Source organism: Ornithorhynchus anatinus, chromosome 13 (genome assembly GCF_004115215.2).
Source record: "Ornithorhynchus anatinus isolate Pmale09 chromosome 13, mOrnAna1.pri.v4, whole genome shotgun sequence".
In the NCBI taxonomy this organism is placed as follows: Eukaryota; Metazoa; Chordata; class Mammalia; order Monotremata; family Ornithorhynchidae; genus Ornithorhynchus; species Ornithorhynchus anatinus.
The window spans coordinates 39,051,212-39,112,159 of NC_041740.1; the positions used below are offsets into that span (position 1 = coordinate 39,051,212).

Here is a 60,948-nt window from a genome sequence, read left to right on the forward strand (position 1 = left end):
GCAGGCCCGGGTCGGGCGGGAGCGAGGAGCGCCCGCCGCCGCCAGCGAGGAGATTACCACTCGAGTGCGAATTGACAGATGTGGAGGAATTTATTTTCGTTGGCGGCCTAATTAAAGCGTTAAAGTTCCTTAACTCCATTCAGCCCTCCGCCAAGATCGTTAGCTATTGATCCGGGCCCCTCCGGCACTTAACTCCGGCCCGGCGTATTGGCAATTCAATTAGCGCCGGTCGATGCGGGGGCCGTTCGGGCTCAGGCGGTGAGGCCGGCCTTCGCCCTCGTCCGCCCCGGTCCCCTCGCCGGCCCTCGGCCCCCCCCCCGCCCCCCCGGCCTCGCCCGCCCTCGGCGGCCGCGTGCCGTCGCCCGTCTTCCCGCGTGGGGCCATCCCTGAGATCCCCTGGAGGCTGCTGGGAAGTTCGGCTCCGGGGGTGGGGACCGGACGGACCCCTCCCCGGTCGCCCCCTCTCGTCCCCCTCCCGATCCGGCCTCCCGACGGAAACCACGGGCCCCCGCCCCCTCCCACGGCTCCTCGGTCTCCCTTACCGAGGGGCTTGGGCGGGCTCTGGCCGAAGCGGAGAAAGCCGTGCAGGGCGGGGAGCCCCTCCTCGACCCCCCGGCCGCTCTGCAGCAGCTGCAGCCGCCGCTGGGCGTGGGCGTCGCGGTGGGTGGGGGTCCGCAGGTGCTGCAGCAGGGCTAGGCGTGAGGGGGTCTCCCAGGTACACAGCAGGCAGCGGTAGAGGCCCAGATCGGCCCCGGCCTCGGCCTCTTCCATCTCCAGCAGAAACTGCGGGGGGGCGAGGGCGAGGCGGACCCGGCTCGGGACCCCAGGCTTCCTCTAGTCTCAGCCCTCCCACACCCTCGCCCCTCTCCTCCTCCCGCCCGCCCCCCAGACCAAATTCCCACCCTCTCAACCCCCATCTGCCAAAGTCAGAGCGCTCTCTGCATCCCCCCCGCCCCCGCCCCCGGCCTACTGCCTGACCTTTCGGCAAGTCACTTCAGCTCTCTGGGTCCCCCTTTCCTCACCTCTAAAATGGGGAGGAGATCACTAGACCGTAAGCTCACTGTGGGCAGGAAAAGTGTTTATTCTTGTATTGTCCTCTCCCAAGCGCTTAGTATAGCGTTCTGCACCTCGCTCAATAAATAGGACCGAATGGATCCCTCATCTCCCCCCTTCTAAAACCGTGCCCCCCCCCCCCCGGGCACAGGTATTGTGTCTGAGCCCAATTATCTTGTACCTACCCCGGGGCTAAGCGAGGTGCTCAGTACAGAACCGGCACTTAATAAATGCCTCTAGCCACCAACCCTCTATCCTAGGGCTCTGACCCCTTTCCGAGAAGCCCTGTGGTCTCACGGAAAGAGCACGGGCCCGGGGAGTCAGAAGACCTGGCTTCTAATCCCGGCTCCGCCACGTCCCTGCTGTGCGACCCGCTCCTGGGCAGGTCAGTTCACTTCTCTCTGCCTCGGTTCCCTCATCTACAGAATGGGGATCCAATACCTATTCTCCCTCCTACTTAGACCGAGGGACCTGCTGATGGGTACAGAGGTCGACGGGTAATAGTAAGCGCTTAGCAAACGCCGTTCTTCTCATCATTGTCTTTTCAGGATTATTCTTTTGATTTCCTCCCCGGAGCCTTCGTCCTCGCCCGGTATCCCTCCTCTTCCTCTTCCTCCCGGAGCTAGGCCCCGGACCCTATGGGGTCCAACCTCGCCGGACCGTCCGCTCCTCCTCCCCGATTCCTTTTCCCCAGGATCTCCCCCCCGCCCACCCGCCCCTCCATCGCCCCGCACCCTGAGCTGCCGCCTCCCTCCGTCCTCCGCCCCCTCCCCTTCCCCGTGGCCCCCGCGGCCCCTCCCGCACACCTGGTACAGCTGGCTGTTCTCCTCGTGGGCCCCGCCACGGGCGTGCAGCTGCATCTTCTCCTTGCTGTTGGCCTCGAAATCGCAGAGGTTGCAGCGTAGGTGCAGGGGAGAGACGGGCCCGAACGGGGGGCCCTCCCCGGGCGGGGCGGGCGACGGGGCCCCCCCGCCCCCTTCCCGCAGGTGGGCCACCAGCTGGTACTTCTGGGCGTGCTTGTCGGTCTTGAGGTGGAGCTGGAAGTTGGCCTTGAGCTGGGTGCCGTAGCAGCAGAGCTTACAGCGGTGGGTGTCCCCGGCCACCTCCTTCCACTCGGCCTCGGGCAGGCTGCGGCCCACGCTGCAGTGGTACAGCAGCAGCTCCAGGCTGTCGGTGCCGAAGGCCTGGCACACCAGGCAGCGGAAGGCCTTGAGCGAGCGGTCGGCGTCCGGCGGGGGCGAGGCGGGCGGCCCGTCCGGGCCGGGCCCCGGAGGCCGGCCGGCCGGCGGGCGGGGGTCCGGGGAGACGCCGTCCGGGGCTGCGCCGGGCGGGGACGGGAGGCGGGGGAGGAGAGAGACGGAGGAGAGGGAGAGACAGGCCGGTCAAGGGAGAGGGGAGGGACGCGGGCCGGGGCGGGCCCACGGGCAGTTGGGGGAGAGGGGAGGTCGGGGGCTCGGGGCGGCGAGACGGGCCGGGGGAAGGGGAGGGACGGGGCGCGTGCGTCCGGCCAGCGGGCTCCCCGCCGTGACCCGTAAACCCGTGTCCGTCGACCCTTCTAGCGCGCGCTCCCCCGAGGGCTCGGGGGAGCGCTCCGCGCAGGCCGGGCGCCCGACGGATACGAACGGCCGACCGACCGGAGGGCGGGGCGGGCCGGCGGGGGGCGGGCCGGGCGGGGCCGGGCTTTCGGGGACGGGGCGGGAAAGGAGAGCCCCCGGCGCCCCCTTACCCGGGGCGGGGATCCTGTGGGCCGACGGTCCCGGCGGGTGGAAGCCGTTGAGCAGCAGCTGGGCCTCCAGGGGCTTCTCGGGCCTCAGGCCCGAGCCGGGCGGGCCGGGCGGGGCCGGGCCCAGCCCCTGCGGGCCGTAGTACTGGAACAGGTCGGAGGGGGCCGGGGGCGCGGGGGGCGGCCCGGGCCCCAGCAGGCCGGGGGGCAGGCCCAGGGGCAGCCCCTGGTGCAGCAGCAGCACGTTCTGCACGTGCTTCTCCGAGGTCATGTGGATGCGCAGGTTCCGCGAGACGTTGGTCTCGTAGCTGCAGACCTTGCACTGCCAGGACGACTTGGCCTTGGGGTCCGGGTCGCCCGGGCCGGCCCCGGCCTCGGGGGGGCTGCCCCGGCCCCCCGGCCCCGCCTGGAAGCCCTGCAGGTTGGCCAGGTGCTTGTCGGACTGCATGTGGATGCTGAGGTTGCCCTTGGTGGTGGTGGAGTAGTTGCAGGCCTCGCAGCGGTAGGGCTTGTAGCCGCAGTTGTAGCTCTCGCCGCGGGCCAGGCGGGGGTGGGCGCCCCCGGCGCTGCAGTAGCCGCAGTGGCTGTTGCTCTCCGGGTGCTTCTCCCGCATGTGGACGTCCAGCGTCTGCTGGTACTTGTAGTGCCAGTTGCACTTGGGGCACTTGAGCGTCTTGCAGGAGTTGCGCGAGTGCAGCAGGGACACGTGGCCGGCCGGGCCGAGGCCCGGGAAGGCCGGGCCCGCGGGGCCGTCGGCGGCGGGGCGGAGGGGCCGGCCCGGGGCGTCGGGGGAGCCGGGCCGGGCCGGGGGGGTGGGGGAGCTTTGGTTGCGCGGGGGGCGCGGACCCCCGTCTTCCTCGGGCACCCCCGGGAGCCAGTCCGGCCCCGCCTCGCCAGCTGCCGCTGGACATTCTTTGGCTTGGGCGGCGCTGGGGTCCCAGGCGTCCGGGGCCGGGGCGGGGACCGCCGCCTCTTCCTCCTCCTCTTCCTCCTCCTCCTCCTCTCCTTCCTCCTCCTCCCCTTCCTCCTCCTCCTCCTCGGGGGCCGGCGGGAGGCCCCTCTGGGCCGGCCCGGAGGGACCGTCCCCCGCCCCGGTTACATTCGCCGCCTCCGCCCCGGGACCGAGGGGCCCCGGGGGCGGGGGTCCCGGGGGGGTTTTTGGTTCCAGAAAGCTGAGGAGCGTGGCGGGCTCCCCCTCGGGCCCCCGGTGCAGCACGGCCGGGTGGCGGGCCAGGCCGCGGCGCTGGGGCGGGGTCGGCGGGCTCCCGTGGGACCGGGCGTGAGCCGCGAAGGCCCCGGCCCGGCCGAACCCCAGGCGGCACGGCAGGCAGAGCCAGAAGGGCGCCCCCCGGCCCGCTCGGCCGCCCCCGCCGCCGGGGCCATCTTTGGGATCGCTGGGGGGGCGGGCGGCCGGCCGGTAGCTCCGGAGGGCCCCCCCCGCCCCGCCGCGGGCGGCCGGCGGTGGAGCTGAGGTATTGTGGGACTGAATTTGGTCAGAAGAGCTAAAGCCTTGGAGTGGGTCACAGCCGGGTTGGATGTGGAGGGCGGTGAGGGGGGCGGGGGGTGGGGCGGGGGGTGGGCCGGGCCCACCGCCCGCCCCTGAGGCCCCGGCCCCGGGGGAGCCCTTTGGTAAGGGGAGCTCGGGGCCCCCCGCGTGCGGCGCTTCGGCCAGGAGATAGACCGAGCCGTCCGCGGCCAAGAGCAGGTGGTCGCTCAGGTCCTGGGGAGAGAGCCCTGCTCCTCCCTCCTCCTGGTCCTCTTCTTCCTCCTCCTCCTCCTCCTCCTCCTCCTCCTCCTTCTCCTCTTCCCCCTGCTCCTCCTCCTCCAGACCGGGCTCCTTTGGTGGCTCCAGGCCGCGGCCCGGCCGGGACGGGGGCCCCCCGCCCGGCTCCTTTGGTGGGGCCGGGCCTCGGCCCGGCTCCGGCGGGTGACCCCCGGGCTCCGAGGGCCTCACGCCAACGGCGGCGGGGGCGGCGGCGGGATCTTTGGTGGCGGGTTCACGGGGCGCGCCGGGGGAGGGCTCCTGAGGCGAGGCCGGGGCATCGTGCCGGGGCGGGGGGGTGGAGGAGGAGGAGGAGGAGGCGCGGTCGGGGGCCGGGGGCGTGCTAAGGGTGGCCATGGCAGACGGAGGAGCGCCGGAGGTTCATCTCAGCGAGACGGCCGGCACCCTGCGGGGGGACGGGGAGAGAGAAGCGGCGGATGGGACGGGCGGGAGGCCTCCGGCATCCCTGGGGGGCCGGGACCCCCGGGACCCGTCGTCCTGCCCCGCCCCGGTCCCCGGTGACCCCGATGACGGGCGGACGGAGGCCGAGGTGCCGGCATCCCCAGACCCCACCTACCGCGGAGTCCCCCAAAATCTCCCCGGCGCCCGAAACTCTCGGGGCCTACAGATGCTCTCAAGCCGCCTCCCGGCCTGGCCCTTCAGACCCTTGGGGGCTCTTCCAGAGGACTCGGAACTAGCCTGGGGCTGAGGGGAAAGATGGTGGCGGTAAGAGCGGGAGTAGCGATATGATTTATTAAGCACTTACTGTGTGCAGAGCACTGGGTTAAGCACAAGGAAAAAATACACGGGAAGCAGCATGGCGTACGGGAAGCAGCATGGCGTAGCGGATAGAGCCCGGGCCCGGGAGTCAGAAGGTCACGGGTTCCGATGCCGGATCCGCCACTCGTCTGCCGGGTGGCCTTGGGCAAGTCGCTTAACTTCTCTGTGCCTCAGTTACCTCCTCTGTAAAATGGGGATCAATAATAATGATAATGATGATGATGAGGGTGTTCGTTAAGCGCTTACTATGTGCCAAACGCCGTTCCGGGCGCTGGGGTAGATCCGAGGGTAGATCCGAGGGTGATCAGGTCGTCCCACGTGGGGCTCACGGTCTTCGTCCCCATTTTCCGGAGGCCCGGAGACGTGAAGTGACTCGCCCGACGTCACGCGGCCGAGGAGCGGCGGCGGCGGCGGGATCGGAGCCCACGGCCTCCGACTCCCAGACGGGGGCTCTCTCCACCAAGCCACGCCGCTTCGCGACTTACGACCTAAGACCGTGAGCCCCAGGCGGGACGAGGGACTGCGTCCGGCCCGATCCGCTTGGATCCGCCTCGGCGCTCAGTACGGCGTCCGGCGCCCAGTCGGCGCTCAACCAATACCATCGTTACCCGTTAGTACATTACATAGGTGAGACACCCGGCCCCTGGCCTCGGAGCGTGTACGTGTGGGTGCTCGCGTGCACGCCGAGGGCACGGGCGGGGGCGGGGGGTGGGGATGGTGGGAGTGCAGTCTCTAGGCACCCCCCCCCAATCCTCTCATGCCACCCCCTTGGAGGGGGGCAGGTTCCCCCAACCTACTCTTCCCCCCCGCCCCCCGCTCCTGGGGGGCCAGTGAGGCGTGAAGCCAGAGCCATTAAGAGCCCTGAGTGGGGCTGGATTAGCATGCTAATGAATATGCAGATCAGCACCTGGGAGAGGCAGGGGATGGCTGATGGAAGAGAGGGGAAAGGAGGCCACGGCCGGAGGGTGGCCCGTTCCCTAGGTAACCGAGGGGGAATTGTGGGATCGGGAACCCTGGGGGATCCCTCCCCACCCGGAGCCCCCATCCAGTTCCTCTTGGAAAGGACCGGGGAGGGGACCCCAGACGGCATCGCCAGTCTGGGGGAAACGGAGGCAGGCAGCAGGCCCGTGGCCTGCTAGAACTCCAGTGCCCGGGCTCCTGATCCGGTTGGGGTCCCCATCACCGCCCTGGGGCCCAGCTGCTGGGTGGCTCCCCCCCCCCACGACGGACGAGGGCTCCCTCCCACCCTGGCCCCCCTGGCCTCCCGAGCCCTTCGCCTGGGGCGGGCAGAGAGTCCCCGGGCCCCGGGGTGCAGGGCACCCCGTTTCTCGGCTGGGTCGAGGGGGAGGCGGAGGCCACCGGGGCAGCGGTTGGTAGGGCAGCTGCTTAAAATTGCAAATCTCTCCCCACCTCCCCACCCCCAGCTCTCCTCCCTCCACCTCTCCGGGAGCGAATTTCAATTGCAAATTCATCTCTGCCTCAGTGCATCCCATGCCCCCCCCCCCCCCAACCACCACCATTCCCCACCCCCTCCAGCTCTCCCTCTCCCGTTCTCTGGTCTCCCTTCACCATTTTGGTCTCGACTCCCAAGCCTAAGGGATGCGACGATCTTTCCCTCCCCACGGCATCTCTCCCCAGCCCTCCCTCCCACCCCCGTCATTCCCGACTCTTCCCTCCCTCCTCCCCACCCCCAATCCATCTTGCTCTTTCTGCCCCTCTCCCCGTCCCAGACCTCCCTTCTCTCCCATCTGCTCCAGCTGGGGCTTGGGGGGAGCATCCCCCCCCCCCCCCACCATCCCCGGCTCCCCCTCCCCAGCAGGGAACCCTATGGAGTGTGGGGGAAGGGCAGGCTCTGGGACAGGAAAGGTTGGGGTTTTGTGGCGGGGGGGTGGTGGCAAGAGAAGGGACGTGGGCCTGTAGGCCTCTGGTGGGCTGGAGGCCGAGGGAGGGGGAGGGGAGGGAAGAAGAGGGGCAGGGGAGCGGCCCTCGGTGTGATTAGAGAGGAGATTGATGGGAAGGGGCGCCACAGCCGGCAGAGAGAGTCAATAAAACTAGAGGATCACATTAGAGGCGACAGAGAGAGCTTTAAATTACACGGCTGCTGCTGGGGGACGGGGAGGGGGCTGGGAGGAGCGGAGGGGAGCCTGGAGCGGAGGGAAGGATGGAGAGAGGCCAGGGAGAGGCAGGGCCCTGGGATTATCCAGTTCCATCAATCTCCGGCCCCTCGCTCCCCTTGCCCCTCCTCCCCGGCCCCCCGCCCCCCATCACCATCCCCAGGCCCCCCCCGCTCCTGGGGCTCTCTCCCCCCAGCCCCCGAGCCCGTCCTGCCCCGTGAGAGGGGCGGGGGAGGAGGAGGAGAGAGAGAGAGAGGAGAGATGAGAGAGATCCGGGCCAGGAATGAGGTGTTGGCCGCCACGGTGCCAGCTCCCGAGCGGTGGATCGCCCTCCGCCCCTCAGGGAAGCCGGCCTGGTCTCTGGGAACAGCTGGGAGAGAACTGCCACCCCCTTATTTTATCTCCCACCCCCTGACTCTATTCCAGAGTCAGCCGGGCGGAGACCCCAGGACAGAGACATCCCATACACCCCGGCCCCAACTCCCCAAGACCCAGAGTGAAACTCCAAGACAGCCCTAATGAGATTTTGATACCCAAGGACCTGGATCCCCCGGGGGTGGGGGTGGAGGCGGGCAGGGGACTATTTGTTTGGAGAGAGAAAAGAGATGGCACGAGGAGGCCTCCGGGGAGTTCCGGTGGAGGGGAGCTGGTAGGGGACCCCACCAAGACCAATGCCGTCAACCTTTGGAGGGGGCCAAAATGGGGAACCGGGGGCGGGGGGTGGGGATGGTCTGCCCCTCCTCGCCCTGCAAACCGCTCGCTCTCTCTGCCTTGTGTCCGGTGCCCCTCCTGCCACCTTCCATGAGACCACGTGTCTCATTTTCATCCGATTTGCATACAATGGTTCCCTCCTCTTCTCCGGCTCTCCCCCTTTGCCTCCCCCCCCCCCCCCCCCCGCCTCACCACCATGGCCCAAGGTCAGGGAAAAGAAGAGGAAGAGGAGGTTCAGCTTGCCCTCCACTCACTCAGCCATCTTTTTATTCTTCACGGTATTTGTTAAGCGCCTTCTAGGCGATAGGTAATGGTCTAAGTGCCGGGGTAGCTACAAGCCAGTCGAGTTGGATAAAACCCCTGCCCCACACAGGGCTCACAGTGTCGATCCCCGTTTTACAGATGAGGTGACTGAGATGATACAGAGAAGTGAGGCGACTCGTCCGGGTTCCCGCGGCAGACGAGCGGCGGGGCCGGGATTAGACACCCCCCCAGGTCCTTCTGACTCCCGGGCCCGTGCCCTGTCCTCTAGGGCACGCTGCTTCGCCCCGCCCAGCTCCGCTGTGCCCACCGGGAATTGCCCTCCTTTCTTTCCCGTGGAATTTAGTGTGGGGTCCCTGCACCCAGCCTGTTGGGAGAGGCCAACCTCCAGCGGAGAGCAGATGCAGGAGCTGCTAAGAGCAGATTGAACCAAACTCCTAACACTGGGCCCTGTCTTGTTCCCCAGCCCCTCTGGCTTGGAATCTCTGTTCCACCCTTTCCTCTGAACCCCCCTCCATCTCGGGGGTCACATACGTCGATCTCTTTATCCCCATCCCTCTCCCTCCTTCCGTCTTTACCCTCGCATCCCTCCGACTCTCCTGCCCCAGTGCCTTTCTCCGCCTCTCCATCTCCCTGAATCTCTCTCTAGTCCTGTCTCCCTCCCTCTCTCCAACATGGGCCCTCCAGCCGTCATCTTCCCCGCCAGCTTTCTTCACGCACGCACCTCCCCGCCACCTCCCCGCCGGTCGTCGCTCTTTCTTTCCCACGAGAAGGGACGAGGACCGGGAGAGGCAGTTAACCGTTCGGAGAGGTGGGCAGGGCAGGAAGGAATGCGAAGGAGCGAGCGGGAGGGAAGGGGGGAGGAAATGGAGGAAAGGCAGCAGGGGAGGAAGTAGAGATGGAGAAGCCAAGAAAAGTGAAAAAGCTAAGACAAAGGGGGGGGGGTGGGCTGGAGGGGGTGATGAACGGCAGAAGGAAGCTTCTCATCTGCATATGTAAATATTTAATCTCATCAAGACCTCCCAGCACAGGTACCAAATGGGGTAGGGAGCAGGAAGCCGAGGCCCCATGGGAGCGGAGCAGACCACAGCAGGGAAGACGTCTTTGTCTGACTTCTTCGCGATATGCGGTCTGGGGCCGGTGGAGGGGTGGGCAGGGGTCGCGGGGCCAGAAGAAGGGAGATGCTGTGAAGGTGGAAGTTTAAGGGGAGACCAGAGGAGGGGAAATGGAGTCCTGGGCCTTCAGATGCCAGTTCCCCCGGTCGCTGATGTTACACGTGGATTGTTTGTGTGTGTGTGTGTGTGTTTGTGCGTGTGTGTGTGTAAGGGAGCCCATCTGTTTCCAGACGGTCTTGTTCAGTTACCTGGAGCCAGCCTGCTATCTTGAGTTCCCAAGTTTTTTTGTGGGTAGGAGTCGGGGACATAGAGCGAGGATGTGTCCGTGGGCGCCGAAGACACGTTGCCGTGTTTCCGGAGCACACGTGGGTGCTTCTGTCCATATGTTGCTCTGGCCCGTGAGTCTAAGAACGCTTGTATCAGTTGGCGCCGGGACCGCTCCAGATAACAGCGGGTACGATGATCCCGTTTCCCTCATCCAGCTCTCCGGTCTTTGTTTCGCCTAAGTAATTTGCATCTGCCCGTCTCTCCTGCTAGACTGGAAGCTACTCGAGAGCAGGGTCCGCCTCTTTCGACCCTGTTGGGTTCTCCCAAGCGCCCACCTCAGTGCTCCGCACACAGAAGGCGCTCGGTAAATAGGATCGACGGGGTGGGTGGAAACGTGAGTCTGTATATCCTCTCCGCCCCCAAGAACTTTTGTGCCGGTGTTTGAGCCGGGGAAGACTGGGGCTGACCTGGTATCTCTGAGCCTTCGCTGCCATTTTGGGTTAGTTCATTCATTCGGTGGTATTTATTGAGCGCTTACTGCGTGCAGGGCACTGTACTGAGTGCTTGGAAGAGTAAACGGACAGGAGCGTGTGTGTACATAGGTACGTCCGGGGGTGGATATGTGGACCTACTTTTCATGCATTTGCATAACCTAAAACGGAAAGGACGTGGGGCTGGGAGGCAGAGGACTGAGGTTCTAGTCCCACCTCTCCGCGGCGGCCTGCTGGGCGCCCTTGGGCAAGTCACTCTTTGGGCCTCGGTTTCCTCATCTGTAAAAAGGAGATCCTCTCCCTCCTCCGCAGACTCTGAGACCCATGTGGGACGAGGACTCAGTCTCATCTATCTCGATACCTGCCCTAATGCTAAACGTAAATTCAAGGCGAAATAAATACCTTCATTATCATTATTCGAATCTGAGCGTACTTGTGTGGACTAAGAATTGGTGGTTTGCTCTGAATGGGTGTTGGGTGTGCGTGTGAGAGAGGGAGAGAGAGATCGTGGTCGGGTAGTTATGTCTTGGGTCCGATTGAGCCGGCCCGTGAAAGCTTCCACCGTGCGGACGTGTCGGTCCGCCCTCGTGATCCCGTTTGGGATCTGAGTTAACGCAGGTCTTCCCGTGAGCCTCTGGGCGTGTCTACTACAGCGGCTCCGGAACCCTGGGTCCGGACCAGATAGACCTCCTGATTGATCCGCGTCCCCGCCGTCCTCCCCCTCCCCGCCCCCTCGGAGGTTCTCCGGAAACACCGCGTCCTGGCGAAAGCCACGGCGGGGTGGTCACCGAGCTCAACTCCGCGTGCCCGCCCACGCCGCTTCTTCCGACGCGGCGGCGCGCTGGATCCGGACGGGCCGGCGTGGCGGGACGACGCTCCCTGGTCCCCGGCCAACACGGGGAGAGGAAAGGGGCCCCGCAGGTGGCAGAGCTGATTGTGCTCATGGACCGTGGGGTCGGGGGTCCCAGTACCAGCTGTGTGGAGTCCCACGATTCTTTGTCCTTGAGCGTTGCCCGTGCCCCCCTGCTGCCATGTGCCTGCAACCATGTGCATTTCAACATGTGCGCTGCCACGGGCTGCCTCGCGGCGCCTCTGCTGCTGGTTGGGGGCAATCGCTGGGACCTCTTGCCCCTCAGGCGGAGTGAATCTATGTCCCAGCAGCGCCGTCACCGCCAGCCTGTTCTCCCACTTCTTGCTCGTCGTCTCCCCTTCTGATTTTTCTTCCCCTTCACTTCCCTGGGCCCCCCAATCCTTTCCCTCCCCTCCTTGGCTCTCCCCTCCCTGCCCCACTCTCACCCCCAACCCCCGGTTCTCCCCTCTCTGCCCCACTCCCCACCTCGCGGGCCTTTTACCTCTTCCCCCTCCCCACTGCCCCTCTCCACCCTCTCTTCTCCTTCCGGCATTCCCGACGTCCCTTTACTTGGCTCCTTTCCTCCATTCCTTTCTCCGTCCCCCTTCCTCTCCCCTTCCGGCCCCCCGATCCAGGAGCGGGTCAAGCCCGAGGGGAAACAGTGCAGAAAACAAGGAGCGGAGTCATTAACTTCCTCCTGGAGGGTCACACCACCGGGGCCGAACCCCGGGGCAAAGCAGGGACGGAGTGTGCGGCAGAGGGATGGGACACTGGAAGGTGAGGCACCTTGCCTTCCAGCCTGTCCGGAACCCAGAAGTCCCTGCTTCTCCCGTCACCCTTTGCTCCCACCCTTTGTCTCCTTCCACTCCAGTCCCGCCCCTCCCTTTCTTCCACCTTCTGACCGTTTCTGGAAGCTGCTTCGCTTTCGTCGATTGAGCCCGGGCCCGAGAGTCAGAAGGCCCTGGGTTCTAATCCCGGCTCTGCCACTCGATGATGATGATGGTATTTGTTTAAGCGCTTACTATGTGTCAGGCACTGTACTAAGCGCTGCGGTGGATCCAAGCAAATCGAGATGGACACAGGCCCTGTCCCCTATGGGGCTCACAGTCTCAACCCCCATTTTTCAGATGAGGTTACTGAGGCCCGGAGAAGCGAAGCGACTTGCCCTAGGTCACCCAGCAGGCAAATGGCGGAGCCAGGAGCCCATGACCTTGTGATTTCCAGGCCTGTGCTCGATCCGTGTGACCTTGGACAAGTCACTTTACTTCTCTGGGCCTCAGTTCCCTCATCTGGAAAATGGGGATTAAGAGCGTGAGCCCCACGTGGGACAGGGACTGGGTCCGACCTGATCAACTTGTATCTACCCCAGTGCTTAGAACAGTGCTTGGCACCTAGTACGCTCTCAGCAAGTACCATCATTATTATTATTATTTCTGCCGGCTCTTCCCGGCCCAAGTAGCCCCCTTCCCTCCCCACGTCCGTTCAGCACCAGTGCTCGGCACATAGTAAGCGCTTAACAAATACCAACATTATTATTATTATTAACACCCCCCTCCGATCTGGTCTGGCTCCCGCCCCTGCCCCCCGAGCCGCCCCCTTCCTCCCCGCGTCTGGTGGTCTTCCTTAGCCGGACACCCGGGGCTCAGGGTGGGGAGGGTCTGCCCGGGATAGCCCGAAGGGCAGGACCTCCAGCAAGGCCCAGAGACAGACCCAGACCCCGGAGTCTGGGAGCCAGAGAGTGAAACGGGGTTGGAAGGGATGACCCGGGGCCGGAGGGAGGACGAGGGATTTCGTGGCCGGCCCCCGGCCCGTCTGGGAAGAACACACGCAGAGAGGCAAGGGCTCGGAGGGAGGGCGGAGGACGGCCGTCATCATGGAGACCCCCCACCCCACCACCGAGGGAGGAAGATGACGCGATCCGCTGTCTCCGCCGGAAGCCAAAGTGACCGGATTCTGACTTCTGACCTTTAGCCCGACCCCTGACTCCCGGCAGCCCCACGGAGAGGGGGGTTGAAGAGCCACGGCCACTTCACCCACGTGCTACCGCCCACGCCCTCGATCGCGTTAACGGGTCACACGGTCACAACGGCCCTCCCTACCCTGCGGCTCGCACTCCCCCTGCCCGTCCTGCGGGACGACCGCACGCCACACGCGTGCCCCTTGCCGCCAGCTGTCCGAACACCGTGATGCACGTGCCCAGAAACGAAGCCAGGTCCCGAGGCGCTCAGTCCAGCTTCAAGCGCTCGGTAGGGTGCTCGGCACACAGTAAGTGCTCGATAAACACTATCCCAGCCCTCCCTCCCATCCGCCCAACACGCTCCGGCCCCTCGGTCGCTCAGTCACTGGTATTCACTGAGCGCTTACTATACTAAGCACTCGCGCGTGTACGATACGACAGAGTTGATGGAGACGATCCCTGCCCACGGGGAGTTTACAGTCTACAGGGAAAGACAGGCATTAAAATAGATTAGGGATAAGAGAAACAGCAGACTCATAGCTGAATGAAGATTTAAAGTCAGTGGAATTAAAATAGGCTGCGGGTTTCCAGAAAAATCTCACCACCCAATAACATCAATCGTTCAAGTATTTACGGAGCATTTACTGTGTGCGAAGCACTGCACTAGGTCCTTAGCGTTCAGTTCGGTGCCTCGGCGCTCACTACAGCGCCTGGCAACATAGTAAGTGCTTAATAAATACCATAGTTATTATCATTATTATTACCCAGCCTGCCTACCTCGGGGTCAGAGCTCCTCGGCTCTGCCCCATTCTGCTCAGGCCCCTCCCTGGTGGGGGATGGCGAGGGAGGGCAGGTGGGGCCCGTGTCCGTCATATTGTTCTATCGTCCTCCCCCTAGCGCTTAGTACAGTGCTCCTCACACAGTAAGCACTCAATGAATACTCCGGACCGACTGACCGGCCTGGCCCTGGAGAAGCCGGGGCCTCCGGGAGGGAGGGCGGGATAGCTCGGCAGGAGGAGCGGGAGAAGAAAGATGGAAAAATCAATGAAATGAGTTTCTAACGGTGAGGTAAAGGACCGCCGTGTCGACAGCCTGTCGCCCGCTGCAAAATATGAGCTGCCCGGGCTCACGGCGGCCGGGGCGGCGGCCGCACACGGGGCCTGCACACGCGGCCGCCGCTGGTGCACGTGGCCAGCGCCCGGGACAACCAGCGTTCCGGGCCGTGACCCTCCCACCGTGACCTGGGGCTAGGCCGCTGTCGGCACCGTCGCTCGCGCCGCCCCCCGCCCCGGAGTCTCTTTCTCCCCAGGACCCACGCTGGGCTCCCCGTCCCCTCCTCCGCCCCCTCCCAAGGCCCCCCGTGGCGGTTCCCGCGGTTCGGTGGCCGGGCAGCTGGCCGGTGCCCCCCGACAGGCCCCGGGATGCGCACGGAAGCCAGCGGAGGGAGGGGTTTGGTCTCGGCGCGGGTCCCCCTCCTGGAAGCTGAGCGTTCCCTGTGGGTGGGGAGCTCGGGGGGCCCGGCGAAGATGGAGTGGGGGCATGTTCCATCCCAGGCCAAGAGTCCTTTTGATGTCGGGGATGGCAGTGGGCCCCTGCCTCGCCCCCCACCTAGGCACCCCAGGCCTTTCCCCACCCCTCCCGTCTCCACGTCCCCCGAGTCTCGTCCGCTCCCGTTACCCGAAGGAGACCCCTTCTTCCTCTGGCCCTTCCCAGCTCTGCTCGGACCAGCTCCCTCCGCCCCCAGGCTTCAGCCTCGTCCTTCCTCTCTGGGGGTCTGCCTCCCCCCAGCTTGTCTACCCGGAGACTCGGGGGCTCCTCTCTCCTTCACCCTCCGTCTCTGCCTCGCCCCTGTCCCTTTCCCCTCCCTCTCCATCCAGGCTCCAGCCGGACTTCACAAGCTCCTCGTCCGCCGGAACCTCGGTGACAGCAGTAATGATGATAACAGCAATTGTGGCATTTGTTAAGCGCTTACCCTGTGCTGAGCACCGTTCCAAGCACGGGGTAGGTTCGAGATAATCCCGTCGGACACAATCCCTGTCCCACGTGGGGCTCGCAGTCTAAGGTAGAGGGAGATCCGGTGTTGAATCACCATCATTTCCTCCCCCCCGACCCCCTCCCGTTGAGACTGCGGTCGCCCGCCGCTCCCTTCCATCTGCCCTGGTCGGTCGATCGTATTTTCTGAGCGCTTACGGTGTGCAGAGCGCTGTACTAAGCGCTTGGGTGAGGACAGTAGAACGATACAACAGCTCTCCGTGGGCCCCAGCCTCGGGACCTCGTTCCCTGCACAGGCAGGACCAGACACTATTGAGAGGCCCCGGAACCCCAAGCCCGCCAGCGACAGGCTCTTGGGGGGCCGAAGGGGGGGAATCTCGTTCACTCATCCCCAGCGCACCACCCGCAGGTTTCTCCTCTGCGGCCTTCCAGGCGGCCCAGCTGCCTGTGACGTCATGGAGGGGAGACCCTGTCAGGTTTCCAAGGTAACCCAGCTCTTTATGACATCACGGGCTTGAGCTCTCTGGGTTTCAGGGAGTCAGGAGGGGGTGGGAATCCCCCCTTTCTTCCCGTCCCCTGGACTTCGGGGGGGACGCGGTTTGAGCTGGGGGGCGGCTCCACCAAGAGAGTGCCTGCCTCAGGAGGTCTCTGCGCCACTACCCTTGGGGGCCTCCTGTCTCTCCCCCGGCCCCGCCGGGGTCTGTCTCTGAACGGTGACTTGGCTACATTCTCCCCTTCCTCAGCCTGAACCTTTTCGGCACCTGTTACCTTTGGGCCCTTGGGGCATCTCCCCGATTCCGGTCCCCAGGTTCCGTCTCCTTGGCCCCCACCCTTCTGACCTCATTTTACCCAGCCCTTTCACTTCATCTCGGCCATTTTCAGGGGTTCCCCCTCTCCTCCCCTCTTCCGGGGCTCTCTCCCCTCCTCTCACTCCTCTCCCCGATCTCCTATTGCTCATCCTCCCTCTCCCCCCCATCGCCTTCATTCCCGTCCGCTTTCCTCCTTCGGACTCTTCCCTTCCTGTCAGCCTTCTCCCGCTGCACAACTCGCTACCCCAAGGCCTCGCCTCCTCGGATCCTCTCTCCATCTGACCCCCGAGAGTCTCACGGGGAGGGCGTCCCCTGTTCGGCCCAGGCCTCCCGTTGTCTCCCTTTGTCTGACTGTCTGTCTGTGTGTGTCCCTCTCTCTCTCGGGCTGCCTCTCTCCGTCTCTGCCTCTCACCTCGCCCGGATCCTGCCTGAGCCTTGAAAGACGCCCGGCGACGGCGTGAAATCGAAGCCGGCTCCCGGGATCGCGGCCCTGTCCTCTCCCGCCTTCTCCTCTCTCCGCGATGGGTTTCCCGGTTATGTGTCTCTCAGAGGGGGAGTCCCTCACGCAGGGGGCGTCTCCCTCGGCAGCCGACACGGCACGCCGCACCTACTACGGTCCTGGAGCCCGGGACGGGTCGGATAACGACAATGACGGGATTTTCCCCGGGCCCGGCGAGAAGGGGAACGGGGCGAGCGGAGAACAAGCCACGGGCAAGTGGGTCATCTAGGTGAGGGGAGGGCTATCTGGGAAGGGGGAAAGGTCGAGGGGAGAAAGAGATCGCACGCCGGGACCCTAATCCTGGCGGGCCGCCATCCGCAACAGCTGAGAAGACGGTTCCGGGCCCGATGGCACCGGCTGAGGGAGCGGGGTTGGCCAAGACCCTTCCCCTCAGAACCGGCGCCGCCCCCGCCCCCCCCCACCCCCCGCGCCGATTCCATCCCTCCTGCCCCCGCTTCGCCTCCCCCCATCCAATCATCTTCTCCGGGGGCAAAAATCTGGGGGAGCGGGCAGAGATGAGGGAGGAAAGGAACGTGAGGCGAGCGAAGAGGGAGAGCGGGGGAAGGGGGTGAATTGGAGGAGCGAAAGGAAACAGGCGAGGGGGAGAGATGGGGAGGTCAAGGGTGGAGAGGGGAGATGGGAAGAGGGGAGATAGGAAAAGAAAGGGAGAGAGGGACTGAGGAAGAAGGAGGAAAAAGCTGGGGGTTAGGGAGAGGCCAAGGTAATAGAGTGGGAGCGGGGTGGAGGGAACTGATTGGAAAAGCCAACAGCACAACTAAATTCAAGATTCTCCCTCCTCCCCAAGACCCCCACGTCCACCTCGCTGGAGGAGCCACCCCTACAGGCCCCCCCCCCAATCCCTTCAGTCTCCCCTCTCTTCCCAGTCCCTCAAATCCTTGCTCTCGTCCAGTGAATACAACGCACCCCGTCGATTCGAAGCCGGCGGCCGGGTGGGGAGGGGGCGGCACGGGTGGGTGGGGGTGGGGGGCCATGACGCAGACCCACAACAAATACCTAAACCTTGCGTCACAGAGAGCGAGAGAGGGGTGGGTCGGTGGGGGGCAGATCTCCGCATACCCGAGCGATCCTCAATCTGGGGGAGGCCGGGGGGCAGGGGGTGCTGGACCTCAGGGCCCAAGGGAGGGGACCCCCGAAGCCCCTGGCATCCAGGGAGGGGCTTGGGGGGACGAAGGCCAGGAGGTCGGCAGGAACCCAGAGGCCTTGGCACCCGCGAGCAGACACCCGGACTCAAACACCCCGAGCCGGGAGCGGGCCCGGATGCCCCCGGATCGGTCCGGACAAGGACGGCCGAAGGAGCAGACGCCCAGGGAGACGGGCACCCCCGGATGGACCAACTTCCTCTTGACCAAACCTGCCGCCTCCGAGCATCCTCCGCCCGCACCAAACCCACCCCCCAAAAAATCCAACTTCAGTTGCAAATAAAGCCCGGCGACCCCTTCCCCTGACCCCACCCCCATCCGTCTGTCCCTCCCGCTTTTCCTTTCTCAGCGGTCCCCACCCCCATTCCGGGTGCAGCCGGACAGCTCTCCCCGTGCCTCAGTTTCCCCGCCCCCCTCCCCCCCCATCCCTCGGATACCCTGCTCTTTTGCATCCTCCTCCATCCGCGCATCCCTCCCTGGGGCCGTCGCCCCCCGCCCCCATCTCCGGGCGGGGGGGGGTCTCCATCCCTCTCCCACCCCCACCTTCCCACGCCCACCCCCCCCTCCAGCCGCCCGCCTCGCTCCCTTCTGTCTCGCGCTTGCAAAGAGCAGGGGGTGGCGAGGAGGGAGAGCGAGAGGAGGGAGAGAGAGAGGGAAAAAAAAAAATCCAACAGCATCGGAAATCGATGCACTTACACCTCAGCTGCAAGCAGGGACCGGCGTCGAATCGCGGCCGCGGAGGGGAGAGAGGGGGGATGCTCTTGGCGGGGACTTCTCCTCTGTTGATTCCTCTCTCTCTCTCTTTTTTTTTTTCTTTTTTTTTCTTTTCCCCCTCCCTCCCGCCAGTGCTCGCTCCGGGGCGCCGGGGATCGGAGATGGCCAAATAAATAAAGAAATGCCCGGCGAGGGGAGGGGAGGGAAATGATCGATGCTATTTGGCTGCAGCTGAAGTGTTCCCCCGGCTTCGTGAGGGGCTTTCCATTGATTCACCCTGGGTAGTCGCTCCCTGCCTCCCTCTTCCTCTCCTCCTCCTCCTCCTCCTCCTCCTCCTCCTCCTCCACTCCCTCACTCCTCCGCTTCATTCACTGGCGAGAGCCGTGGCGTCCCAACACAATGGAATAATCAATACCCAGGCGCCCGGGGTTGCCCCACTGAGCAGGTGCCGCCGCCTGCCTGGTGCAGCATGATGGGAGATGTAGTCTGCATCGCCCCCCACCCCTAAGCGGGGACGTCACCGTGGTACCCAGGCCCGGGGGGCGGGGGGACGAAGCAGAAGCATCAGCCAGAGAGGGGAGGGCTTCCCGGCTTCCTCCTCTCCAAGCCGGCACCCGTCGTGATGCTGCCCTGGCATCGCTGTGGTGCCCAGGCCTCGGGGTGGAGGGGGAGTGGGATGGAGCGGAAGCAACAGCGAGAGAGGGGAGAGCTTCCCGGCTTCCTCCTCTCCAAGCCGGTCCCCGTCGTGATGCTGCCCCGGGCATCGCTGTGGTGCCCAGGCCCCGGGGGTCTGGGGGGGGAGTGGGAGGGAGCGAAGCATCAGCGAGAGAGGGGGGAGCTTCCCGGCTTCCTCCTCTCCAAGCCGGTGCCCTGTCAGTCCAGCTGTGACACTTCCCTGCCACCTCCCTGCTCCCTCTGCTTCTCCAAGCATTTCCACTCCTCTCTAGGATTCGCACTTGGATTTGCTGGCTTTATTCAGGCGTTCATTCCATCGTATCTATGGAGCGCTTACCGAGTACTAAGCACTCGGGAGAGCACCATATACCAATCAGCGGCCACGTTCCCGGCCCACAGCGAGCTTACGGTTATTCACCCCTCCCTCAGCCCCACGGCACTGATGTCCTTATCCTTAATTCGTTTATTTATATTGCCGTCTCCCCGACTGGACTGTAAGCTCGTCGTGGGCAAGGAATATATCTACCGACTTTATTATATTGTATTTTCAGTGCTGTAGAAACAGTAAGTGCTCAGTGATCGATTGATTGACGGACCCCGGCTTCCCCTGATCTCCCCCGTCGTAGCCCCGCTTCCCGCCTTCTCACTGCTTTTATCCTCTCGGGTCGAAGGGTCTCTCTGGCTCAGCTGCAGCTACCGGGTTCTCTCTGGGTCTTCTGCCTATTCTACCCCCTCCCCAGATGAGGGGAGGAAACCCCCTCGATCGTCCCTCCGGGTCAAAATAATAGTGATAATAATTGCAGTGTCTGTTAGGTCCTAAGTATGTGCCAAGCGCTGTTCTAAGCCCTGAAGTAGACGCAAGATAATCAAGTTGGACCCGATCCCCGACCCCCATGGAGCTCACAGCGTAAGGAGGAGGGAGAACGGGTGTACTGAACCTCCACTTGACGGATGAGGAAACTGAGGCCGAGAGAAATCAAGGGTAAGGCAAGGAACGTGTCCACGAACTCTGCTGGGTCGTACACTCCCGAGCGTTTAGCGCGGTGCTCTGCAGAGAGTAAGTAAGTGCTCGGGAAAGAGCTGGGATCAGAAGCCAGGTGCTCTGACTCCCAGGCCCAGGCTCTTCCCACTAGGCCACGCTGAGCCCGGGCCCAGGGGGACCGAATGCCCTTCTCTCTCCTCTCCTGATCAGGGGTTAATAATGTCGGTATCTGTTAAGCGCTTACTGTGTGCAGAGCACCGTTCTAAGCGCTGGGGGAGACACAGGGGAATCAGGTTGTCCCACGTGGGGCTCACGGTCTCAATCCCCATTTTACAGATGGGGTAACTGAGGCCCAGAGAAGTGAAGTGACTCGCCCACAGTCACACAGCTGACAGGTGACAGAGCTGGGATTCGAACTCATGACCTCTGACTCCAAAGCCCGTGCTCCTTCCACCGAGCCACGCTGCTTCTCCTGCCAAGACGGCATCTCCTCTTGCTCCTTCCGGGCTGTCGGCCCCGAAAAATCGGGAGCGTCCGGGGGCAGAACTGATGGCAAATCTCAGGAACTGGACAACTGGGCTCCAATTTGTTCATTCATTCGATAATATAGACTAAGATCCTCCTGTGTGTGTACTAAGTGCTGGGGAAAAATACGCCAGTGAGAATTAGATGTGGTCCCCAGCTGCCAAGGGATTCACGGTCTAAGAATCTTCAGGGTTAGGAGGAAGTGGAGCCTTGGGGTGCTCGGTGAGGATGGGAGAAGGGGACCCACCCCCCCCCCCAAAAAAGGGAAGGGGTCCCGGGATCGCTTCTCAACCGAACACCTATCAATACTTCTGTAATTATCTATATTCGATATGTCTACGCCTGTGGACCCCATTAGAATGTCAGCTTCTTGAGGACAGGGAATGTGTTTTGTACTTAGCGTGGCTCAGTGGAAAGAGCCCGGGCTTGGGAGTCAGCGGTCATGAGTTCGAATCCCGCCTCCGCCACCTGTCAGCTGTGTGACTGCGGGCAAGTCACTTCACTTCTCTGGGCCTCAGTTACCTCATCTGTAAAACGGGGATTAAGACCGTGAGCCTCACGTGGGACAAGCTGATGACCCCCGTGTCGACCCCAGTGCTTAGAACAGTAAGCGCTTAACAGATGCCGACATTATTATTCTGTTGTATTTCCCGAGTATTTAGTACTAGGCACTGCAATCAAGAGGCACTCAATAAATGTCATTAGTTCCTCGATTTTTCTAATCTCCCTCATATCATTAGCTGCCACTTCAGCCCTTCCGTGCTTCCCTGAGCACTTAAGTATTTACAATCCCCGTGGCACTTACGTACCCATCTTTTTTTATGGCATTTGTTAAGCGCTTACTATGGGCCAGGCACTGTACTAAAGCACCCGGATGGAGACGAGTTGATCAGGTCGGACACGGTCCGTGTCGCTCGTGTCACAGTCTTAATCCCCATTTTACAGGTGAGGGAACTGAGGGACAGAGAAGTTAAATGATTTGCCCACTGGGATTAGAAACCAGGTCCTCTCTCAGGTCCACGCTCTATCCACCAGGCTGCTGCTTCTTACTCCTTTATACCTAGCTAGAATTGATTTTGGTGTCAGTCTTCCCTCATTAGATTGTAAACTCCCGGAGGGCAGAGATCATGGCTACTAATTCTCCTGACCACCTAGCGTGCTGCTCTAGGCACAGTAGTGCTCGATCAATGTCACTATTAAGTGTGGTGTTCTGCACACAGGAGGTATATTCGATACTATTGATTGATCCGGGAAAAATCCGATCCCTGGAGGATGCTAATAAACACTTCCAACTCGGTCGACCTTCCCCACAGGGGCTCTCAGCACCCGGAAGCCGGGGCGGTGGCTCTCTGTGGGATTGGCATCCGGGGAGAAACGGGGGGCTGTTGCCCCTCATCCACTCTGTCACCCTCATGGCCTGGGGCCCAGAGTCCCGCAGAACAGACGCATCGGGGCACGGGGGGGAAGAAACGGAGCCGCGGATTCAGAGGACCTGTGTTCTAATCCCAGTTCTGCCCCTTTACTGCTGTGCGCCCTTAGGCGAGTCACTTCTCTGTGCCTCGGTTTCCTCATCTGTAAAATGCGAATTAAATTCTACACCCTCCTATTTAGACCGTGTGGGACAGGGTCTGTTTCCATCCTATCTTGTATCAGCCCAGCACTTAGTACAGTGCGAGGCTCCGAGTAAGCGCTTAACTAGTACTGAAGCAGCGTGGCTCGGTGGAAAGAGCCCGGGCTTGGGAGTCGGAGGTCGTGGGTTCGAATCCACACTTGTCAGCTGTGTGACTGGGGGCAAGTCACTTTCACTTCTCTGTGGCTCAGTTCCCTCATCTGGAAAATGGGGATTAAGACTGTGAGCCTCACGTGGGACAACCTGATGACCTTGTATCTACCCCAGCGCTTAGAACAGTGCTGGGCACATAGTAAGTAAATGTCAACATTATTATTATTATTAAAAAAAATGGAGCCAAGAGGGGGCTTCCCTGAAGTCATCCCCGGGAGGTGGGGGGCAGGAAGGAAATCAGTTGTCTTGACTTTTTACCCCTCACCACATATTCCATCTCCTACGAAGGGTGGTCATTTACTTGGTTTCCAGCTGGACCCCCGTCCAGTCCTGTTAATTTACTGGATCAGTAGCAGCGAGGCCTAGTGGAATGAGCTCAGGCCTGGGAGGCAGGAGTCTTGGGTTCTAATCCCAGCACCCCAACATGCCTGCTGTGGGACCTTGGGCAAGTCGCTTATCTTCTCTGTACTTCGGTCGCCATTTGCAACATGAAGATTTAAATTCCGTTTCCCCCTTCCTCTTAGACCGTCAGCCCCGGGTGGGATAGGGACCGTTTCCGATCTGATTGAGTGGTATCTTCCTCAGCGGTCAGTACTGGGTTTGGCACACAGTGAGCGCTTAACAAATCCCGGGTGCCTGTGTTGGGCAGGGAATGTGTCGGCCGATTCTGTTGGGGTGTGCTCTGCCAAGCGCTTAGCACGGTGTTCTACACACAGTAAGCGCTCAATAAATAAGCTGGACTGATTGGAGCGACTGGGTGGCCCAGGGTCCCCGGCTGAATCACTCCCCCTCGGGACTGACTGGCGCAAAGCGGTGGCCATATGTCGTCACCGTGTCACGCGGCACGACGGTGTTAGCATGCGACACCGCGAAGTTTTCGGGGTGGGGATTTTCCGAGGACCCTCCCTAGCCATCCAGTGCCCGGGGCTCAGGGCCTCGGCTTCCCCAGCTCCTGAAAAAAGTGGAAACCTCCTCTCTTTTCCAGTGGGATTTCAACTCCCCAGAGCACGGGCCTGGGAGCCGGCGGGGCCTGGGTTTTAATCCCGCCTCCGCCACTTGTCCGCTGTGTGACCTGGGGCGAGTCACTTCATTTCCCTGCGCCTCATTTCCCTTATCTGTCAAAGGGGAACTAAGACGGTGAGCCCCGCGTGGGGCACGGACTGTATCCGACCTGATTAGCTTTTCGAGATGTACATCCCCTTGATTCTATATTTATTGCTATTGTTTTTGTCTGTCTGTCTCCCCCGATTAGGCTGTAAGCCCGTCGATGGGCAGGGACTGTGTCTATCTGTTGCCGATTTGTACATTCCAAGCGCTTAGTACAGTGCTCTGCACATAGTAAGAGCTCAATAAATACTATTGAATGAATGATTCCTTTTAGCTTTTACCCCAGCGCTTAGTACGGTGTCTGGCACATAGTGAGTGCTTAACAGAGAAGCAGTGTGGCTTAGTGGAAAGAGCCCGGGCTTGGGAGTCAGGGGTCGTGGGTTTGAATCCCCGCTCTGCCACTTGTCAGCTGGGTGACTGTGGGCAAGTCACTTCACTTCTCTGTGCCTCAGTCACCTCATCTGTCAAATGGGGATGAAGACTGTGAGCCTCAAGAGGGACAACCTGATTACCCTGTATCTACCCCAGCGCTTAGAACAGGGCTCTGCACATAGTAAGCGCTTAACAAATACCAACATTATTATTTGCTAAGCACTTCCTGCATGTCAAGCACTGTGCTAGGTGCTAGGGTGGCTACACTGTTATAGTATTTGCTAAGCGCTTCCTATGTGTCAAGCACTGTGCTAGGGGCTGGGGTGGCTACACTATTATAGTATTTGCTAAGCGCTTACTAGGGGTCAAGCACTGCGCTAGGTGCTGGGGTGGCTCCACTGTTACAGTATTTGCTAAGTGCTTCCTACATGTTAAGCACTGTGCTAGGGTGGCTAAACTATTATAGTATTGGCTAAGCGCTTACTAGGGGTCAAGCACTGCGCTAGGTGCTGGGTTGGCTGCACTGTTATAGTATTTGCTAAGTGCTTCCTGCATGTCAGGCATTGTGCTAGGGTGGCTAAACTATTATAGTATTTGCTAAGCGCTTACTAGGGGTCAAGCACTGTACTAGGGGCTGGGGTGGCTACACTATTATAGTATTTGCTAAGCGCTTACTAGGGGTCAAGCACTGCGCTAGGGGCTGGGGTGGCTGCACTGTTATAGTATTTGCTAAGTGCTTCCTACATGTCAAGCACTGTGCTAGGGTGGCTAAACTATTATAGTATTGGCTAAGCGCTTACTAGGGGTCAAGCACTGCGCTAGGGGCTGGGGTGGCTGCACTATTATAGTATTTGCTAAGCGCTTATTAGGGGTCGAGCACTGTGCTAGGGGCTGGGGTGGCTCCACCGTTAGAACCCTCTCTCCCGGCGCTCCCATCGCCTTCCTCCTATTCTCCTCCCAGTACTAAATTAACTCCCAAGGCCGCCGGGCCTCATTAGAGTTTTCCCGTCGCCATGGCGACGGCGGGAGGCGGGCTGGGCGAGCCGAACTACATCCCCCACAATGCCCCGGGGGGCGGCGGCCTGGCCCTGGCCTCACCGCCCACCCCAGAGAGGTCCGGGAGGCGGCGGCCTGCGGGGTGGCGGGCCCGTCCCCTGGGCCCGACCCCGAGGGGCGGTTTGGGGGGGTGCCCCCCGTCTTCCTCCGCCTTCGTCGGCCGCCCCGCCCGCCTCCTCCCTCCCCCCGGCCGGGCCCCAACATGGCCGCCCCCGAGGAGGCCGGGAAGTGGCCAAGGGCCGGCCATTCCCGGCGTGCACCGCGAAGCGGCCTCCCTCCCCCTCCATCACTGCGGGCGCCTGCACAGTGGGGTGTGGGGGGCTGCCAGCCGCCGCCGACCCCCAGCAGGTCGAGGAACTAGGCCTGGAAGAGATGGCAAGATGACTGTGGTACCTCTTAAGCGCTTACTAGGGGTCAAGCACCGCGCAAGGTGCTGGGGGGCTACACTCTTCTAGTATTTGCTAAGCGCTTGCTAGGTGTCAAACACTGCGCTGGTGCTGGGGTGGCTACACCGGTATAGTATTTGCTAAGCACTTACTAGGGGGGTCAAGCGCTGTGCTGGGGTGGCTACACTGGTATAGTGTTTGTTAAGCACTTACTAGGTGTCGAGCACTGTGCTAGGTGCTGGGGTGGCTACACTGGTTTGGTATTTGCTAAGCGCTTACCAGGGGTCAAGCACTGTGCTAGGTGCTGGGGTATTTGCTAAGCGCTTACTAGGGGTCAAGCACTGCGCTAGGGGCTGGGGTGGCTACACCGTTATAGTATTTGTTAAGCACTTACTAGGGGTCAAGCACAGTGCTAGGTGCTGGGGTATTTGCTAAGCACTTACTAGGGGTCAAGCACTGCGCTAGGGGCTGGGGAATTTGCTAAGCGCTTACTAGGTGTCAAGCACTGCGCTAGGTGCTGGGGTGGCTACGCTGTTATAGTATTAAGTGCTTGCTAGGCGTCAAGCACTGCGCTAGGTGCTGGGGTATTTGCTAAGCGCCTGCTGGGGGTCAAGCACTGCACTAGGGGCTGGGGTATTTGCTAAGCGCTTACTAGGGGTCAAGCACTGCGCTAGGTGCTGGGGTGGCTACACTGTTATAGTATTTGTTAAGGGCTCACTGGGGGCCAGGCACTGCACTAGGGGCTGGGGTATTTGCTAAGCGCTTACTAGGGGTCAAGCACTGCGCTAGGGGCTGGGGTGGCTACACTGTTATAGTATTTGCTAAGCGCTTCCTACATGTCAAGCACTGGGATAGGTGCTATAGTATTTGCTAAGTGCTTATTAGGTGTTAAGCACCGTGCTAAATGCTAGGGTGGTTACAATATTGATATAGTATTTGTTAAACGTTTCCTGTGTGACGAGCACTGGGCTAAATCCTGGGTGGTTACCTGATTAATAGAGTGTTTGTTAAGCTCTTACTATGTGTCAGACATTGTGCTAAGTGCTGGGATGGTTACAATATTATAGTACTTGTTAAGAGCTTAGTATGTTTCAAACACCGCGCTACGTGCTGGAGTGGTTACAATATTATTATAGTATTTGTTTAGTGCTTACATGTATCAAACACTGTGTTAAGTGTCGGGCAGAGGGGCTACAATATTATTATAGCATCGTTTTTTAAGCGCTTATTATGTGTCCAGCAGCGTGGCTCAGTGGAAAGAGCCCGGGCTTGGGAGTCAGAGGTCATGGGTTCGAATCCCGGCTCTGCCACTTGTCAGCTGTGTGACTGTGGGCAAGTCACTTCACTTCTCTGGGCCTCAGTTCCTTCATCTGTAAAATGGGGATTAACTGTGAGCCCCACATGGGACAACCTGATGGCCCTGTATCTACCCCAGCGTTTAGAACAGTGCTGTACACATAATAAGCGCTTAACCAATACCAACATTATTATTATTATTAAGTGCTGTATTATTAATATAGTCAGATCAGATGCAGTCCCCGTCCCACGTGGGATTCCCCCGTCTAAGCGGGAGGGAGAACAGGTATTTTACGCCCATTTTACAGATGCGGAAACTGAGGCCCAAGGCAATTCAGTGACTTGCCCAAGGTCACACAGCAGGCCGGGGAGAGGGAGGGATAGGTAGAGGTGAGAGGGGGAACAGCAGCATCGGAGCCGGTTTTCGACTCCCGTTTTCCTCCGCTCTTTCCTCTAGGCCCTGCTGAACCTCAAGCTTCCGCGAGACGCCCCGTGAGGTCAGGGGGTCCCCTTCCCCCCCCGACCCCCACCTCCAATCCGTCTCGCCTGTCCGGAGGGAGGCGGTCCCGGGCTCAGAGGGCCGGGGTCCGGCCGCGGGCCTCATGGCGTCGGGCCGGATCGAGGTGGAGTGCAAGTTCGTGCCGGGGCCGGGCACCGAGGAGCGGCTGCGGGCGCTGGGCGGCACGTTGGAGCACCGGACCTCCTTCAGCGACAGCTACTACGACACCGCCGAGCTGACCCTGATGCGGGCCGACCACTGGCTGCGGCGGAGGGAGGGCAGCGGCTGGGAGCTCAAGTGCCCCGGCCCGGGGGTCGTCCCGGGCCCCCACACCCGGTACGACGAGCTGTCGGCCGAGCCCGCCATCGCGGCCCGCCTGGGCGAGGTGCTGGGGGCCGGGCCCCGGGGGGCCGACCGGGTGGAGGTCCTGCTGGGGCCCCTCGGCCTGCAGGAGGTGGCCACTTTCGCCACACAGAGGAGCTCCTGGAGGCTCAGGCCGGCCGGGGAGGAGGCCGTCGGGCCGCTGACGGTGGATCTGGACCGGGCGGATTTTGGCTACGCCGTGGGGGAAGTGGAGGCGCTGGTGGGGGAAGAGGCCGAGGTGCCAGGCGCCCTGGAGAGGATCCATAACCTCAGGCGCCTGCTTGGTAAGAGGGGAGAGGGCAAGAGCTTGGACCTTTCCTCTCCCTTGGCGTCTTCCGTGGGTGGTGCGGGGAGTCGGGCGGGTGGATATAATAATGATAATGGTATTTCTTAATGTGCCAGGCACTGGACTAAGCGCTGGGGTGGATCCTGGGAAGCAGCGCGGCTCAGTGGAAAGAGCCTGGGCTTCGGAGTCAGAGGTCGTGGGTTCGACTCCCGGCTCTGTCACTTGTCAGCTGGCAAGTCACTTCTCTGTGCCTCGGTGACCTCAGCTGTAAAATGGGGATTAACTGTGAGCCTCACGTGGGACAACCCGATGACCCTGTATCTCCCCCAGCGCTTAGAACAGTGCTCTGCACGTGGTAAGCGCTTAACAAATACCGACATCATTATTGTTATTACAAGCAGATCGGGCCGGACCCCGTCCCTGTCCCACGTGGGGCTCACGGTCTCCATCCCCGTTTCCCAGATGAGGTGACTGAGGCCCGGAGAAGTGACGTGACCGGCCCCAAGTCACCCAGCTGGCAAGTGGCGGAGTCGGGATCGGAACCCGTGACCTCTGACTCCCAAGCCCGGGCTGATATCTCCCTTCCCGGCCCTCTGCCACCTTCCCTCCGTGCCTGCCTCCCTTCCTTCCTCCACACGGGCCTTCGCGCCGAGGGAGACGGGCCTCGTCGCCAAGCTGACGAGCCCCCGTCCTCCCTGGAAAGGCTCTAATCTGGATCGGGGGAAGGGAGCGGTAAGTAAAACGGACGGGTGAGACGGCCGCCCGGCCCCTGGGGGATTACCTATTTACCTATAAACCTCCTCCTTGGCAGGCAGACGTGTGTGGGAGGAGGAGGTCCCCGGGGGCCAAGGAGGTTTAAGTCGAGGCTAAAGGTCAGGTCGGCTGCCCCGGGGCCGGCTGATGGGGGCCGGGAACGGTCGGAGTCGGTCGTTCCCATTAATCGAGCGCTCACTGTGTGCACAGCACTGTACCGAGCGCCCGGGAGAGTACAGCGAAGCAGCGCGGCTCGGTGGAAAGAGCCTGGGCTTCGGAGTCAGAGCTCGTGGGTTCGACTCCCGGCTCTGCCACTTGTCAGCTGGCAAGTCACTTCTCTCAGTTACCTCAGCTGTAAAATGGGGATTAACTGTGAGCCTCAGGTGGGACGACCTGATGACCCTGTATCTCCCCCAGCGCTTAGGACAGTGCTCTGCACGTAGTAAGCGCTTAACAAATACCGACACTATTATTATTATTGCGATATAACCGAGCCCGTCTCCGCCCTTGACAGCCGGGCTTAGTAGAGTGCTCTGCACACAGGAAGCGCTTACTAAATACGACGGATCGAATGAATGCGGCCTGTTGCTGTGCCCACAGGTGTGCCCGAGCTGGAGCGGCCCCCCGCCAAGCTGCTGGTCTACCTGCAGCGCTTCCGGCCTCGGGACTACCGGCGGCTCCTGGCCGCGGCCACCGGGCAGCGGTGCGGGACGGTGGCGGCCTCCGAGGAAGGGGCCGAACCCGTGACAGGTGATGGGGGTGGGGGCAGCCTGGCGGCGGGGGGCGCCCCCCGACCCGCCGTAGGACCCTCCCGGGCCCTCTCGCCCGTGACCGCCTCTTCTCCCTCCTCGGCCTCGTGCCCGGGCCCTCTGACTCTCATCCGTCAGATGCAATCTGCGGGCTGCCCCTCTCCCCCGGCCGCTAAGCAGTCTCCATTGATTTCCGCTCGTGTTTATAGGATTTCCACTTAGCCGTGATCAGTAGTTAAGCACGGGAAAATCCCTTGCCGTTCCCCCCTCTCCCTCCCCCCCCCAACCTGGTCGATGCCATTGATTCTGCCAGCGGCTCCTAACCGCCTTCCGGCTGAAGTGGAGGAGGGCAGGCGGTTGGGGGTTTCCTGGGGCTGGGAGAGGCCGGGCAGTGCGGCGCGGCAGGGATTCCCCTCATCCCGGGCCCCGGTGAGGCTCGCTGACGCTAGTGTCCCCCCCCCCCCCCCCGGCAAGTCTGCGGAGGGGAGAAGAGAGCGAGTCGTGGGGAGGAAAGAGCCGAAGTGGGGGAGATCGTGGGGGGCAAGAGAGCCGGGGGGGGAGACGGAGAGCCGCGAGGGGGAGAGAGAAAGTGGTGAGGGGAAGCCTCAGACCAGGCCTGAGCCGCGAGAGGCGGATCTCCCTTCTCGGGGTGGAACGTGACGACGAGAATGGCATTTGTTGAGCGCTTACTATGTGCCAAGCGCTGTCCTGAGCGCGGTGGGGGGGCGATACAAGGCACTCGGGTTGTCCCACAAGGGCCTCACAGTCTTAATCCCCATTTTACAGATGCCGAGGCCCGGAGAAGTGAGGCGACCGGCCCAAAGTCACCCAGCTGACAAGCGGCGGAGCCGGGATTAGAACCCACGACCTCCGACTCCCAAGCCCGGGCTTCTTCCACTAATAAGAATAATCATTATTATTGTTAAGGTATCTGTTAAGCGCTTCCTGGGTGCCGAGCACTGTCCTAAGCCCCAGCTCCGGGAAGGCCCCGTCCCTCCAGCCCCGCCTTTGGCGCCTCAGCCTTTCGCCTCCGGTCCCCTGCGGCAGTCCAGGCCCCGGCACGGAGCTGGACGCCGCTTCCGTCCGAGTTTACTGGGGTCCTTCACAGCCGGGGCTCCCACCCCGAGAGCCCCCCGCCTCTGCCCGGCGTGGGGGAGGCCGGGCCGGGGGGACGATGCGGTGGAGGGTCACTGCCAGGTGGCCGGCGGGAAGCCGTTGACCTCGCAGAGCTCCTGCACCGGGTGGCCGGGGTGGTCGTAGGCGAGGCGCAGCCTCATCCGCAGCGGAGCCTGGGGAGGGGAAGAGAACGGGCAGCGGCTCACGTCGGGCCCCGCCGACCAATCAGTCACTCAGCGGTATCTGCCGCGTGCTTACCGCGTGCACAGCACCGTAATAACGATAACATTAATGACAGTTGCGGTATCGTTAAGCGCTTCCCGTGTGCCGGGCGCCGTTCTGAGGGCTGGGGGAGATACAAGGCATTCGAGTTGGACACGGTCCCTGTCGTCCCCCCCCCCCCAAATCCCATCCTTAATTCCCATTTTACAGATGAGGGAACTGAGGCACAGATCGCCCAAGGTCCCTCTCATCCATTCATTCGATCGTATTTGTGCCTGTACCGACCGTATTTTATGTCGGTCACGTAGCAGACGGGTGGCGGAGCGGGGATACTCATGTTGGTATCTGTTAAGCGCTTACTCTGTGCAGAGCACTGTTCTAAGCGCGGGGGGAGATACAGGGTCATCGGGTCGTCCCACGTGAGGCTCACAGTCTTCATCCCCATTTTACAGATGAGGGAACTGAGGCACAGACAAGTGAAGTGACTCGCCCAGAGTCACACACCTGACAAGCGGCGGAGCCGGGATTCGAACGCACGGCCTCTGACTCCCAAGCCCGGGCTCTTCCCACTGAGCCACGCTGCGGTCCTTCTGACTGCCAGGCCCGTGTTCTAGCCCCGAGGCCGTGCCGCTTCTGTACTAAGCGCCTGGGAGAGGGCAGCGCGACAGCATTGGCGGACCCGTCCCGGGCCCACAGCGAGCTCCCGCTAGCGAGGGGTGCCGGCTCTCACCTTGTTGGGGTTGAGGACGCGGGGCAGCTGGGTGAGGGGGGTGCCCCCCCCGGGCCGGGACGGTGTCCGCACTGGGGGCCTCCAGCTGCAACTGCAAACTCTGGGGGCCGGAGGGAGAGAGTTGGACGTTAAGAAAAAATCGTGGTTTTATTTATAACCGTATTCGTTAAGCGCTTACTAGGTGCCGAGCACCGTTCTGGGCACCGGGGTACATACAAGTTAGGCCCGTTGGACACGGTCCCTGCCCCACGTGGGGCTCCCAGTCTCAAGTGCCCGGCCCTGTACTAAGCGCTGGGGTGGATACAAGCAAATACGGTTGGACGCGGTCCCTGTCCCACGTGGGGTTCACGGTCTCAATCCCCACTTACAGATGAGGGAGCTGACGCCCAGAGAAGTGAAGTGACTTGCCTGAGGTCACACGGCCCGCCGGCGGCGGAGCCGGGATCAGAACGCCGTTCCCCGACCTGGACCCCGGCGGGAGTTTCCGTCCCCTCTCCCGACTCTACCCTCCCACCGCCTACCGCCAAGCCCCGCCACGCCCGGGCGAGTCGCTTAACCTCTCTGGGCCTCGGTTTCTCCACATCTGGATAATGGGGTAGGAACCTCCCTTTCCCCCCTTAAGAGACGCGGCGGGACCAGAGTGAGATAACGGACGCGGGAGCGCCGTGGAGAGATCGGAGCGCTCGCTAAAAACGAAGGTGACATCACGGTGACCGCGTCCTCCCCCTGCCCGCCCCGGACTAACCCCGGGCACCGCGGCCTGGCAGACGAAACGGGTGACATCCCCCGGGGAGGTGTTGGTGGCCGTGGCGGTCACCAGGAGCAGGGCCGGCGTCTCGGCGGGGCGGGCGGAGGCCAGGTCCAGGCGCAGCCCCGCCCGCTCGAAGACCGTCAGGCCAGGGATGGCCGCTGGGGCAGAGGCGGAGACTCGGCCTGGGGCCCGGGGCGGAGCGGGCACCCGCGCCATCGGGGGAAGGGACCGCGGCGGACTGCCCGCTCCGCCTCGGCGGAGGTGCCGCCGAGCCTCACCTGTGGAGGGCGAGGAGAGGGGCGGGGAGGACGGGGGCGGCGGGGGAAGGTCCAGCGGGTGCAGCGGGCTCCCTCCCGGGGCCGGCTGCCCGGCAGCGGGCGGACGAGGGGTGGGCCCGGGCGGGCTGTCGAGGAGGTCCAAGAGATCCAGGAGGTCGGAGGCCTGGCAGAGCCCGACAGAGAGCGGGTCGCTCATTCGTTCGCATTTGAGCGCTCACTGCGTGCGGAGCGCTGTACCGAGCGCCCGGGAGAGGACGGTTACCACAGTAAACAGACACGGTCCCTGGCCACGAGGAGAACGGGGGAGGCGGACGTGACTGTAAATAAATAAATTGCAGAGCCGGCCGGAAGCGCCGCGGGGCTGGGGAGAGGGGATGGATAAAGGGAGCGAGTCAGGGAGAGAAGCCCGGGGGGGGGGGCGGCGTAGTCAGGGAAGGCCTCCCGGAGGAGATGGGCCTTCGATAAGGCTCTGAAGGCGGAGAGGGTCACTGTCGGATCTGAGGAGGGAGGGGAGGCAGGTCGCGGGCGAGGGGCAGAGCCCCAGGACTACCGTCCCCCTCACCTGGGAGCCGGCCGGGGCGGGGGGCTCCTCTGCCGGCCCGGGGGAATCCTTCCCGCCGCCCTCCGCTGGCTCGCCGTCCTCCCGGCCCCGCTCCGGCAGTGGTATCTTCTCCAGGACGGCCTCCCTGAGGGTTGGGGGGCACGTTCGGGCCTCTTGCTTCCCCCCGGCCCGTCCCTTCGGCAGCAGAGGAGCCCCCTCCCCATCTCCCACGGCTGAGCCTGCGACGGTCGGCCCCCCTCCGCTCCCACCCCCCCAGTCGATCCCCCCCCCATCTAGACTGGCGGCTTTTTAATGTATCCGTTTATCGTCGTATTCTCCCAAGCACTCAGTACAGTGTGGTGCCCGTAGTAAGCGCTCGGTAAACACCGTTGATTGGTTGATCACGGGCAGGAAACGCGTCAGGGTGTGTGTCTGTCTGTTATATTGTACTCGCCCAAGAGCTTAGTGCTCTGCACAGAGCAAGTGCTCAATAAATACCGCTGATTTATTGACTATGGGTTCGAATGCCGCCTCTGCCACTTGTCAGCTGTGTGACTGTGGGCAAGTCACTCGACTTCTCTGTGCCTCGGTTCCCTCGTCTGTCAAATGGGAAGGCCGTGAGCCTCACGTGGGACAACCTGATGACCCCAGCGCTCAGAACAGTGCTCTGCACATTATTACTATTACTGTACCCGCCCAAGTGCTTGGTACAGTGCTCTGCACATAGTAAGCGCTCAGTAAATACCACTGATCGACTAGGGGCGGGAACTGCGTCGGGGAATAGGTGTACTCTCCCAAGCGCTTAGTACGGTGCCCTGCACGTAGTAAGTGCTCGATTGAACACCACTGATCTGCGCTCACTCCTCCCGCGGGGGTCCGGGAGCCGACCCCCGGCCTCCCCCGCTCACCGGTTGTCCCCCCGGAGGCGGGTGCTCGGCTTCACGAGGGCGGTGAGGGCGTAGCGGCGGGCAAGGGCAGGTGGGACCGCAGCACCTTCTCCAGCAGAGCCAGCACGGCGTCCTCCTCCACCTGCGCGTCAGAGGACGGCGGACTCGCGGGGGGCGGGGGGGCCGCGCCGCCCCCCGCCCGCCCGGGTCCCCCGCCCTCCCCGACCTGCGGCGGCTCCAGCTCCTCACGGCTCCCGTCCAGCAGCGGGTCCCCGAACTCCCCGATGCACCAGGCGGCCACCTGAACCAGGGGCTGCTGCTCGGAGAGTCGGGTCGCTCAGTCAGGAGGATTTAGCGAGCGCTTACTGGGTGCGGAACACCGGACTAAGCGCTTGGGGGAGGACGGCGTAACGGTAAGCGGACGCGTTCCCCGCCCTCACTGAGCTCCACGTCTCGAGGGGGAGAGGCCGGAGGGAAGGACCGGCCACCGGCCCGGCCCCGGGACTTCCGTCCGGCGGCGGGGCCCTCGGGAGGGGCCCGTGGGATGGCGGCACGGGGCGTGGGAAGGGTGGGGAGGGGCACAGGACGGAAGGCTGGGGGCAAGACTGAGGATGGAGGGCAGGGTAATGATGATAATTGTGGTAACTGTAAAGCCCTTACTCTGTTCCAGGCACTGGGGTGGGGCGGGGTGGATACAAACTAATGGGTTTGGAGACCGTCCCCGTCCCACGTGGAGCTCCCCGTCTCCATCCCCATTTTCCAGATGAGGGAACCGAGGCCCAGGGAAGCGGAGCCGCTTCCCCCGGGTCACCCGGCCGACAAGTGGCGGAGCCGGGATTAGAACCCATGACTTTCTGCTCCCGGGCCGGTGCCCTGGCCCCTGCGCCGGGCTGCTCCTCCAGGGCACGGGGAGGGGAAGGGCAGGAGGAGGAAGAGCGGCAGCGTGGCTCAGTGACAAGAACCCGGGCTTCGGAGGCAGAGGTCATGGGTTCTAATCCCGGCTCCGCCACCTGTCAGCTGGGTGACTTTGGGCAGATCACTTCTCGGTGCCTCAGTTCCCTCGTCTGTCAAACGGGGATGAAGACTGCGAGCCTCACGTGGGGCAACCTGATGAACGGCGCTCGGCACATAGTAAGCGCTCAACAAATACCAACATCATCATCATCATCATCGAGAGGAGGAGGAGGGTCTGTTGCCCGGGCTTCCACCGCCCTCTGGCGGCAGAGAGCCGGCACACCGGCGCCCCCGTCACACCCAGGGGAAAACCGGGCGGGGGGGAGGGGTGGGATGGCCAGATGTGGGGAACGGGGCGGGGGGTATCCGGGGGCGGGGGCCCCGAGGGCTACCTGGGAGATGTCCGCGGCCGGGGCGCCGCAGAGGCAACGCACAGAATAGGCGCGCAGCTCCTCGGCTCCCCCGATCAGCTGGGTGAGGCTGGCCACCGCGTCGTCTCGCACGTGGGCGCCCGCCTGGCGGGAGGCGTCCCCTAAAAACGGCGCCCCCGCACCGGGCAGGGGTCCCAAACCGCACCCGGCCTCCGCCCGCCCTCCCCGTCCCTCTTCTCACCGTGGTCAGCACCCGCGGGACGGTGTCGACGTGCCAGCGCTCGGACGGGGCGAACCTGGACGGGAGGGGCCGACGGGATCTCGCGCGCCGCCCCCTCCCCGCCGAGGGCGCCCTCGCCCAGCCCCGCCGGCGGGCCGGCCCGGGGCCGGCCCTCGCCCGCCCCCTCACCCCTCGGCGGCCAGCAGGATGCCGGAGGCGCGGTCGGCCCGCGGGTCGGGGGGCGGCTCTCCAGGAAGGCCTGCAGCTCCCGGGTCGCGGCCCGCACGTTGGAGCCGTTCACCAGGGCCGGGCTCAGCTCCGGCGCCCGGCTGGGGAGGGGAGAGCGTTGCCCGGGGGGCTCCCGGGCCGCCCCTCCCACGTCCCCTTCGGTCCCGCGGTCGCCCGGGGGCTCACCGGCTCAGGGAGGCGTCCGGGTCCCGCAGGCGCTCCACCACGGTGGGCCGGTGCCGTCGGACGGCACCGCGGTCCGACGGCACCAGTCGCGGCAGCGAGGTCAGCGCCACGTACCCGCGGAGGGGTGCGAGGGTGTCTGTGGCTCGGCGCGGAGGGGCGGTGCCCGCTCCTCTCGGACCCAGGCCCGGGAGGGCGAGGGAGAGCTTAGGGTCCGGGAGGGGCGTCAGGCCCGGCGAGCCCCCCCCCACCTGATGTTCTTGTCTTTGTTGAGCAGAAAACGGCCCAGGATGTTGACGGCGAGAACCTGCGGGGATGGGAGCGGGTCGGGGGGGTTGGAAGTCCCCGCCAAGCTGGGGGGCGGGGGGAACCGGGGAGAGGCGGCTGGAGGAGGTAGGAGGCGGTCCCGGAAGCGGGGGGGTCCCGGGGCCGCTGGAGTACCCGCGGGCCGGAGGCGGAGCGGATGTCCACGGTGGTCAGCACGGTCTCGTAGAGGACCGCGTTGCCCGCGTTGCGGCTCGTGTCCGTGCTGGTGGCCACCTAGAGCGGGCGGGGGCACGGTCGCCCTCGCCGACGGTTCCGGAGGCCCCCCGGGAGCCGGCCCCCTTTCCCGGCGCCCCCCTCAGACCCGCGCCCACCTGGGCCAGCGGGTCGTTCATGACCTCGCTGCTCTCCTCGTGGTTCCGGCCCAGGATTCGGAGCAGCCGCAGCAGCTTCACCTGCGGGAGGGGGCGGAGGGATGAGGGTGGAGGGGAAGGAGCCCACCCCGGGGGGCCCCGATGCCTGGTCCCGGAGGCCGCGCCCCCCTCCCCTGGCACGCCGGGGGGCTACGGCGGTGCCCTCTTCCTGTTCCTCCTCGGCCGAAAGGCCTGGGAAGAGGGATGAGGAGGAGGGACGGACCCAGCAGGGAGAACCGAAGCTCCCCTTCCCTCCTTTTCACCGGAGCCCCCTCCGTTACCTAAGGCAGACCAGGAAACCGCGTCTCCCTTGAACCGGGCCGAACTGTACACTCCAAGAGCTTAGTACAGGGCTCCGCGCATAGTGGGCGCTCAATAAATACGATTGAATGAATGAAAATCCTCTCCCAACCTTCCAAGGGGAGCAGGCAGACCCTAAGCTCCTTGTGGGCGGGGAATGCGTCCGTTTAGTGCTACGTTGTCCTCTCATTCGATCCTATTTATTGAGCGCTTACCGTGTGCAGAGCACTGTACCGAGCACTTGGACGGTACAGTTCAGCAACAGAAACAAGCACAGGGTACAGTGCTGTGCTCACGGTAAGCGCTCAATAAATAGGATCGATGGATCGACCGCCACCTGGTCCTTGGAGACCTTCCGCTAGCCGTGCTCATCCTCAAGGCTGAGAAGCCCAGCTTTAGGGGGAGCCAGCCCCACCCGAGCTTCCGGTCTGACGCTGCGATCGCCCCCCCCGTTTCCGGGGCCCTGGGGCTGGAGGGGGGGGTTGGGGAGGGGCAGGACCAGTCCAAACCACCTCCAGGTAGGAGGAGGTCCGCGGGAGGGGCAGGAGGCCGTGGGAATCGAGGGCCCTCACCTGCAGGAAGGGGTCACTGAGGCTGTGTTCAGTCGAGTACCCTGACATCACTAAGGTCTGGAGGATCTGCACCAGCTGAGGCACCACCTGGGCACAAAGAGTGGTATTCGGTTTGCGGCGGGTGGGGGGGGGGGGAGGCAGCCCGAACCCGATGCCCCTTGCCCTCCGGCGGGCCGTCACCCGCTCCTCCCCGGTCCGGGCACTCTCATTCCGCTCTTCCTCTTCCCTGCCCCCAACGCCGATAATCACCGTGCTATTTACCGAGCCGGGGCAGATACAATCCGACGTAGATAGAGTCCCTGCCCCACAGGGGGCTCACAGGCTAAGGGGAGGGAGAGCACGTGTCGAAACCCCATCTACGGATGAAGACGCCGAGGCCCAGAGAAGTTAAATGACCCGCCCAAGCTCACGGGGCGGGCCCGTGACGGCGCCGGGATTAGAGGCCCGGGCCCCCGATTCCCACGCTCGCCAGGTCCCGCTCCCTCTCGGCTTCTCGCCTCTCCCTCGGCCCGGGGGTCCCCATCCCACCCCCGCCGGCGCCCACCCCCCTCCGCCTTGCGGAAGTGCTTCAGGGCCGGGGGACTGCTCTCGCACAGCTCCGTGATCAGGGTCACCGTGCCCAGGAGGATGCCCGGATCGGGAGAGGGGAGAGACGGAAGGACGGGGCGGTGCCGGCGGCCCGGGCCTCGGCGGGGAGGGGGGACCGGCCCCCTCCTCGATAGGTCAACCCCTCCTTCTCCGGAGAGGAGACTCGACCATCCGGGTCCCTCCCTCTGGACGACGCCCCGGCGGCCCTCCACCCCGCCCCGCGTTGGGGGCGTTGGGGCAGAGTAGGAGGGGTCCCCAGGAGGAGGATCCCCCGGGGGCAAGGACTGGGGGGGGGTCTCACCATGGTGGCGCTCATGCAGCAGCTGGGCACAGGGCGGGAGGAAGACTTCGGAGAGCTCGGGCGCCTTCCGGACCACGTGCACCGCGGCCAAGACCGCCTGGGGGGGGGGGGGGCCGGGGCGGGGCCGGGTCACCGGGCACAGCGCGGGGCGGCCGAGCCGGACCGGGGTCCGGGAGGCCGTCGGGGGCGGAGGAGTCCCTCTGTGGGGCCCCGGGGAGGCTCATTCGGGGACCCCCGGGGGTGGACGCGCGCCCCTCCCCGCCCGCCGCGCTCACCTTCTTGCGAACGTAGGGCGCGGGTCGCAGCAGCGGCCGCTCCACCTCCGGGGCCGGATCCCGACACGTCTCGGCCGACCCCACGGCGCTCAGCGTGCACGGCGCCAACCCCTGCACCGGTGGCGACCCCTGGCACAGGTCCCTGGGAGGGGCCGGGGGAGGGGGAAGGGGGCACGGGGACGGTCGAGCTTCGCTCCTTCCCCCGGCCCAGCCCCACCCGTGGCGATCCCACCGGCTCCCTCCCCGCTTCCGCCCTCCTTCCCTCCCACCGGCTCCTCCTCCCTCACTTCTTGATGCTGTTGGCGATGAGGAGGTGGGCGTCCCGCCTCTCGTCCAGCAGCAGCACGGCCCCCAGGTAGCCCACCCTCTTGTCCGTGAAGCGGGGAGAGGCGATCGGCTTCAGACACTCCATCTGGGGGGAGCCGGGAGACCCCGTTCTGGGCCCGGTTCTCCTCCGGCGGCTCCACGCCCCGGCTTAGCGTCCCGGGGCGCCTCGGCCCCGGGGGCGGAGGGCCGGGCAGCGGGGCCCGAGAGGGGACGATCGGGCCGGACGCCGAGGGGACAGCCTGAAGGCAGATGCTGATGGTGGCAGGAATATAAAATGGGTGACCCCCAGATGGGGAAATAATAATAATAATTATTACTACGGTACTCGTTGAGTGCTTACTATGTACCAAGCACCGTTCTGAGCGCTGGGACAGAGACGATTTAATCAGGTTGGACACGGTCCCCGTCCCACATGGGACTCACGCTCTTAATCCCCATTTTACAGATGAGGTAACTGGGACCCAGAGAAGCCAGGCGACTTGCCCCAGGTCACACGGCAGACACGAGGCCGGGGCGTGGCTCACTGGAAAGAGCCCGGGCTTGGGAGTCGGAGGTCGTGGGCTCGAATCCCGGCCCCGGCCCTCGTCAGCTGTGTGACCGTGGGCAAGTCGCCTCGCTTCGCTGTGCCTCGTCTGTAAAATGGGGATTAACCGTGAGCCTCAGGTGGGACGACCGGATCGCCCTGCGTCTCCCCCAGGGCTCAGAACAGAGCTCTGCGCATAGTGAGCGCTTAACAACTACCAACGTTATTACGATTACGTGGCAGAGCCGGAATCAGAGCCCAGGTCCTTCTGACTCCCAGGCCGGCGGTGTATCCACTAAGCCACGCTGCTTCCCGAAGGGGGGGGGGGGGGAGGGAATGCATCCTATCCCGTGTGGATCGGTGGGGAGTCGGTAAAGGGGTGTCAGAGGATCCCAAGCCGGCAGTCTGAGGGGGCCGAGGGCCAGTTCCGGAGCGAAGCCCGGGGGCCGGCGCGGCCGGGGACCAGGCTGAGGCCGGGCCTGGCCGGGGGCCCGGAGCGGGTGGCGGCCGGATACCTGTCCGAAGTGGGCGGGGTAGCCCAGCCTGTGGACGTAGAGCAGCTCGGCCAGCTGGTAGTGCCGCCGGGGGGTGTCCCCATCCCGGGACGCCGCCCGGATGTGCGCGCACTCCTTCTGGATCACCTCCCGCTCCCGGGCCTGCGTCTTCGCCGCTCGGATCTCCTGGATCGGCTCCTGCAGCTTCAGCGGTGGAGGTGGCACCGTCCTGGGGGGGGGGGGTTGGGACGGGGAGGAGGGGGGCGGCGGTCAAGGACCCCGGGGCGGGGGACGGGGAGTGCGGGGTGGGGGTGGACCCCGGGAGAGGGGTGGGAGGGCTCCCAAGGGGGACTCCCCAATCAAACATTCAGGCTCGTTGTGGCTGAGGACGGGGTCCATTCATTTTTGCGCCCCACTCACCCAAGCGCTTGGCACAGTGCTTCGCGCACCCTAAGCGCTCGATAAACGTGGCTGGGTGGCAAGAGCCCGGGCTCGGGAGTCAGAGGTGACGGGTTCTCATCCCGCCTCCGCCGCCCGTCGGCTGCGTGACCCCGGGCCGGTCCCTTCGCTCCTCTGGGCCTCGGTTCCCTCCTCCGTCAAATGGGGATGGAGACTGGGAGCCCCGCGGGGGACCCCCCCCCCCCGACGACCTCGTATCCTCCCCGGCGCTTAGAACAGTGCTCGGCACATAGCGAGCGCTTAACAGATGCCATCCTTATTATTCTGGTGAATGAATGAATGAAAGCGAACGAATGAATGAAGGAGGCCCGCCCCCTCCACGTGCACCTTGACCCCACCCCCTGCCTCCCTTCTTAGTGTGCACGAGCCGCGGCGCCCCCCCCCCAGGCCCGGCTCGGCCCCCCGACGCCTCTCGTCCCGTCGCCCGTGGCCGCGGGGGGCGACGCCCGTTTCCCCGGCAGCCCCCCGGTGTCCCCCCCGGTTGCCCCTCGTGCCGGTCCCGCCGGGGTGACCCTCCGGCCTCACCTCATCCTCTCGCGTGGCGGGGCGGGGGCGGCTCCTCACCTGGGCCCGCCCCCGGCCCGCCAGGTCACCCCACGGGACTCCAGGTCACGCCCCCGGATCGCCAAGCCACGCCCCGGGCCTCCGGGCCACGCCCACACGCCTCCGAAATAATAATAATAACAATGTTGGTATCTGTTAAGCGCTTACTCTGTGCCGAGCACTGTTCTAAGCGCTGGGGGAGATCCGGGGTCATCGGGTGGTCCCACGGGAGGCTCACCGTCTTCATCCCCATTTGACAGACGAGGGAACTGAGGCACAGAGAAGCGAAGTGACTCGCCCGCAGGTCACACAGCTGTCAAGTGGCGGAGCCGGGATTTGAACCCATGACCTCTGACTCCGAAGCCGCGCCCTAAGATTCTGAACCCCGCCCCCAGGCCTCCGGGCCCCCCCTCGGCCCCCAAAGCCCCACCCCATGCCCCAAACCCCGCCCCATGCACCCAGGCCACGCCCACATACCTCCAAGCCCCGCCCCCCGGCCCTGGGGTGGGGCGGGAGAGACAGGGGAAAGGCCAGGGCCCCGGGAGGATGAGGAGGATGGTGGGCAGAGCAGGGCCCGGCCTCCGCTCCCTCCGGTCACTCTGTAGGCGCCGCCATTCGTCCATTCTGTCGTATTTACTGAGCGCTTAGTGTGTGCACCGCGGCGTGGCTTCGTGGCAATAGCCCGGGCTTGGGAGTCAGAGGGCGTGGGTTCTAATTTGCGGGGTGACCTTGGCTGAGTCACTTCCTTCTCTGGGCCTCAGTTCCCTCATCTGGAAAATGGGGATTTATAAGAATAATAATAAGGATGGTATTCGTTAGGCGCTTACTTATGTGCAAAGCACTGGTCTAAGCGCTGGGAGGGGGGGGATACGAGGTCATCAGGTTGTCCCACGTGGGGCTCACAGTCTTCATCCCCATTTTACGGATGAGGGAACTGAGGCCCAGAGAAGTGAAATGACTTGCCCAAGGTCGCACAGCTGGGAAGTGGCGGAGCCGGGATCAGAAGCCAAGACCTCTGACTCCCAAGCACCGGCTCTTTCCATTGAGCCACGCTGCTCCCCTAAGACTGGGAGTCCCACGTGGGACCACCTGATTCCCTTTTATCTCCCCCAGCGCTTAGAACAGTGCTCGGCACAGAGGAAGCGCCGAACACATACCATCGTTATTATCATTATTGCTAAGCACTTGGGAGAGGACGATACGATGATAATAACGATGGTATGTGTTCAGCGCTTCCTACGTGTCGAGCACTGTTCTAAACCCTGGGGTAGATACAAGGTCATCGGGTTGTCCCACCTGGGGCTCCCAGACTCCATCCCCATTTTACAGATGAGGCAACTGAGGCACAGAGAAGGAATCGACTTGCCCGAGGTCACACAGCCCCCAACCCGTGACCTTCTGCCTCCCAGGTCCGTGCTCTCTGTAATAATAATGGTGGCATTTGTTAAGCGCTTATTATGTGCACAGCACTGTTCTGAGCGCTGAGGGGATGCGAGGTGATCAGGTTGTCTTGTCCCACTTGGGGGGGGGCCTCACAGTTTTAATCCCCATTTTACAGATGAGGTAACTGAGGCACCGCGAAGTGAAGTGCCTTCCCCAAAGTCACCCAGCTGGCAAGCGGCGGATTCGAACCCACGACCTCTGACTCCCAGGCCGGGGCTCTTTCCACTGAGCCACGCCGCTGGGCCCCGCCCCCCACGCCCCAAAGAATCACCGACCCCCTTTTTTAAAACGTTTTTTATTAATATATGATTTTTTTGGTTAAATTTCTTTGTTTCCCCACCACCACCACCGCCACCCCACCCCCCCGTCCCCGCGAGACGGCGTCGTCGTCGGCGCCGCAGTTTGACTTCGGTCCCAGACCCCCCCCCCCCGAAACGAGAAATCCTAAGTAAAGGCTGAGAGGTGGGGAGGGAGGGAGCCGGCCAGGGAGGGGAAAGAGCCCGGTGGGTGGGGGGATTCCCTCCCAGGCCCGGCCATGCCTTGGGGGGGCCGGGGGGCGGTGGGGGAGAGGGAAGCTCAGCTCTGCTTCATGCAGGGCGGGAGGGGGGAGGCCTTCGAGGGGAGGGGAGGCCCTCTGGGACCCCCCCCCCCTTCCTAGGGCACTGCAGAAACCGGCATCACCTCCAGCCCGGCCTTGCGGTTTCTTGGACCCCTTTCTTGCTGTCGTTTCTGGGGCTCTTGACCCCGGTGGCAGGGGCTCATTCCCCCCCTTGAGACTCCCTCCCCACCCGGGTGGCAGGGTGTGACCCGAGCACGCCCCTTCCCCACTTTATTTCTATCTCTGTGTCGAGATTGAAGCCCGGCAGGGGCAGTTCCCCAACCGGCCCCGCCGCCGCCCTCAGGAACAGCCAAGGCCACAAATGAGTCCAGACCACCAGACTCGGGGTTTCTGGGGGTGGGGGACAGAGGTGGGGGGGGGGGGGAGGGGCTTCTTTCGGATTTCCAAAATTTTTTCCTCGGACACCGGAAACGTGCCACCCGCCGGGGCCCTGTGGGGCAGATGAGGGGGGGTGAGAGAGCGGGGGCGGAGAGACCCCCCGACTCCCTTCCCCCCCATCCCTTTCACCGTCCTGGGGCGGAGGGAGATGACCGGGCAGGGTGGAGGAGGCGAAGGGCCCTCCGTCAATCGGAGGGCACACGGAACCCCTCCCCAATTCAATTCTCCCACCACCCCCGGGGAATTTTGGGGTGGGGTGGACGGATTCTTGGACTCGGGGGGGGGGTGACGTTCCAAGATGGAGAGAGCCCAAGAGGGTGGGGTGGGAGAGCCCCGCGGGGTGACTTCATAGCAACCCAAATGGGGGTCCTCCTGCGGTCAGTCACCCGTCCCTCCTCCAGGGAGGACCCCGCTGTCGCCCACCCTCCCCTCCACCCGACTCTCACACCCCAGGGTGGGAGAAGTCTCCATCCCGTCCAGGGTGTGGTTAGTCCCACCCCCTTCCTCCCGGGGGGAGTCGTCCCCCACCCCCTCACAGAAATCTGAATCCGAAGGAAAGGGAGGCAGAAAAGGGCATGGGGGTGGTCTGACTTAGATTTGTGTGTCTCGGAGAGTCAACAACTCCCAGAGAGAGAAAGAGCCCTTCGTATGTAAACAATCTAGAAAGAGAAAGGGGGGAGAGACAGGCTGAGAAAGTCAAAAGGGAGGGAGGCAGAGAGCTACAGGTTCTCGGGGGGGGGGGGGGGGGAAGAAAAATCAGACAGGTGGAAGAACAGAAAAGACTGCTAGATGAAGAGGGCGAGGGAAATACAGAGCGAAAGACAGAAGGAGGGGGAGAGAGAAGAGAGGAAAACAGAGGGAGGGAGAGGAGAAAGAGAAAAACCGAGAGAGAGATAGAGAGAGAGAGAGAAAGGCAGATGACGGGGCAGAAGGGGGCGGCGGCAGGCCCAAAGGCCGGGGAGAGGCCTCAGGAGAGGAGCTGGGAGAACAGGAACGCCAGGCTGAGATCCAGTAATGCCACGGCCCCCACCACGAGGGGGTTGGCAGCTCCCTGGGGAGAAAGGGAGGGAAAGGAGGATCGGATCCAGCCTGGAAACCCAACCGCCACTCAGCCCCGGTGCCACACCCCCTCACTCCCACTGGGGAAGGAAGTTGGAGCTCAAACTCCCGCCTAAGCAAGGTCTCTCTTCCTCGCTCCTCTCCTCCTCTCCTCCTGTAATAACTGTGGCTTTTTTTTAAGGTAAAGGTTAAGCGCGTACTATGAGCCAGGCACTGTACTAAACGCTGGAGTGGAGGCGCGGAAACGAGGTTGGACTGACCCGTGACCCACCCAGGGCTCACAGTCTTAATCCCCATTTTATGGATGAGGCGTTCGAGGCCCAGAGAAGTGAAGCGACGTGCCCGAGGTCACCCAGCGGACAAGTGGCGGAGCCGGGATTAGAACCCAGGCCCGGGCTCTATCTAGTAGGCCACGCCGCTTCTGGCGCGTTCGTTACCGGGTGCCAGGTACGGTGCTAAGCTCTGGAGTGTAAACAGGCCGGACACGGTTTCTGTTCCGTCTGGGGCTCAGAGTCTAAGTGAGGACAGGAATATAATCCTCGTCTTACAGATTAGGAAACTGAGGCACAGAGAAGTTAACCGGTCCCGGGTCACACAACAGGCAAGTGGCGGAGGTGGGATTCTTCCCCTCCCCATTGCACCCTTTCCCTCCGCGTTTCCCTTCCCTCCTCCTCCCCTCCCTTCCTCTCCCTCGTTCCTTTTCCTCCCCACCTCGTTCCACCACTCTCCTCGCCTGCCTCTCCAAGCCCCCCCTTTCCCCGGTGGGGCCCAGCCCCCCACCCCCCGTCACCCTCGCCCCCTCCGTAGGCCTGGTATATAGGTTGGTGGGTAGGTTGGTGGGTAGGTAGGTGGGAACCCAACTAGCAGGCGGAGGCTGCCGCAGTGAGGCAGAGAAGGATGGGGAAGGAGCGCCGATGGGGTTGCTAGGCGACGGGAGCGGAGCCGGGGCCCAGTGAGAGCTGAGCGTCCCGCACAAGCCCCGACCCTCCTTACCCTCGCTCTGCCAAGTCTCCCCCCCCCCCCCGAAGAAGGGACGGAGGAGGGAGTGGGAGAGACGGGGAGGGACGGAGAGAGATGGGGAAGTCTCCCGCCCAATTTCCGCCCCTGGGGCATCATTCCCTCCGGCGGCAGTTTTCCCGGGAGAGAAGGGAGCGGAGGAGGGATGGGGAGGGGGAAGCTGAGGAGGTGGACGAGAAGATCGGGGTGAAACGAGGGGAGCTGGCAGATCTGGAGGGGGCGAGGCGGGCGGCGGCGGGGGGAGGGGGGGGGGCGGTCTCACCTGGCGGGCGGGTCTCTCGGTGGCCCCAGGCCCCTCCTCCGGCCGGTCCCCGGGGCTCCGGCCCCCCTGCTCACTCGGGGGCGACCCCGCGGGCGGGGCGGGCTCCGGGGCTGGGTCCGGGGGCGGCTCCGGGGGGGGAAGGGGCTCCTCGTCCTCGCCCTCCCCTTCCTCCTCCCGCAGGCTGCCCGAGCTGTCGCTGGACGCCCCCAGGAGGGGCGAGCCGCCGCCGCCCCCGCCGCAGCCCCCCGCCCCGGCCTCGTCCTCAGCCTCGTAGCCCCCCAGCTCCTCCCCTCTCCCGCCGGGGCCTCCCCCCCACTCCTCGGGCCAGGCCGGGGGGCCGGACAGGGGGCCCGGGAGGGCCGGGGGCCGCCAGGGCGAGGCCGGCCTGCTGGGGGGCTCCGGGGACCCGTTGGACGGGGTCAGTCCGTTTTCGTAGACCCCCGCGCTGTCGTCGTCCAGCGGCTCGGGGTCCGAACCTAACGAGGCCCGCCTGGTCCGGCGGCCTGGAGAGGGGATAATAATAATGGCGGTACTCGTTAAGCGCTTACTACGTGCAGACCACCGTTCTGTGCGCTGGGGGAGATCCAGGGCCATCAGGTTGTCCCACGTGAGGCTCCCAGTCTTCATCCCCATTTTGACAGAGGAGGGAACTGAGGCCCGGAGAAGTGAAGTGACCTGTCCACAGTCACACAGCTGACGAGTGGCAGAGCTGGGATATGGGGCGTTCTTCCCCTTGATTCTATTTGCTGCCCTCGTTCTTGTCTGTCCGTCTCCCCCGATTAGACTATAAGCCTGTCAAAGGGCAGGGACTGTCTCTATCTGTTATACCCATTTGTCCATTCCAAGCGCTTAGCACAGTGCTCTGCACATAGTAAGCGCTGAATAAATACTATTGAATGAATGAATGAATGAATGAGTATGGGGGGGGGGGGTCACAGGGCCGTCTCGGATCCACCGTCCTTCCACCCCCTCCCCCATCGCCTCCTTCTGCCGTTAGTAAGAATTATCATTATTATTGTGGTATCTGTTAAGCTAAGAGTAATGATAATAACAATGACGATGATTGCGGTACTCGTTAATGTGATCATAATAATGAAGGGGATCACTGTGGTATTTGTGAAGCTAAGAGGAGTAAGAGAAATAATGAGGAGGATCGTGGTGGTGTTTGTTAAGCTAATAGGAGTGATAGAAATAAGGAGGAGGATCGTTGCGGTGTTTGTTAAGTAATGGGAGCGATCATAATAATGAGGGGGATCTGTGTGGGATTTGTTAAGCTAATAGGAGTAATAATAATCACGAGGAGGATAATCGTCGGATCTGTTAAGCGCTCACTACGTGCCAGGCCCTCCACTAAGCGCGGGGGTGGATGCAAGCAAATCCGGTTGGACGCGGTCCCCCGTCCCTCGTGGGGCTCAGGGCCTCGATCCCCATTCGACAGATGAGGGAACTGAGGCAGGGAGAAGTGACTCGCCCGAGGTCACACGGCAGACGAGTGGCAGAGTCGGGATTAGAACCCATGACCTTCTGACTCCCAGGCCCGTGCTCTACGCATAACACCACGCGCTTACTACGTGCCGAGCCCCGGTGGGTGGGGCTCCCGGTCTTCATCCCCTGAGGGAACTGAGGCACCGAGCAGTTAAATGACTTGCCCAAGGTCACAGAGCAGACCTGCGGCGGAGCCGGGATTAGAACCCAGGTCCTCTGACTTGCAGGCACGTGCTCCTTCCACTAGGCCACGCCGCCACTCACGTTCTGCGCCCCCCGCCCCTTCTCCCCCGTTCCCAGCTCACCTGATTTATCAAACACGGCGGGCTGCAGGTCCTGGGCCATCACCTTGGCCATCCGGGCGGCCTCCACAGCCTTGTCCGCCGTGCTGCTGGCCGCCACCGCCTTCAGGAGGGCATCCGCTGCCCTGCCAGTCGCCGGGAGGAGGGAGTCAGTCCCCCTGGCCCGGGAAGCCCCCCTCGCCAAATTGCCCCGCTCCTCGGACCTACCCAGGGCAGGCCCGACTCCGCGTCAGCTCCCCAGACACCGGATTGCGAGGCCGTCGAGGGCAGGGAATGCGCCTGCTGATTGTTGCACCGTACTCTCCCAAGCGCTTAGGACAGTGCTCTGCACCGTACTCTCCCAAGCACTGGGTACAGTGCTCTGCACCCAGTAGGCGCTCAATCAATACGACCGAACATGAAGCGCGGGGGTAGATACGAGCTAATCAGGTTGGACGCGGTCCCTGTCCCCCACGGGGCTCAAAGTCTTAATCCCCCTTTTTCGGAAGAGGGAACTGAGGCACGGAGGAGTGAAGCGACTTGCCCAGAGTCGCACCGCTGACCATTCATTTACTCCTTTTAACGTCTGTCTCCCCTCCCGGACCGTGAGCTCTCTGTGGGCAGGGAACGCGTCTACCAACTCCGTTGTATTGTCTTCTCCCAAGGGCTTAGTAGAGCCCTTGATCGATTGATTGAAGCGGCGGAGCCGGGATCAGAACCCAGGCCCTCCGACTCCCAGGCCCGTGCTCTTCCCACCAGTCCACGCTGCTTCTCCAGCTCCGTCCCTCCCCCTGCAGGGCGACCCCCCCCCCCGCCCGCACCCCTTTTCTCCTCTCAGGCCTGTCCCGCGGGATGGCCCTCTCTCTGGTGGCTTTTGACCTCCCCTCCCCTTTGGCGCACCCCTCTTTCTAGGACCCCCTTCGGGCATTGGCCGCCCACCCCGTCTACACCTTCCTCCTGATCCACACCTCTCCCTAGAATCGCGCTTCTCGCTCTCCGCAGCTCCCCGATGCTACGCTCGGAAGCCCCGGTTTTCCCTCCGCTCAACTCGAGTCGCCCCCTCTTCACCTCAGCGTTTTTCCTCCTCCGCCCGCAACTAGATCACCTCCCTCCAGGAGCTCTGAGGAACGGCTTCTCCTCCCACTCTGACCCCACGCGGGATTTTCTCCCCCATCGTTTCCTCCCCCTCTGTTCTCCCCACCCCCTTTTGATTCCTTCCTCCGGTTGTCAGTGTCTTCTAACTCCTCACTCCCCGAACATCAGTCCATCAGCCGGGGCACACTGGAGCAGTTCCGGGGTCCGAGCGGCCCAGGATTCTGTCGCCACGGCAACAGGATGCTTGGAGGGGACCGTCTTTATTGAGCGCTCACTGTGGGCAGAGCACTGTACTAAGCGCTCGGAGAGTACGATACGTCGATGTACTGGCTTCCCCCTCGACGCCCAATCTCACTGTAAGGGAGGGATCTTTTTTTTTTTAAAAAAAAAATGATATCTGTTAAGCGTTTAATATGTGCCAGGCTCTGGGAAGATACCAGGTAATGAGGCCAGCTAACGCCCCTGACTTTTCCAGAGTGTAATCACTCTTGGCAGGCTTCTGCCTGCCGCCGCCTTTGCCATCTTTCTGCTCGCCTCTCTTCTGCACCTGGCATCTTCTCCGAATTGCTCGTTTACCTCTCGTTTCCACCCGCCTCGGGGGCTCCATGTCGACGAGACGACCTGATCTCTCTCTCTCTCCCCCATCTCTTCCCGCCTGGGGCGACACGAGTTTCTCCCCACTCTTCTCCCTCTCTGCCCCCATTCCTTTCCCCGGAGTGGAGATTCTCCTTTCTCTGCAGCTGTTATTCTCCTCCTCCTCCTCCTCCTCTTCCTCCTCCTCCTCCTCCTCCTCCTCAGTTTCCCCGACGGATGGGCTCCAAAAGGGACGGAGCAGTCAGAGGCGGGTGGCTGCCTGGCCCCGGTCTGGATCTCCTTCGTATGAGGGACTCCGGGTTTGGGGGTGTCGGTCCGCCTCGGAGCAGGCCCCCAAGATTGGGATGGAAGACCAGGCCGGCTCCTGGGCCGCCGGGGGTGCGGGGTGCTGGGGGGGGGGGAAAATGCTCTGTGTAGCTCTGAGATGCAGGGCACGCGGGGTGAGGAGGAGGAGGAGGAGGAGGAGGAGGAGGAGGAGGAGGATGGGCGCGGGGGGAGGGGGGAGCTGAAAAGCCCGAAGAGCCTCAGCGCAGGCTCTGGTCCAGGCTCTCTGGAAGAGGCCCTGCTGCTGCAGCTCCTCTGTTTCCATGGCAGCCCGCGCCCAATCAAGATGGTCGGTCCCGTTGCCATGGCGACCGGTCGGCCTTCTCCCACCGCCTTCTCGCTGGGTACCCGGAATGGCTTCCCCTGCCTCGCCGCCGCCCCAGGCTCAGCCCTTCCTGCTGCTCCCCAGCTTCGTCGTCCGACTCTCACGGTCCGATCTGATCTGACGGGAGTCCGGGCCCAGCCCACCTGGCTCCTCGCCGCCCACAGGAACACACGAATATTGTAATGCACACGCAGAGATCCCAGGGATGGGTCCAGGTGCACAGTGACACCCAGATGCGTCCACAGATCTACGACCGGCAGACCCGCCCTGACACCCAAGTGTATTCGGATAGACACCTGGACACACACGCACACTGACACCCGAATGCACCCCCGTGGATATTCACCCGGACAGACACTCCGACACACACCAACTGACCCAGATCCACCCCGGACACCCAAGCCTCATTCCCTTCCTGACACCTCCAAGTCCAGCACCCGCCTCACCGGCCCCTTACCCCCGCTCCCTCTCCCGCATCCCCCAGCTAGAGAAGGGACCCGGGGAGCACCTGTGCCAACGCGTACGCGAGCCTGGACCGGGCCCGGGCCCCTCCCTCCCTGAAAGGAGGGCCCCTGGCACGCTCTGGGGCTCCCGGGGCCTCCCGCCTGAGTCCCTGGAGCCCGGGGAAGATCCGAGAGGGTGCCCGGAGCCTGACAGATTCTTTTCTTCTCGTCTTTTTGCAGGGCTGACAACCGCCCCCGCCCCCCCCGCCCCAACACACGCAAAGGCACCGCCAGTCTCCCCTGCAAAAACGCACAGCATCTGAAGGCCTGAGCAGGCGCCCACCCAGGCGCGCACCCACGGCACGCGACGGCCCGGCACATGCACCCTCGCGAACGCTGCCAGACACACACAGCTGCACGCAAACGGGCCCACCTACCCGCCCCCACCCACCCAGAGCGTCTGAAGGCCCGGCACCTGCCGGCGCGGGGATGTACGCTGACCGACCCTGCCAGACAGACGGACGCGTCCCCTCGGCCGTGCCCACGCGTCCCCCCGCCCCCGGGGAGCATCTTTAGGCCCCCAGCCGCCCCTCCCCGCCCTCCCCCCCCCGCCCCCCCCGTCGGTCCGCAGGCCGAGCACGCGCAGGTCGGGCGGCCCACCTGGCGGCGGCGATCTCCTGGCGCTGGCGAGCGGCGCTGACGGCCCGGCGGGCGCCCTCGACGGCCCGGTCCACCTTCTCCTTGACCTTGCCCCGGCGCAGGGCCAGGGGGAGGAGGCTGCGGACGCGGCCGCCCCGCACCAGCCGGTTGCGCTTGTACTTGCCCTCCTCGCGGGAGCCGTCGGGGCGGGTGGTGCGGCCGTAGCCGTGGCGCCGGTTGCCCAGCCACTGGCCCTCGTAGCGCAGCCCGTTGGAGCGCTGGCTGACCCCGTAGCCGCTGCGCCGGTCGGCCCGCCACTCGCCGGCGTACACCTCGGTGGCCGAGCCGTCGATGGGGGCCGGGGCCCGGCCGGCCTCGGGCCCCGGGCCGGCCCCGCCGCCGCCGCCGCCGCCCGCCGCCGCCGCCGCCGGCCTCGCCCCCGCCGGCCTCGCCGCCCCGGCCTCGCCGCGCAGGGACCCCCGCTTGCCGGCCAGCGAGGCCCGGCGGCCCCCGGCCCGCAGCCCGCCCAGCAGCAGGGAGCGGCGGAAGAAGCCCCCGGCCCCCGGGCCCCGTCGGCGCTGCGGGCCGCCGCCGTCGGGGTCGCCCGGGCCGGCCAGCACGAAGCCCCCGCGCGAGCCCGAGGCCGGGCTGCCCCCCGGCTCCCCGGGCGGCGGCGGCGGCGGGGGCGGGGGCGGGGGGTCGCCGGGGCCCGAGCCCAGCGACGTGCGGCGCGGGGACCGGAGCAGGGCCGCCCGCTGGTAGGGCACGCTCTGCCGCACCCCGTAGCCGTGCCGCTTCCCCGCTTGCCACTGGCCTTGGTAGGTGCCTGCGGAGAGGAGCGGGGAGGGGGCCGCTCAGGGGGGCTCAGCCCGGGCCCGGGGGCTACCGGCCGACGGACCGGGGAGGGGGACCGGGATGGGGGAGCTGGGCTCGGGACGGACGAGGCTGGGGGTGGGGGGGGGGGGCGGACGGGGCGGACGGGGACGGACGGGAAGGCCGACCACGACCGGACGGGGGGAGGGGGTCTGGGGCGGACGGAGAGACCAGACCGGGGGAGGGGGTCTCGGGAGGACGGACGGAGACGGGGCTGGGGGAGGCGGACTCGGGCGGACGGAGAGACCGGACTGGGGAGGTGGACTGGGCCGGCCGGCCGGAGACGGGGCTGGGGGAAGCCGAGTCGGACGGGCGGAGAGACCAGAGCGGGGGAGGCGGTCTCGGGCGGACCGGCGGACACGGGGCTAAGGGAAGTAGTCTCGGGCGGACGGACGGAGACGAGGCTGGGGAGAGTGGACTCGGACAGGCGGAGAGACCAGACCGGGAGAGGCGGTCTCGGGCGGACGGGCGGAGACGAGACCGGGGGAGGCGGCCTCGGACGGACGGAGAGACCGGCCGGGGGTTGAACAGACGGACGGAGGCGAGGCTGGGAGAGGTGAACTCGGACAGACGGACAGAGACGAGGCTGGGAGACGTGAACTTGGACAGACGGACAGAGACGAGGCCGTGGGGAGTGGACTTGGACCGGCGGAGAGACCGGAGCGGGGGAGGTGGTCTTGGACAGACGGACAGAGAGAGAGAGACCAGATGGGGAAGTTGGACAGACGGTGGGCGGGCCTGGGAGAGGCGGGAGGGAAGGGGGCCGACGGCCGGACGGCCCGGGCGAGGGAGACGGGGCCCGGATGGACGGGTGGGTGGGAGGGAGGGACGGACGGGCGGACGGACGGACGGACGGGCGGGTGGGAGGGACGGACGGGCGGACGGACGGGCGGGCGGGAGGGACGGACGGACGGGCGGACGGACGGGCGGGTGGGAGGGACGGACGGGCGGACGGACGGGCGGGTGGGAGGGACGGGCGGGCGGACGGACGGGCGGACGGGCGGATGGACGGGGCATGGGTGGGACGGGCGGATGGGTGGGCGTCCCGCCCCCAGCCCCAGCACCTCCGTCGGAGTAGGTCTCGGTGCCGTAGCCGTCCTGGAAGCCGTCCTTCCAGAGTCCCGCGTACTGCAGGCCGGACGCGCTCTCCCAGACGCCGCTGCGCCCCTTCAGCCCGCCCAGCCACTCCCCGCGGTAGATCCAGCGGCTCTTGCGCTCCACGCCCAGCCCGCTGCGCTTGCCCTGCTGCCAGTGGCCCTGGTAGCTGTGCCCGCCGGGGCCCGTGTAGACGCCCAGAGACTCGAAGCCCCGGGCCCAGCAACCGCTGTACTCGCCCTGGGCCCCGGGCCCGGTGCACACGCCGTATCCGTGGGCCCGCCCGGCCTCCCAGCCCCCCACGTAGCAGCCGCCATCGTCAAAGTCAAACTTGCCCCCGGGGGACATGCATGTAGTTGGTGTGGCCTCGGCCTCGCCCTCCCCCCGACGCGCCCCGGCTCAGCACATGCCCGGGAGGAGGACGAGGACCAGCACCAGGACCAGCACCGGGACCAGCACCGGGACCAGCACCGGGACCGGGACCGGGACCAGGACCAGGACCAGGAGGAGGACGACCAGGAGGAGGCGGCGGCTCCGGGGGCGCCGGGCGACGGTCGGAGGCGTCAGATGGGGGCCGGCCGGCGGCGCCCGAGGGCGGGCAGGCGGGGCCGGGGGCTCATCCTTAGCAGCTGGAAGAGATGGGCGCCGAGGGGTGGGAGGACAAGGGAGGGACGGAGAAGAAGAAATGGGGGCCGGGGGGGGGGGGCGCGGCGGAGGGCGGGGGGAGACACGGGGAGAGACAGGGGAGGGAGGGAGAGGCGGGAGAGGGGAGGGAGACAAGAGAGGAAGAGACAAGAGAGGGAGAGACAGGAGAGACAAGAGAGGGAGGGAGACAGGGAAAGAGAGGGAGAGAGAGAGAGGGAGGGAAGGTGAGGGAATGGAAGGAGAGAGACAGAGAGGGAGAGAGACGGAGAAAGGCAGGGAGAGACAAGAGAGGGAAGAGAGGGAGAGAGACAGAGACGAGCGAGGGAGCGGTAAGAGAGGGAGAGAGAGGAGGAAAGAGGGAGGCAGAGAAAGAGAGGGAGAGGAGACGAGAGAGGGAGAGAAAGGGAGAGAGGGAAAGATAAGCGAGGGAGAGGGAGCCCGGGAGAGAGGAAGCCAGGGAAAGAGACAGAGGAGGAGGTGGAGAGACAAGAGAGGGACACGGAGAGGAGAGACAGTCGGGAGCCGGTCGGTGGGCCGCGGGGAGGGGACGCGGAGGGGTGGTCAGCTCCAGGGACGCTGCGGGGCCATGGCTCTGCTGCCCGCCGCTCCGGGGCTCCTGGAGATGGCATCGCCCCCCGGGGACCCCCCTCCCGGGGACCCCCTCCCCGCCCCCCCAGGCCGGGAACCGGGCCTTCCCGGCCCCCTCCCCTGCCAAGCTTCCCGGCCGGCCTCCCCCACCCCGTTCCGCGGCACCCCCGTCCCCAGCCGGGGAGGGAAGGCAAAGAGGAGTCGGGGGGCTTTCCCCGGGGGACGACACCCACCCTCCCCCCTCCTCCCACCGGGTTGGCGGGCTGAGCCCGGCCGGGGGGCGAGCGGGCGGGACCGGCCGGACGGGTGGCTACTCACCATGTGGGCAGGGGCTCAGCCGGGCCCCCGGGGGCAACATCCATGGCCAGGGGACGCCCCCTCCCCACGCCGGCGGACAGAGAGAGGCCGGGGGGCGGGGGCCGATCCTGGGCCCGAGCCGCGGGGAGACGGAGGGAAAAAAAAAAGAGCCCCGCTCGGCTGGAGCGAGGGGGGAACCACCCGGCTGGGTGGGCGGAAAAGGAGGAGGGGGCGGCGGAGCTATTTTTATGGGTTTTTTTCTTCTCGAGGTTGGTGGCGGGGTGGGGGAGAGAGGCAAGAGAAAAAAATCAAAATTCCAGTCCCATCCCAGCACAGATCAATGTTTGCTCCATCACAGCATAACGCGGGTGGGTCGGGGTGGATGGGGGGAGAGAGAGAGAGAGAGAGAGGGACAGGGCCAGGAGGATTTAAAGGGGCAGGGAGAGGAGGAGATGCGGGAGAGCCCGAGGGGAGGGGGGCTAGGCAGATGGGAGGAGGGAGGCAGAGACAGGCGCACACGCATCCTCACACCCTCACACACACACACGCATTGGGTGGGGGCAGAGGGAAGAACAGGGAGGGGACCCCAGAAACAGGGAGAGAGCCAGGCAGAAAAGCAGAGAAAACAGAGAGAGGGTGGGAAGGACAGGGAGGAGACCAACGAGGGGATGGGGGGGAGGGTGTGTGGTGTGTGTGGTGTGTGTAGGTGTGTGTGTGTGTGGGGGGGAAGCCGGGAGGGAGACAGAAACAGAGAGGGGTGGAGAGATGCGGAGGCGGCCAGCGAAAGGAGGCAGAGACAGCTGGGCTGGCGGGGAGAGGAAGGGGGCCGGCGGAGAGGAGGAGAGGCGGAGAGAAACGGGGATGAGGAGAGAGACTAGGCAAGAGAGACACCCACCCGAGCTCTCCCCTACCCATACGATCGTGGTATTTGTTAAGCGCTTACTACGTGCCGAGCACTGTTCTAAGCGCTGGGGTAGATTACAAGGTCATCAGGCCCTGTCCCACGTGCGGCTCACAGTCTTCATCCCCATTTTACAGATGAGGAAATTGAAGCACGGGGAAGTTAAGTGGCTGGCTCAAAGTCACACAGCAGACAAGTGACAGAATCGGGATTAGAACCCATGTCCTCTGACTCCCGGGCTCTTGCCACTAGGCCATGCTGCTTAGGTACATATCTTTAAAATATATATGAAGTATTATTTCTTCGTATTCACGTCTGACTCCCCCTCTAGACCCTAAGATCATTACGGGCAGGGAATGCGTCTGCTAATTCTGTTGTGTTGTACTCTTCCAAGCACGCAGTACAGTGCTCTGCACATAGGAAGCGCTCAATAAATACCATGGATAATAATAATAATGTCATTTGTTAAGCGCTTACTATGTGCCAGACACTGTACTAAGCTCCGGGATGGATACGAGCAAATCGGGTGGGACGCGGTCCCGGTCCCGCGTGAGGCTCACAGTCTCAACACCCCCCTTTACAGATGAGGTAATGAGGTACAGAGAAGTTAAGCGACTTGCCCAACGTCACCCAGCAGACAAGTGGCAGAGTGGGATTAGAACCCACGACCTTCTGACTCCCGGCCCCGTGGTCTATCCACTGAGCCGTGCTGCTTGCCGTGCTGCTTCCCGTCCCTCCAAATTTGTGAGCTCCATATGGAACGGGGATTGTGTCCAATTTGCTTACTTTTTACTAGTGTTATTATTATTATTATTACCTCAGTGCTTAAAACGGTGTTTGGCACATAGTAAGCTGTTAAAAAAAAGGAAGCGATATACTAACTGCTTGGGTAGCTACAGTGCAAGCTTGTCCTCTTGCCCTCTGTCCGCGGTTCTCCTCTGGCCTGGGATCCTATGCCTTGCTCTTCTGTGTGTTTTTGTGTGTGTCTTTCCTACATCTTGCTCTTCTGAGGGTTATGTGTGCATGTGTGTTTCTGTGTGGGGAGGATCCTGGGATCCTATACGTTGCTCTTCTGTGTGTTTTTGTGCGTGTCTTTCCTATTCCTTGCCCTTCGGTGTGTTTTGTGTGTACGTGTGTTTCTGTGGGTGTGTTGTATTTAAGTCTCCGTGTGTGGGTATGGTGTATTTGTGTCTCTTTCTGTGGGTGCGGTGTATTTGTGTCTGTGTGTGTTTGTATGCTCTCTCTGGTTGTTTTGCAATTTGAGGTCTCTGCGTCTTTGTGAGTGCCCCCCGCCCCCCAGCCCCTCTCCTCTGCCATGTCTCCCCTCCAAACCCCCACTCCGAAAAGCTGTCGAAAATCCACCTTCTCCTCTTCCTCCAGCACCTTCCCTCGAACCTTCCTGGTCTTCCCGGTAGGTTCGAGTTCTCCTGTCTCTCCCTTCGACGGACAGCTCCAAAGCTCGATTCGAACGGCCTCTCAGACAGGCTGGCTGAGATCTCCACTACAAGCAGGCTACAAATCCATCTGCCGGGGGAATGTCCAGTCTGGAAGTAAAGAGGATTGCCAGGATGGGGTGTCGCCAAGAGAGGGACAGTTTGAGACGCAGGAAGTTACGGGGAAGAGCCAAGAGAAGGACTCAAGGAACAGAGCAGGTGAGAGACTCCGACCCGCCCAAGATTTAATTTTATCATGAAACAATATACTCATCTATTGTAGTGCACTCTCCAGAATGCTCAGTACTGTGCACATAGGAAACTTTCAATAAATACTATCGATTGATTGACTTCATTTCCTCCCCCCGCCCCTGCAAAAAACATGACAAGAAGCTGAAATCAGTTCCTTTCATATACAGTCAACAGGGCAGTAGATAAGGTTCTGGGGTAGAGGATAACACAATCTGGTTGAGAAAGAATAATGAAAAAACAGTAGGGAGAGAACAGAAAAGACCTTAAACTGCAAGAAGCGAGGAAGAGGCCATCCTGTCAAAGACGTAGTCTCTTGGGGAAAGCTGTTCGTACAGCAGTGGATATGATCATTTCCCATTCGTTTATAATTGTAGAGGAAATACAGGAAATAATAAACAGCAGGTACAAACTGGTACAATCGATTCAGGATTTCACAAGCACCCTTCTGCAATGTGCAGGGAACAAGAGAAAAGTCCATGGCAGACTTCTAAAGACAGGCATGATGCTAGGAAATAGAAAAAAGAACGGAGAAAGGTTGGTGTATAAAACTGGACCTGAAGAAGAGTTTCTGTTAGACATGGACGTCCAGGTAGATATTAAATCAAAAGGAAATCGTTCAAATTAGCGTGAAGGGAAATAGTGTGGGCATTTGGGGTTAACGAAAATATTCGGCACTTGGCTAGTGAAAAGAGGAATAATTTGTCACGGGGAGGCAGCTTAAATGCTGAAGACAAATAACATGAGGCATTAAAATCACCAGGAGGTTTTACATCAGTGTAGCCGGTGTAACTGGGTGTATTCTCGGCAACTGTGCACGTATGCGTATTTAATATTTCTACATCTTTTCCCCCTTGTAGAGTGTAAGCTCTTTAGAGGCAGGGGATGTGTTGTGCTTCTGTTTCATTTCCCAAGTCCAACGCCTTCAGTAGCTGCTCAGTAAACATCAGTCGATCAGTCAGATTTATTGAGTGCTTAGTGTATGCAGATCGCTATACTAAGCACTAGGGAGAATACAATATAACAGAGTTGGTAGACGCATTCCTCCACCTCTACTACTGCAAGAAAATCGGTTGCAAAATGAATCTCACTGTTATAACTGCTTACGGGGACATCATTAAATTTAAAGGAAATTAGAAATGCTACAAATAATGGAGAAAATAAGAAGACCTCAGGAGAAGTTCCTTGTGGACAGAGGGGGGGAAGGACGGCTTGCTCAGATTTCATACGTCGGGGAAAAATGATCACAGATGGTGTAGAACTACAACTCAACAGACTCCGTAAGTATTTCAGGGCCCAAGGGGGAGCCCGTGCAAGAATATGAGCATGTTTAACTTGGCTGGAAAAAAAAGTTCCAAATATGGAACAAAAAACAAGATATTCGTGGTCTTGATTGAAAATCTCTGCGGCGGAACAGGGTGGAGTTCTTATCAGAGAGAGTTTGACAGGTTGAAATCGTTGATTGAAAAGAGCATCCACTGTAAGGTATTTTTGTACTGTCAGGGAATTGAGAATCTCAGCTCTGCTAATGGGATGGAAAGAGATGTGATGGAGAGAGAGAGGTGGAATGGAGACAGAGAGATGGGATGGAGAGGCAGGCCTGGATGGAGGGAGAGAGATGGTTTAGAGAGACAGGACGGGGCTCAGAAACTGGCAGAGACCGAAACAGGCTGGAGGAAGGAGGTGAGACAAGGGGGTGGAGAGAGACGGGGTGGACAGAGTGAGATGGGGAGGAGGGAGAGAGACAGGAGACAGAAAGAGAGATGGGCCTAGGTCAGAGATGGAGCATAAACAGGGAGGGGGCGGAGTGGCAGAGGCAGGAAGGAGGAGAGGAGAGGAAGAAGGGTTAGAGCAAGGATTGGGGAGTCAGAGGACGTGGGTTCTAATCCCGGCTCGGCCACTTCTCAGCTGTGTGACTTTGGGCAAGTCATTTAACTACTCTGTGGCTCAGTTACCTAATCTGTAAAATGGGGCTGAAAGCTGTGACCCCCACGAGGGACAACCTGATGACCGTGTAGCTACCCCAGAGCTTAGAACAGTGCTTGGTGCATAGTAAGCGCTTACCAAATACCAGCATTATTCTTATTAGTAGTAGTAGGGAAGAGGAGGTGGAGGAGGCCGGGAAAAATTCGGATGTTCGAAAGGCAACCCCGCCGGTGGCCACTAGGTGGCAGGGCGCCCCAGAGTTTGGCGGGAGAATCAGGTGTCCGTCGATCGTATTTATCGAGCGCCGACTGCGTGCAGAGCGCTGCGCTAAGCGCTTGGGAGAGGACGAGGCATCAATAAACGGACACAGTCCCTGCCCCACAACGAGCTGACAGTCTAGAGGAGGAGGCGGGAAGCAGCAGCAGCAGCAGATGCGCAATCCCCTGTCTCAGTGACCTCATCTGTAAAATGGGGATTAAGACTGTAAGCCCCACGTGGGACAACCTGATCACCTTGTATCCCCTCCCCCAGCGCTTAGAACAGTGCTTGGCACAGAGTATGCGCTTAACAAATGCCATCTTTATTTATTTATTTATGTTCCAAACACCCTGGAGCCTGCAACCAACACGTTTTGAACAGAACAAACAGATAAACTCAGGACTAAATCCTCCTTCCCCGTCCAAGCCCTCCTATCTTCCTCTTCCATTCCCTTCTGCGTCGTTCTGGCTTCCTCCCTTTATTCACTTAGAATAATAATAATAACTGTGGTATTTGTTAAACGCTTACTACGAGCCAGGCACTTTTCTAAGTGCTGGGATAGACACAAGGTAATCAGGTTGGACACAGTCCCTGTCCCACATGGGGGTCACCGTCTTAATCCCCATTTTCCAGGTGAGGTAACCGAGGCGCAGTGAATGATATTGATGGTATTTGTTAAGCGCTTACTGTGTGCCAAGCACTGTTTTAAGCGCCGGGGTAGATAGAAGGTAATCAGGTTTTCCCACGTGGGGCTCATGGTCTTCATCCCCATTTTACAGATGAGGTAACTGAGGCACAGAGAAGTGAAGTGACTTGCCCAAAGTCACACAGCTGACAAGTGGCAGAGTCGGGATTAGAATTTACGACCTCTGACTCCCAAGCCCGGGCTCTTTCCACTGAGCCACGCTGCTCCTCTAAGTTAAGCGACTTGCCCAAGGTCACACAAGCAGACGAGTGGCAGAGCCAGGATTAGAACCCATGTCCTCTGGCCACCGGGCCTGTTCTCTTTCCACTAAGCCCCGTATCTGTAATTTATTTATTTATATTAACGTGTGTGTCTCTCTCTCTAGACTGTAAACTTGTTTCGGGCAGGGAATGTGTGCTTTAGTGTTACATCGTACTCTACCAAGCGCTTCGTACAGTGTTCTGCGTAGAGTAAGCGCTCAATAAATACGACCCACCGACTGCCTACAGGAGTGCTGAGGTGGCCGAGGGAGAAGGTAGGTACAACTGAATGAATCAAGAACCAAGGAACAACTAGATAAATGCAAGAATGCAGAGGTGGTAGGGGGGGAGCACGTAGATACAGTTGAACAAGTCACGAACAAACAAGTAGAGAAATACAGGCGTACAGAGGTGGTGGAGGGAGCATGTAGATACAGTTGAGTGAATCAAGAACAAGCAAAGAACTAGATAAATACAGGAGTGCAGAGGCATTGTGGGAAGGCGTGTGGAGAGCATGGGTTCTAATCCCGCTCCGCCACTGGCCTGCTGCGTGACCTTGGGCAAGTCACTTCACTTCTCTGGGCTTCAGTGACCTCATCTGGAAAAATGGAGATTGAGACTGTGAGCCCCCTGTGGGACAGGGACTGTGTCTAACCCCATTTGCTTGTATAATAATAGTAATAATGTTGGCATTTGTTAAGCACTTACTATGTGCAGAGCACTGTTCTAAGCGCTGGGATAGATACAGGGTAATCATGTTGTCCCACGTGAGGCTCACAGTCTTAATCCCCATTTTACAGATGAGGGAACTGAGGCACAGAGAAGTTAAGTGACGTGCCCACAGTCACACAGCTGACAAGTGGCAGAGGCGGATTCGAACCCGTGACCTCCGACTCCCAAACCCGTGCTCTTTCCACTGAGTCACACTGCTTCTCTGAAGCACCTCAGCGCTTAGTACAGTAACTGGCACATAGTAAGTCCTTAACAATGCCATTATCATTATTATTATTGTAACTGTTGTAATTATAATAGATCAGAATGCCCTGCTGCCCTGGTTTGGGCTCTTAATGGGCTCCATGAAAAACAGAGCGTTAAGTGAAAGACCCCTGTACAAGCGTTATTGTCCCTTAGAAAACACTGCAAA

The 60,948-nt window shown here is 62.6% G+C and overlaps 4 protein-coding genes across 5 annotated transcripts in view; 1 reads left to right on the top strand and 3 right to left on the bottom strand.

Annotated features, from left to right (window-relative positions):
* Nucleotides 1-4,819, bottom strand: part of ZFHX2 (zinc finger homeobox 2) — a 12,550-nt gene extending 7,731 nt beyond the window's left edge. The window contains exons 1-5 of the mRNA XM_039913857.1: nucleotides 4,733-4,819; nucleotides 3,876-4,496; nucleotides 2,780-3,812; nucleotides 1,860-2,371; nucleotides 543-783 (exon numbers count right to left, since the gene is read on the bottom strand). Coding sequence (XP_039769791.1) covers nucleotides 543-783; nucleotides 1,860-2,371; nucleotides 2,780-3,812; nucleotides 3,876-4,496; nucleotides 4,733-4,819 — 2,494 coding nt within the window. The remainder of the gene's footprint in view (nucleotides 1-542; nucleotides 784-1,859; nucleotides 2,372-2,779; nucleotides 3,813-3,875; nucleotides 4,497-4,732) is intronic.
* A 20,044-nt stretch (nucleotides 4,820-24,863) lies between these two features.
* Nucleotides 24,864-29,908, top strand: THTPA (thiamine triphosphatase; the record flags this gene model as incomplete). The annotated part of the gene is made up of 4 exons (XM_029077332.2): nucleotides 24,864-25,188; nucleotides 26,898-27,586; nucleotides 28,942-29,091; nucleotides 29,877-29,908. Coding segments are annotated over exons 2-4 (726 nt in total), but the record flags the coding sequence as incomplete, so codon positions are not given.
* A 99-nt stretch (nucleotides 29,909-30,007) lies between these two features.
* AP1G2 (adaptor related protein complex 1 subunit gamma 2) lies at nucleotides 30,008-40,617 on the bottom strand. The gene is given in 25 exon segments (XM_039913858.1): nucleotides 30,008-30,379; nucleotides 31,159-31,206; nucleotides 31,208-31,258; nucleotides 31,904-32,073; nucleotides 32,224-32,400; nucleotides 32,644-32,656; nucleotides 32,750-32,873; nucleotides 33,637-33,691; nucleotides 33,694-33,757; nucleotides 33,842-33,931; nucleotides 34,962-35,084; nucleotides 35,182-35,236; nucleotides 35,350-35,404; nucleotides 35,407-35,489; nucleotides 35,575-35,689; nucleotides 35,824-35,878; nucleotides 36,013-36,111; nucleotides 36,210-36,290; nucleotides 37,121-37,207; nucleotides 37,675-37,752; nucleotides 38,011-38,106; nucleotides 38,285-38,426; nucleotides 38,572-38,696; nucleotides 39,650-39,857; nucleotides 40,613-40,617. Coding segments are annotated over 25 exon segments (2,301 nt in total). The 3' UTR covers nucleotides 30,008-30,277.
* Nucleotides 40,618-43,808: 3,191 nt separating this feature from the next.
* On the bottom strand, nucleotides 43,809-54,533 carry JPH4 (junctophilin 4). 2 transcript variants are annotated; one of them, XM_029077232.1, is made up of 6 exons: nucleotides 54,114-54,533; nucleotides 52,532-53,191; nucleotides 50,616-51,420; nucleotides 47,199-47,320; nucleotides 45,409-45,911; nucleotides 43,809-44,121 (listed from the first exon to the last, which is right to left on the bottom strand). In XM_029077232.1, the coding sequence occupies exons 2-6, from the start codon at nucleotides 52,908-52,910 to the stop codon at nucleotides 44,038-44,040; spliced, it is 1,893 nt and encodes a 630-aa protein (XP_028933065.1). In that variant the 5' UTR covers nucleotides 52,911-53,191; nucleotides 54,114-54,533; the 3' UTR covers nucleotides 43,809-44,037. The 2 variants fall into 2 exon arrangements, with proteins under 2 accessions (XP_028933065.1, XP_028933066.1); XM_029077233.1 differs by lacking the exons at nucleotides 43,809-44,121; nucleotides 45,409-45,911; nucleotides 47,199-47,320; nucleotides 50,616-51,420 and adding an exon at nucleotides 51,680-52,143.
* Between the last annotated feature and the right edge of the window lie 6,415 nt (nucleotides 54,534-60,948).

Excerpts from the sequence above, each read along its gene's own strand:
- JPH4 (XM_029077232.1), bottom strand. The coding sequence starts at position 52,910 with ATGTCCCCCGGGGGCAAGTTTGACTTTGACGATGGCGGCTGCTACGTG. Across the intron at positions 51,421-52,531 it reads CGAGACCTACTCCGACGGAG|GCACCTACCAAGGCCAGTGG; the intron begins GTGCTGGGGCTG and ends TCCTCTCCGCAG. Across the intron at positions 45,912-47,198 it reads CGCCGTGTTTGATAAATCAG|GCCGCCGGACCAGGCGGGCC; the intron begins GTGAGCTGGGAA and ends TCCCCTCTCCAG.